At 31.6% G+C, this 72089-nt stretch overlaps 4 protein-coding genes, 1 long non-coding RNA gene and 1 other non-coding gene across 8 annotated transcripts; 1 reads left to right on the forward strand and 5 right to left on the reverse strand.

Annotated features, from left to right (window-relative positions):
• The first annotated feature begins 30900 nt into the window (after window positions 1–30900).
• LOC120090786 (uncharacterized) lies at window positions 30901–35546 on the forward strand. The gene is made up of 12 exons (XM_090307037.1): window positions 30901–31092; window positions 31188–31325; window positions 32866–33024; window positions 33610–33728; window positions 33809–33920; window positions 34004–34120; window positions 34289–34380; window positions 34492–34558; window positions 34656–34737; window positions 34824–34915; window positions 35027–35170; window positions 35272–35546. The coding sequence occupies exons 1-12, from the start codon at window positions 30901–30903 to the stop codon at window positions 35416–35418; spliced, it is 1461 nt and encodes a 486-aa protein (XP_090163163.1). The 3' UTR covers window positions 35419–35546.
• Window positions 35547–35704: 158 nt separating this feature from the next.
• On the reverse strand, window positions 35705–39294 carry ACR10 (ACT-like superfamily protein). 2 transcript variants are annotated; one of them, XM_039049199.2, is made up of 6 exons: window positions 38587–39294; window positions 38179–38397; window positions 37814–37919; window positions 36898–37231; window positions 36396–36680; window positions 35705–36042 (listed from the first exon to the last, which is right to left on the reverse strand). In XM_039049199.2, the coding sequence occupies exons 1-6, from the start codon at window positions 38738–38740 to the stop codon at window positions 35905–35907; spliced, it is 1236 nt and encodes a 411-aa protein (XP_038905127.1). In that variant the 5' UTR covers window positions 38741–39294; the 3' UTR covers window positions 35705–35904. The 2 variants fall into 2 exon arrangements, with proteins under 2 accessions (XP_038905127.1, XP_090162911.1); XM_090306785.1 differs by having other exon boundaries at window positions 36407–36680; window positions 38587–39068.
• An 8392-nt stretch (window positions 39295–47686) lies between these two features.
• LOC120089725 (uncharacterized) lies at window positions 47687–50113 on the reverse strand. Of its 2 annotated transcripts, XR_005485315.2 has the most exons (5): window positions 49919–50086; window positions 49772–49849; window positions 49513–49608; window positions 49076–49170; window positions 47687–48012 (listed from the first exon to the last, which is right to left on the reverse strand). XR_005485315.2 is itself a non-coding variant. In XM_039047095.2 (4 exons), exons 1-4 carry the CDS (start codon window positions 49919–49921, stop codon window positions 47935–47937), a joined length of 255 nt encoding a protein of 84 aa, XP_038903023.1. In that variant the 5' UTR covers window positions 49922–50113; the 3' UTR covers window positions 47687–47934. The 2 variants fall into 2 exon arrangements, 1 of the variants encoding a protein (XP_038903023.1); XM_039047095.2 differs by lacking the exon at window positions 49076–49170 and having other exon boundaries at window positions 49919–50113.
• TRNAI-AAU (transfer RNA isoleucine (anticodon AAU)) lies at window positions 50077–50150 on the reverse strand. The gene has a single exon. It is a non-coding gene; the product is annotated as a tRNA-Ile (tRNA).
• Window positions 50151–53856: 3706 nt separating this feature from the next.
• On the reverse strand, window positions 53857–55547 carry LOC120089868 (uncharacterized). Its single transcript, XR_005485341.2, has 3 exons — window positions 55293–55547; window positions 55099–55159; window positions 53857–54193 (listed from the first exon to the last, which is right to left on the reverse strand). It is a non-coding gene; the product is annotated as an uncharacterized LOC120089868 (long non-coding RNA).
• Window positions 55548–65202: 9655 nt separating this feature from the next.
• On the reverse strand, window positions 65203–66635 carry XTH32 (xyloglucan endotransglucosylase/hydrolase 32). Its single transcript, XM_039049448.2, has 3 exons — window positions 66296–66635; window positions 65984–66201; window positions 65203–65878 (listed from the first exon to the last, which is right to left on the reverse strand). The coding sequence occupies exons 1-3, from the start codon at window positions 66587–66589 to the stop codon at window positions 65512–65514; spliced, it is 879 nt and encodes a 292-aa protein (XP_038905376.1). The 5' UTR covers window positions 66590–66635; the 3' UTR covers window positions 65203–65511.
• Between the last annotated feature and the right edge of the window lie 5454 nt (window positions 66636–72089).

The raw sequence follows: 72089 nt of genomic DNA on the forward strand, positions 1-72089 counted from the left end.
CTCAAATCCAATAAGTCAAGATACTTCTGGAGTTTGAGTTGTGTAACAATTTTAGTCAGCATATCAGAGGCATTATCAGAGGTATGTATCTTTAGTACTTCAATCTTCTTTTCTTCGATTTGTTCTCGAATAAAATGGTACTTCACATCTATATGTTGAAGGAAATCAAACATGAGAATTTCCATAAGTAGCGGAATGATCGTTCCAAATTTCATTCGAAATTGAACATACACAATTACAGTACAGAAACAGAAACTTACAGGTTATGCACGATACGAAATTACAACATGCTTTACTAGATAATCAAGGGATAGAACATCATACCTTTGAAGACTCATCTTCAAACTCTCTCGATCACAAACGCTCGTTCAAACTCCAAGACTACAACACATGAATGCTCAAACACAGCGACCACAACACAACATGATCAACCAGCAACCACCACACGAATACCACGAACTCAACAAACGGCCAACAAAAATCTCGACTCAAATTGAGTTAAGTAAGACACCACCATAATGACTACCTTAGTATTCTCGGTGTGAGAATCCAGAAGTGTGGGTTCTGTGTGGACTTGGTTAGAGGACGAGACTGGAGGTATAATAATCGTGTAAACGATTGAGCAAGTGGGAGATGACAAAAGTCCATCGTATAGACGAACACCCAATCGTTTAACAAATGCTCCACGGTCGTTTAGCAAAAGCTCCACGATCGATTAGCTAATAGCCAGCTGAGTGAACTATCGTGTAGTGTCATTCTATGATCGTTTAGTCTCTCTTCAGCTATCATTTAGTGAATCATATTCACTTGACAGCCTTTCCGTGAGAACTTGCTGAGAATGGAAACTTTCTCAAATCTACTAAATTTAGGAAAATATTTTTCCTTTTATCTCATAAATTTAGGAAACCACCAATAACCTCCCACTCAATTGGTTATTAGAGAAAAAGAGATAATTATCCAAAAATTAATATTATTATAAATATATATATGATAATAGTGGTACAATGACCGTGTCCTGGATTGGATTAGAACCTACTGACGATTCCAACTGTAAAATATATGTCAGGACGTGTACACAACATAGCGTACATCAAACTCCCAACTGCATATGCATATGAAATTTTGTTCATCTCCTCAACTTCTAGAGGTGTTTTAGGACATTGTTCCTTAAACAAATGAATCTCATGCTTGAAGGTAATAAACCTTTCTTGGAATTTTGCATATTATACCTTGACAACATCTTGTCAATATAAGATGCCTAAGATAGTGTCAATGTTTTATTCTTTTGGTTCCGAAAGATCTGTATTCCTAAAACATACTGGGCATCACCCAAATATTTCATTTGGAACTGTGTTACTAACCATTTTTTACGTCAGCAAGAAAACTTGTCTCATTCCCAATGAGCAAGATATCATCAACATATAGAACTAAGAATGCTACAGTTTTGTTGACTATTTTCTTGTATACACAAGGTTCGTCAACGCTCTATTCAAAGTCATAAGATTTTATCGCAGTGTCAAATCTTGTATTCTAGGATTTGGATGCTTGTTTCAACCCATAAATGGATCAACTAAGCTTACAAACTTTTCGTTCCTGTCCTTTTTCGATGGACCCTTTTGGTTGAGACATAAAAATACTTTCATTAAGATAGTCATTCAGAAAAGCTATCTTGACATCCATTTTTCATATCTTATAGTCATAATATGTGGTAATGGCAAGAAGTATTCTTATTGATTTGATTATGGCAACAGGAGAAAAAGTTTCTTCATAATCAACTCCTTCTCTTTGGGTAAAACCATTTGCCACGAGTCTGGCTTTATAGGTCCGTATCTTGCCAGTTTGGTCTCGTTTTGTCTTGTAGATCCATTTACAACCTATAGGTGTTACCCCATGTGGTTGATCTACATGTTCCTAGACAGAGCTGAAGTACACAGACTCCATTTCATCGTCCATGGCTTTTATACATTGTTCCCTATCGACATCTTCCATTGCCTTCTTAAAGGTTAATAGATCCTCTAAACCATCATCTTGTATGATGTTTTGAGTTTCTGTTAAATCCATGTAGCATTCAGATTGTTGAATAATCCTCCCACTACGACGAGGCATTGTCAACTCTTGGGATGGACATGACGGAACAACAACCGTTGTTGATGGACCTGCTTGATCAACAACTCGTGTTGATCTTTCTGTAGTACCTTTAGACAGTTCTTGCAATATTAGTTTACTATGAGGTAGATGATTTTTAATATGATCCTCTTCTAAGAACGTTGCATTTATTGATACAAACACTTTATCTTCTTGGGGATCATAAAAGTATCCTCCTTTTGTTTCTATGGGGTATCCTACAAATAGGCATAATTTCGAACATTTTTTCAATTTCTTAGGATTCTATACCAACACGTGTGCTGGACAACCCCAAATACGGAAATGACGTAAACTCGTTTTGCGTCCTTTCCACAATTCATATGGTGTTACTGAAACACTTTTGGATGGAACAACGTTCAGAATATAAACTGCAGTATGTACTGCATAGCCCAAAAAGGATTGAGGTAATTAAGCATAACTCATCATAGACAGAACCATGTCCAAAAAGGTTCGATTTCTCCTTTCTGCAATACCGTTTTGTTGTGGTGTTCCAGGTACTGTGAGTTGAGATTGAATTCCATGATCTACTAAATAGTTATGGAATTTCAAATCCATATACTCACCACCTCGATCAGATCGAAGTGTTTTAATTCTTTTTTTTAATTGATTTTCAGTCTTAGCCTTAAATTCTTTGAACTTTTCAAGAGTTTCAGACTTGTGACTGATTAAATAAATATAGCCATATGGAGAGTAATCGTCAATAAAACTGACGAAGTACTGATATCCTTCTCGAGCTTTAACATTCATCGGATCACAAAGGTCTGAATGTATAAGTTCAAGATGTTCTTTGGCACGAATACTTTTGTCAGAAAAAGATCTTTTCGTCATTTTTCCCTCAAGACATGATTCACATGGAGGTAAGGAACTGTCTTCTAATTGATTTAAATGATCATTTTTTTTACTAATCTCTCAATCCTGTTGAGATTAATATGACCAAGCCTGAGGTGCCAAAGATAGGCGTTAGGAGAAATTTTCCGCTTTTTATTATGAGCCTTGGTCGTTTTAAACATCTCTATATTTAAAATGGATTTTTCTTTAGTTGGTTGTAATATGTATAAGTTATTTTCAAGTCTAATAGAACATATATGAACACCTCTTGAATAAACAAACACTTCATTACATTCAAAAGATACACTGTACATATTCTCTAATAGACAGGAAATGGAGATCAATTTTCTTTTCATCTTTGGTAAAAAGAACACATTCTTGAGCAAGATAAAAGAATCTCCAAAAAACAACTTCACATCTCCCACTACTTCAACTGAAATGACTTCACCTGTTCCCACCTTGAAAGTCATCTCATATTCAAAAAGTCTTCTCTAAGAACTAGTTTCCTATAGAAAAGTACAAACATGATTAGCGGCGTCTGAATCCAATATCCAGGTAAGGTGAGAATTTTTCACTATACATGTTTCAACAACCAGTAAATCATATTTACCTTGTTTAGCCTTTTCTGCTTTCTTTTCAGCTAGATATTTTGGGCAGTTTCGTTTCTGATGCCCAACCTCTCCACAATGGAAACATTTTTCCTTGGGAGTTTTTCTTTTATTTTTCTTTGCAGTGGCTTTTTTTTTCCCCTTTTCCTTTCTTTTTCATTTGTACGATTTTATCTTTAGAAGAAGAAGGACCAGCTTTCTTATCATCAGTGGGTTTCATTCCTGACGTTGACCCCTTATAAAACTTTTTCGGTATCGAAATAACATTTATTTTTTTTTCTTCAGTTTCATCATAGATTGATAAGTTTGCAACTCATTCAACAGCGCTGTTAAGTTATAAGTGATTTTTTTTCATGACAGCATTTGTCCTAAATAACAGATAACTCTCAGAAAGAGGTTCCAGTATCATGGTTGGCTTGTCTCGTCTAGCATTGCCCCGTGAGCCTCCGCAATATTGAAATGAACCATCATGTTGAGAACGTGTTCTCACGTTGGTTCCATCTTTCATGCGAGTCACATACATATATTTGATGGCTTCATGTCTAACAGACGATGACGGTTGCCCGAACATCTCCTGTAATGATGCCATAATCTCACGGGCTGTGCGCATGACCTCATGCTTCTTGTTGAGTACATCAGATATACTCGCCAAGATATAGGCATGGGCTTTCTTGTTCACCCTCACCCACCTATCATAGACGTCTCAAACATTTCGGATAGTCGTTAAACTGGAAACTGGAGGACACTTCTCCGTCAACACAAACTTCAGATCGTCTACAACTAATATCATATTGATGTTTGAATTCCAATTCGAATAACCCTCTCCATTAAATTTATCAGAAGCAAGCAATTGTATGATTGAGTTCGACATTGCTGAAACATTTTAAATAAGCTCTATTAAATATGCATCTATATCCATTTTTAGCGAAACTAATAAATTACCCAATAAATCTTTATTTATTTGCAACGATACTTAAGTGATTTAGAACAATTGCTACCGAGGGGCAGTCAAGAATTCCTTCACGAAAGCAAGACAGTTCTTGACCAAATACTATTATCCAGAATAACTCATATTCCAATAGTTCTTTTGGTTATCACTTTCGATCAAGATCTTTACTAACAATTAATAATTCTTATAAGTGTGACCCACCATTTTCAGATCTTATAGAATGGTATGAATATGCCTCCGAAATAGAAGACAATATCCAAGACAGAACTATAAGATCCTATTCATTTTACTGAAGCTTGGGTTGTTCCGAATCCTATGTTACAACCCTCCGTAGGGATCGCCACGGTTAACGACTAGCTAGTGTAGCATAAAAACGACAGCAGGCAGAACATAAGAATCTCACGATTCAAACTCATGGAGAAGACCGAAGAACAATGTTGACACATTTCCTTCACCCACATACTATGAACTACTTCCCTCATTCACCTTGTTATTGACCCATGCAAACACTTTCCGTATGAAGCAGTCGAGATAAAATCGACACGAAGCCGAGCATGGATCTCACGGTGTGAACTCTTAAGGACATGAGAGCTAATAACTATATATCAAATATATTGTTAATCTCCCACTGAAGTGTTCTAAATGTTTGGGTAATTTACTTAGGCATGATGGCTAATTTCATACAACCTAAGTCTAAGTGGTTTATCCAAGTATAACTCTTATAATTGGATTTAACCTACAATGTCTAGGTGATAAACCATTTTATTACCTCACATCGCTCACGCAAGCTCATAAAATCAGTTAACAACTCTCAATCGTTCGGTCATAATCCCCGGGTAGGAGGTGTTCCATAAACCGTCAACTTAAATACCCCCAGCCTTAGACAGGTTTATGAACCGATATGAGTTTGTAACCGTATTTTCTAAGGTAACAATCTATTTTAACATTTAAAATTAGTTGTTAACCTAAGTGAGCATGCAGCTATTCTTTGTTATGGATTTTAAACGTCTAACCAATTTTATAACAACTTACAAAATTTAGACATGCTCAACATCCACAACATTCAACAAAGGTATCTAATATAACCATTATATTAAACACAACCCTAACATACATACTATATATTATAACAATTATAACATACTTTCAATGCATGTAACATGCTTCTTACGATGAGGTTTTAAATCTACATGGCATACTGTATGCATATACATGAATTATTTAATTATTACATACATCTCATGCATAAACAATTAAATACTAACTAATATGGTTTTCGTTTTGACATAAACAAGCAAATAGATGCCTAAATATTACAAACAGCTTCAAAACCGTCTTTGAACGCTCGAACCGCTCCAAACTGAACCCAAGCAACTTGAACCGGACTGGATACATCTGAACTTGACCAACAAAGTCTGAACCGGACCAGCCAAAAACCTTTTGAGGCTGAACCAGATTGGACCTTGAGAAAACTGGTCAAACCAGCTGCTCTCAGTCCAACCTCAAAGTCTTGCTAAGGCCAATCATGTAGCGCTGAAGCAATCATCTAGTGTCATTGCCTTATGTTGAGAAGAGGTACACGATCGTTTAGTGTTTGTCGAAGTTAAAAAATCGTTTAGCTCTATCGTATAGAACTACACAATCGCTTAGTACCATCGCCTACCTATCGCTTAGCTCTACCGCATAGAACTACACGATCGTTTAACACCATCGCCTAGAGCTTTCATGTCATCGCTTAGTATCCGCCGCAGCTAAACAATCGCTTAGCTCCATCGTATATAACATCATCGCGTCGCTTAGCAATTTGTCTACACAATCGCTTAGCTTTGTATCTAAACGATCACCTAGCACTATCGCATAGCACTTCATCGCATCGTTTAGTGCACGCTATAGCTGAATGATTGTGTAGTGCCATCGTTTAGAAAATCCAATGTATCGTTTAGTTCCCACGCCAAAGCTAAACGATCGCATAGTGCTATCGTATAGCATTTGAACACATCGCTTAGCTCCTGCAGGTACCCGATCGTATAGCGTTCAACATTACAACGACCAACGCCCATTGCTATACTATCGTCTAGCTTTTCTTCACATCGTGTAACGTCTAGAACTAAACAATCATTTAGCAACTGAACCTCAACAACGAATTTGAGCAGAAGCTGGAAAAACTGGAACAGCAACTTGGCCTCCGTCACTTGTTTATTCAATTACAACTAAATTTCAAGTCTAATGACTCCAAATAAATTATACTCTTGCTAACACATAAAAGCTCATCAAACAAGAGCCAATTACAAATTTAATTGAGAAATTAAAGAGAATTAAAATGTCAAAACTCAGAAAACCATATCAGTGAATCAGTTTAATATATCTCATGAAAAACACCCATCACACCAAAATTAAACCAAATTGAATGCTTAAAAGATGCTCTGATACCAATTGTTAGAGTTAGATAACATGCAGCGAAAGTATCAAGGATCCATAAGCATTAAAATTCATTAATTTTGGCAGAAACTAAAGCATGCTCTTCTACAAATAGGGTTTTAAGATCATACCTTTGAAGAACTCTTCAAGAACTTGATCAATTCACAACAGTCTTCACCAAAGATCACCGTGAACCACTTCAAGATCTTCTCCACTATCCTCTTGGAGTTTTAAACCGAGTTTAGGGACTCAAGAACAACTTGAAACGATGAAGAACAATGAAAAACTCACAACTCACTTTGAAGAACTCTTTCTTCTAACTGAAATTTTCTCTCAAAATTTATGTGTTATGCATGCCCTAACCTCACTCCAATTTTCTTTATTTATTGCAGATAAACATGCAAATAAGGGAAGTGCATGGCTTACAGCTCATGCTTGGAGTATTAATGAAGAGAAGGAAATGGGCTTTGTGTGAGCATAAAGAATATGATATTGGAAAATCAACATTTTCCATTTAAAGCATGCAAATCGATTTTTCATTTTTTTTAAATCAAATTTGATTTCAAAAACCATTTTGATTTATAAAACTGAAAAATAATTTTCTAAAATTAATTTCATAAATTAATTTAAATCATATTTAAATATATATATTCTTCTATTCCGTCTAATTTGAACGTTTCAAATTAATTTTTCAAGCTACTCTAAAGCTTAACCATTTAGGAGCTAGTAGGGGGACCTCGCAGACCTACAAATCATGGGCTCCAACGATTCGAGATTAATCGGCTAAACTCATCAGTCTAATCTAACCTCCATTTGTTAACTAATGGGACACTCCACTATAGCTCATAATTGAACTCCCCTCATTGTAGATATATTATATCCACTTAATAACCATAATCAGTAAGTCGATCCTTCACAGGTTGTTCGTAATTACAACTAGGTCAAAATTACCATTTTACCTCTGTGAATACATCTTATTCCTTAAGTTCCTACTAACCCTCTAATGAAAAATTCTGATTCATAATCTCTACGAATCAAATTCTTTCTCTATCATGAGAAGGCGGGGCCCCGATTGTTCAAGACTCGAAATCAGTACTTAAGAGAACAACCTATCTGCTAACCCTTAATAGGGTAGGAGTGAATTCCATCCATCTTTCAAGGCTATGTCCCCAGGTATTCATCTGGTCTTATCCCCAAAATGGTAAGCTTATTTAGTAGTGTTGTTGGACTACTCTCACCGTTTGTAGATCAAAGGATAATCCCGAACAAACAGAAGTTCATAACTAGCTCAAGATTAAGATCGAGTTAACCTAGATTATATGATAAATGAAATAGTCAGTTTTAACAGTAAACGATCGTTATAAAGAAAAGTGACTATTTTCGTGGTCCAGTTTATATGAAAACTCATTGTATAGGATGCCTTCACTTACATGTCTCAACATGTACGATTTGTGGATCACATCGTTTGTAGCACTTTACAACTTCTTGTAACAACTATAGAATGAGCCGCATCCAATAATGTTACTAGGATGAGATACCGAATTTCATCCATATACTTATTAGACCATTTAGGCTATATATTATCAACTTGATCCTATTTATATCACTATATAAAGTTACAGTATTCAGACCATAGCCAAGGATACGTTTATTGGATTTTCATAATAAGATGCAAAATCAACAAGTCATTATTATTGATAAATAGAATGTTTAACACGAATTGCGAGTTCTAGGACATTCCCAACAACATATAAACCATAGCTCTTTTTTATTTCATGGTACTTAATGTAAATCTCATTTACATTAATCTTCCACTTGATGTATCTCATACATCATACCGATCATATCATATATAATCGAATTTCCTCTTGTCAATTTGAACATTTCAAATCAACACCAAGAACTGATTCTCAACTTGTATCCATTGAGCTACCAAGGGGACCTTATGGACCCATAACTCGAAGCTTCAACGGTACGTGAATAACTAACTAAACTCTTTAGTCATGGGATCCACCATTCGTTAACTGCCAGACACTCCATTAAAGACTGACAGATGAACTCAACTTACTAAGATATATTATGTGTCCATATCAACCAAACAACAGTGCTATAACTCTTCACAGATCGCTCGTAAGTACAGCTGGGCCAATAACCGTTATGCCCCTGTAGTTACATCTAACTCCTTAAGTACCACTGATCCCTCTAATGAACATAAGTCATAGTCTTACTATGACTGAGTCCTCTCTTCCAAAGAGAAGCTGTGGCCACTATGTTCAAGACCCGGAATCAGCTCTTAAGGGAGCAATCAATCTATTTACCGCTGCTTCGGGGAATGAGTGAATTCCATCTTGTGTAACTGAGTTCCCAGCTCCCAAATCAGACAAATCTTCAAAAAGGTAGGCATGTTGAGTTGGCAATCTAGCCACTCTCACCTATACTAATCAAAGGACTGGCCTCAAAGGCAGAAGTTTCCAAAACACTCAGGATTGAGGTCATGTCACCTATGGTCGTTTAGGTGAGATGCAAATCTCAAGTATCAACAGCATTATATACAGAGATGAATCATCTCGTGGTTCGGTCTTATACAAATTATTTGTATAAGACACCCTGCTCGCATGTCTCCACATAAATAGTCAGGATCTACCATCTATAGTAGTTCACAACACTTGCAAACCTCTACAAAGCGGGCCGTATTTGTAGTGTCTCTAGGATTAGGTATACCTCCTTAATCCTTATACTACAAACCTTTTTAGGTTATCATTTAAGGCATGATCCACTTGTATATCTCATATATATACTTAAGTTTACACACAATAACCATGGAGTTTTGTTTATTGGATATGAGTAAATGTCAAATAAAATAACTCTTGTTTTATTCATAACAATGTGTACAGATTACAAACTACGAGACTCCGGGAGAATTAGGACACCAATCCCAACATATGTTTTGTACGATTATGATACTATGGATGTTTGGATAGATGTATAGTACTTTGATTATCGCAATATATTTTTACCGTATTCTGTGTTATAACAAAGTCTAGGAGAAGACCTTTTAGCCATAGGCCCTCTTTCACAACTTCTAATAGGGCAATGAACTCTACCTCAGTGGTGGAAAGGGCTATCACTGATTACAGTGAAGTCTTCCAACTTAGGACACAACTTCCATATAGGAAGATATATCTTGATATCTTCTTCTGTCGAGGTCCCTTGCATAATCTGAGTCAACAAAGCTAAACAACTCTGGTTCTATGTCAATGGCTTGTTGGTATGGTAGTCTGGCACCCCATAGTGCCCTTTAGATACCTCAAAATCCATTTGGTAGCCTCCTAATGTCTTTTGCTTGGGTTGGCCATGTACCTACTGACCAAACTAGTTGAATAAGCTATGTTATGTCTTGTAGAGATCATCATATATATAACGCTCCCCACTGCTTGGGAGTAAGGTATTGTAGACATTAGTCTTTGATGCTCAATATTTGTTTCTTTGGGTGAATTCTTTCCTGGTAATTTGAAATGTTGTGCAATGTGTGTGCTTACTATTTTTGCTTTTTTCATATGGAACTCCTAAATCAATTTCTCACAGTATTTAGTCTGATTTATGTATAGTTTAAGAGATGTTCTATTTCTTTTAATATCAATGTCAAGTATCATGTTTACGTTTCCCATTTTTTTTCATTTCAAACTCTGATTTTAAGAGAACTTTAACTTGTTTCAATTCTTTCCAGTACTTATTGGCAATAACATATCATCCACATATAGAAGTAGATAAATAGGATTTGAAAAAGTTTTAGTGTTGATGTAAACACAACTGTCATAGGAGCTCTTTAAGAACTCATTCTTTTGCATAAACTCATGAAACCTCCTGTTCTAACACCTAGGGGATTGCTTTGGTCCATAGATGGACATCTTAAGTAGACAGTAGTGATCTTCTTTCCCTTTGACTTGATAGCCTTTAGGTAGACACATATATATGATTTCCTCTAGATAACCATGAAGGAAAGTTGTTGTTACATCAAGTTGGTCAAGCTCTAGGTTCTATTGTGCTACTATGGATAGAAGTAGTCTAATAGAGGTTTGTTTGACCACAGGAGAAAATATCTCATTGTAGTCAACTCCTAGTCTTTGTGTAAACCCCTTAGCAACCAACCTAGATTTATACCTAGGTTCTTGAACACTAGGGATACCTTTCTTAAACTTGTACACCCATTTGGATACTATAGGCTTGAACACTAGGTTTATGTAATCCTCATACCTTGAAAACGGTAATTGTTCTCTTTTGTCTGTCTCTAGCTAAGGTATAGTTCTTTAGGTCTTGACCCTCTTGCTCAGTGTCAGAAGTTGCCTCTTCTTCTTCTTCCTATTGAGGCATCTGGTCACTGGTATTATCAGAATTTGAGCTTGAGGGAACTAATAGAGGCATAAGTGAATGCTCCACCTCAATTGGATCTGTCTGCTCTTGAGGTGTTTGTTCAGGGGGTGTTAGCTTTCTGCATAAACATTTCAGTCTCTCTATGACATCTCTACTAGTTACACACTTTTTCTCAGTAGGATGCCATAGTCTGAAACCTTTGGCTCCTTCAGTAAACCCTAAAAACATGCATTTGACAGCTCGGGCATTCAGTTTCCCCTTACTCTGATGCACAAAACCAATACACCTAAAAACCCTTAGGTTACTTAGATTAGGTGGGTGTTTGGTCCATTTTTCCTCAGAAGTAAGAAGATCTAATGAAGCATGAAGGCATCTATTAAGTGTGTAAACTGTATAGGAGGTTGCTTCAGCCCAAAATTTCTCTGGTAGGATAGCATCAGATAAAAGACTCCTCATTCTTTCAAGTATAGTTCTGTTTAGCCTTTCTGCCACCCTATTCTGTTGAGGTGTGTACCTCACTATTCTGTGTCTGACATTCCTTGTTGCCTATAAAAAATATTGAATTCTTCTGCACAAAATTCAAGCCTATTATCTGTTCTAAGGCATTTAATTTGACAGCTAGTTTGTTTTTCAACCATAATCTTCCATTCCTTAAATTTCTCAAAGACCATGTCTTTAGTTTTAAGAAAATATATCCAGCTTTTTCTAGAGAAATCATCAACAAAAGTTACGAAATACCTGGCACCACTCAAGGATTGAAAAGGTAAAGGCTCCATAGGTTTGAGTCATAGTCAAGGATTTCTTTAGTTGTGTGCTGAGCCTTGGTAAAACTCTGCCTTGTTGCCTTCTCTATTACACAATATTCACAAAAGGATAGGCCTTGATGAACCCCTTTAGGTAAGATTCCTTGTTTCGCTAGAGCTTGAAGGCCTTTGGCACTGATGTGTGAGAATCTTTTGTGTCAGAGATCTCCTTTAGTAGGTTTTTTAGATGTTACAACTAAAGCTGACTGCAATTTTTGAACTCCTTGAACTACATAAACACCATTTATTTTTACTCCTCTGAAGACTGTCTTAGCATCCTTCAAAATTTCACAATAGCCTCATTTTTCTCTGTATTCAAAGCCAATTGAGTCAAGCATGCCCAATGAGATCAAATTTCTTTTTAACTTGGGCAATGTTTGACATTTTTTAGTAGCTTCACTGACCCATCTTCTATTTTTAGTGAAACTGAGCCAATACCAACTACTGAAAATGAGTGGTTATTACACATGTATACTGAGCCTCCATCCATTTATTTATAAGTATTGAACCAATCCTTGTTAGGGGTTATATGAAAAGAACACCCTGAATCAAAAACCCAATCAAGGTTCTTAGTCGGTTCTTCAGTTTCTGCCCTTTGGTTTGAGGTGGTTAGGGCATCTAAGTAAAGGAATGAATCTTCCCCTACTGAGGCATCTCCTGGCTATGTTGATTGATTATTCTAATTTTGATTTTGATTTTTATGTTCATTCTTCCATTTTAAGATTTTGTAATTTTTTATTAGATGTCCAATCTTTTTGCAGTATTTATATCTAATCTTAGACTTCTCTTTGTTTTCTTCTGTGGAAACTTGTTTGCCCTTCTCTTTATTGTGATGTTTAGACTTTCCTTTCACAAATAATCCCTTCTTTATTTGTCATCAATTCCATTTCTTTGATTTTAAGTGTTGAATTCATAATGTCTGTGGTAACTGAGTCTCTCCTATACTTTAGGGCTATTTTCACATCTTTGTATGTTTCTGGAAGTGAATTTAAAGAACAAAGGTTTCATTATCTGCCCCAATAATGTCACCTTGAGTTTTAAACTCAACTGTAATCTTTTTAAACTCATCAAGATTTTCTGTCAGGGTTTTAGATGGATTCATCTTAAACGTAAAGAATCTTTTCCTCAAGAAAAGTTTGTTAGGTAGATATTTAGTTTCATATAGCTCATTTAGCTTGTCCACATTTTGAAGGTTGTATCTTGATCAATCACTAATTTAAGTACACTGTCTGCGAGATTCAGAACAAGAGTTCCATATGCAATTAACTCCATATTTTCCCTATCATCTTCTGTTACAGTAGTAGGGAGTTTAGAGGGGTCTTCAAGAGCTTTGTGAGCTTTCTATTGCCCCAAAACATCTCTGATTTTAGCCTTCCACAGACTGAAATCTCCTTTCCCATCGAATTTTTCTATACCATATCTTGCAACAACCATCTCCTAGCTTTCGTGAATGCTTACAATGCTCCAAGATTAACTTTCTTGAATTCTTAACAAATCTTTTGTTCTTGTAGACTCTAATACTAATTTGTTGGACCTTTCCACTTTCCACACAGGCCCAAAACTGAAGAAGGTGCTTAAGATTGATGCTCTGGAGAAGAAGGTTAAATAATCTACCACGTTGATATTTATCTAGCCTTACACGTTTAGGGTCAGAATTTTCTTTCTCCATTAACACTTATAGATTGCAACCAATCTGAATCAATTTCATTTTGTATAAGTTTTGTACAGAGTTCAAACGAGAGAGAGGAGGAAAAATATGAGTGCTCTGTGAAGGTATTTCTAGAAAAAAAGAAGATGAAGATAAGCTTTTGGGTTTGCATGTAATGAAGAAAACGAAACAAAACACGAGAATTTAACGTGGTTCAGTAACCAGAGGCCTACATCCAAGGGAGGAGCTGAAGATCTTTATTCTTGGGGAGATCAAAGAAAATACAGATAAGTGCTTTAAGTTTTGAAGTAATTTTCTAAGTTTTAGTTAGCTTACAAATATTTACAAAGTAGTTACTAACAGAATGTAAAAGTTGATTTCACATTGTTTATTTTTGGTTTCTTAACAATAATGAAGCCTAATTTTTTTAGGTTTTAAATCTTAATTTGCATTTTAAAACATTTATAAAAAGTAATTAACAAAACAAAGAAAATTGAGTGATGTTTTATAAGCTTGCTCTTCAAAAACCAATAATTAAAATCCAAATGATTTCCATTCCGAATTTTCAAATTTATTCTATTTTAATTTGTTGACATTAAAAAATTTCAATTGAAGTGATATTTTTTAAATAACTATTTTAAACTAATATTTTTTAAATGTCAATTTTAGTCTTCGATTTATATATATAAAAGCAGTTATTTTGATCCTTAAATATTATTTCAATTAACATCCTACTACTCAGTATCTACCCCATCTAATTTATCAAGATTAATACACACCCATGTAGACATCTATGTTATCATATTCCCTTTGAGAAGCAAAATTATTATTTTTTTGAAGTTGAAAAAGAATTAAGATAAACGTTTTTTTTACTGTATAAATTAAAATAGATATTTTGAAAGTTTATAAATTAAAATAAATTTTAAATATGAGAGATTAAAATGTGATTTAAAACCTAATTTTCATTTCGAGAATGAAAAAGTAAAGATATTTTTTATAAATAGAAATGAGGTAGGAGATTTGAACCTAATTTTTAAATATAAGAGATTAAAATGCAATTTAAAGCCTAATTTTTATTATGAGAAATAAAAATTAAAGGTATTTTTTTTAAGTATAAATGGAGTAAAAAATTTGAACCATGTTGAATCTTAGTGTCAGTTGATTTCAACTAATTTTGGGGGAAAAAAGAATAAGGAAGAAAAAAAAAGATATTAATTTACCCTCCCTTTATTTAGAACATCGACAAAGATTCATTTAAACTAAACTGATAATCAACTTTGGGTGTGTTTAGATTACATTTTGAAGTGTTTAATTTAAAAAATAAGTTATTGTGGAAAAAATTAGGGTGTTTAACAACCACTTAAAATAACTTTCAAATATATTTTAATCAATTTTTATCAAAAGTGGTTAAATAAAAATTAGTTATTTTAAAAATATTTTTTCTTTAAGTGAATCCAAATGGACCATTTGCTTCTTATCCATCTATGGAAGAAAATTTAATTCAAAACTTTTTAGAATCAAATATAATTCCTAGAATAAAAATGAGAGAAAAAAACTTTTTTCTCTCTCTTCCTTTTAGTAGTGGCTTAGGATAATAAATTGATTGCTTTGAATTGACCAATTATAACAAAATTTGTTTTCATAAACTTCGGAATGGAAAGTATTTAGTTTGGTGTGTGGTTTGACCATTATTTTTTTTTCTTTTTTCTTTTTCTTTTTTTTTTTTTTTGCATTATTATTGCAGCTAATTTAATTAACCAAGACAATATTTTATTTAACTGAGAATTGAGATCCTACATATACATAGAGTCAATAATATTTTAAAAGTTAGATGATTAATAAAAGTTAAATGATTGTTAAAATTTACAAAATATGAAAATTGGTTTAGAATAAGTGAAACTAGATGCAAAACTGAAAACAGAGAATTAAAAAACAAAATCATTTTCATTTGGTACTTAATTTGTGCAAGAGCTTTGCCTTCTATTCAAATCAATTTTCATAATTAGCCTTTATAAATGAAATTTCCATAAACCAAACACGAATATTTCATTCGATAATTATTTGGAGTTTCTCAAAATTAAATTTATAAATACTACGTCCACCAACTAATAGTTTTTGTTTTAAAATTCAAACTAAATTATGAAAAAAGAAGAGTTAAGAAAAAAAAGTGCTTTTAGATGGGCATGGAGGCAAAGTTCTTAAGAGTACTATATGAAGCATAATGTTAGGTGAACTGCAGACATACACATGATCTTTTTGCCATGAGTTTCATACACACTTTCCATTAGGCAATAATAATAATAATAATAATAATAATAGAAAAAAAAAAAAAAAAAAACTTTAGTGTCCATTGGACTGCATCTATGTTTGCGTAGCCCAATCAGTTATCTAATAAAAAAATTGTCATTAACAATTAAAAATACATTAAATTATTATTATTATTACCATATTTGAAAAAATGCATGATTTAAGTACAGTTTAGATTGGATCGATTATCATAATGTAGAAGGAAAAAGAAGGAAAACTCCACTTTAAAATTGAATGGGTTTTTAAGTACAGAAAAATTGGAGAAGAGAAGTGGGAATGAATGAGTTAAGAAGAAGATGCAAAAAGGAACAAAATAAAAGCCTACACAATTGAAAAATTGGAATATATTCTAATTTTATTAGAAAGAGAGAGCACATGGGGGATTGAGTTGGCAAATAATGTATACATTTTGACAAAAACTTGGATGAAGTTGACAAGTGTTGAAGCATGCATTAATATATGTGTGCTTTCTTTTGGTTGTTTTACTTGTCTTTTATATTATCAAAAACTTTCTTCACCATTTATTTCAAATGCATTGAGGAGGGTTCGCAATAATAGATATGATAAAAGAAAGGTCAAAGATAAAAAAATAAAAAAATAAGTTGTTAGTTAAAGTTATTGTTCAAAAGTTGGCATATATATGTTCTAGAAGCTTATATTGTTTAGAAATTCTCTATCCTACATCTAATGTTGCAAAAATGTTAGAACACATTGTGACTGATCTAAAGAGATTTGATTTCTAAAAATTGAAGATAAATAAATGATGGGATCAATAATGTATGCTAAAAGGAGGTTATTTCTACTGTTAGAAACTCTGGTTGTGGAAATCATTATTTAGGTGTCCATATAGGAAGAATAGAAAGGAATCAGATTTGTGCTTGTCATTGCTAAATTATTGCTTCATCTTTGTAAGTTTTATTGAGAAATTATGGAAAACAATGGGCACAAAAAATAAACATATAGCAACAAGAAAAATTACTGGGAGCAGGACTAAAGTCTTAGGTAAGAGATCACAATTTGATATGAGGCTTTTTGAATGATTCTAAAATCGAAATTAGAAATATTTGTTTAAAATAGATACAATAAGATGTGAAGAAGATGTATTATCCTAAATAAAACTCTTTATCTTAATGAACACCAACCTTAATTTTTCTTATTAAAATTTGCATTAAAAGCTTTCTAATAATTAAGGTTAAGAACTTAGATCACAAATATTCAATAGTATTTGACAAAACTAAAGTATTTAGGTTGAAAGAGAATACAAATGGATTAAATTAACAATCTAGGGGTCGCTAAATTTTTAGTCCTTTGGAACTTCTAATCAAGGCTTTTTATTTTAGGATTAATACTTTGGATGCATCCAAGAAGAATTTTTCGTGTGATAAATTTAGCAACTATAACTGAACAATTGAGTGAGCTAGATTTAAAAAGATAACCCAACTCATGTTCCACACCAAAGCATTTTTCTTATGTTTGTCTATATTATTTTCACTTTAAGTTCAGTCTCACCAGTCTGGCCCATGCTCAGTCCAAGCTCGATCTAGGCTCAACTCAAAATCAACATTTGACCTGCACGCCTCATTTATTCAATTGCTTATTTTGCAAATCAACTCATCTGCCAGCATAGTAAGCTTACCATGTATACTTCATCATATATATTTTTTTAAAATATGTTAGATATATAATAGTTTTTAATTAACATGAAAAATTTAAAAGGTTTAAAAACTAATAACTTTTTATAAGAAAATTAATTAATACTAAATAAAATTTTATGATATTAATAATTCTATCTAGAAAAAGTTATAAAAGTATGAAATAAATTAAAATAAATTTAATAAAAAAATATAAATGGAATAAATTTTAGGGTTATTTTCAAATAAAGAAAAATGACTCAACTTATTTACGACTATAACAAAATTTTATTATCTATCAGTGATAGACCGCGATAATCACTGTCTATCAGTGATAGACTGCAATAGACATCTATAGTAATAGACGTCTATCGCGATCTGTCACTGATAAACAGTGACATTTTGCTATATTTGAAAATATTTTCAACAGTTTTACTATTTTAAACAATTACCCTGAATTTTAATATTATTTCATTTAGAAAATATAAAATATACATATAAATTTTTAAATTAAATAATGAAAGATTTAGGGAATTAGCCTACTACATAACTAATATTTCACAAATGTCCTAAAATTTAGTAATATTTCATAACTAAATTTCAACAACATTTTGGGACATTTTTAACCTTTTAATAGAATTCTTACTATATCACAAATTTTTAACCTTTTAATATATATATATAACCAATTTACTATATCATAAATTAAACTATATATTATATCTAATATAACATATAATCTATACTTTATATTATATTATATATAATATAACCTATAATTTAATATTCTCTCATTTAACCTATACTATTTAATATGGATCAAAATCATATTAAATTTAACTTATAGTTTTTATATGAATCACATTCACATAATTAATATGTCACACCCCCTCTCAGACTACTGTCTGAGCCTAGGAAAGGACATAACTGCAGCGGTTATCAACCTTTTTGCTGACACTTACTGCCTAATAATACTGGCAGAAATAATCTGATACCAACATACAATCTCAAACACAGTGGTTGCCTCTATGGCTAAACAACATTAAGTTTAAACACAAAACATTTACAGAGATTACATTACAAGTTTCATAAGTCCCGACACCAAAACCTTTATGTCCCTACATGAACAACTATAACATGTGTACAATATTTAAAGTAACCACCTAACAGAGGGGTTACAGTAACTCTAGTCCTTGAGTGACAGAACAGATGCAGAGCTACCTCATGAGGATTTGACTGCTACCTGTGGGAAAGAAAAACATTTGAAAACGGGGTGAGCTTGCTAGCCCAGTGAGTGACTTAAGAAAGAAAACTAATTCTCATGCATAAGTCTCAATAAAGAGATCATACTGAAATAATAAATCTCTACAGTAACCTTGTATTGAGATATAAACATTTTCCAAGCATAAAGCAAGTAAATTTATTTTCATCATAAAACATTAAACTGTTATTTAGTTGAGAATACCTGCTGTGGTTAAATCTCAATGTCAACTGCTTTGTCAAGAGAGAACCCTCGATCTTTGACTTAGTCAAGAGAAAACTCTTTTGCTCAATCTCTGACTTTAACTACCTTCGTGCACGTGGCAATAACTAAGTACCATCATACCTTAGGTACTTATGCTCAGATACCTTCTTAAATGTCCCTCAGTATCGAGCTACTCGGATACCTTCTCAAATGTTCCTCAGTATCGAGCTTCAAGTAAAATTAATCATACTATGACTTTCTCTTTAAAGCATGTAAAGCAATACGCATAGAAAACATGTCTTTAAAGATACTAATGCATGCTTGGTGTATTTAAACACATATTAGTTTTTCAATAAACTTTCATACATGGCATGCATTTAAAACATAACTCATGGTTTGCTCGGAAATTACTTTGTAAAACTAACTAGCATGAGAATAATCTTTCTTTAAAACATGGTTTCTTTAAAACATTATAAATATTTAGTTACTCACAACTTTTAGAATTACTCATTAAGGGTTGATATGCTTCTATCACTGGTGTCAAACCTTGTTGTAGGTTTAACACTTAGGAATTTCTTTGAGATTTTGGCTCATGCAATGCCTCCAACTGCTCCCCACAAACGCAACCCATTTGTGCAACCAATACTTTTCTCTAAGTGTTCTTACAGCTGCACATGGTCATCCACAAGGCTGCTTATACGTCCAAGACTACACTGCAAGCTCTCCTCAACCTACATAGCAGGTCCAACGCATAGAAAAGCTCAGTCCTTGGCCTATCCAAACGTTTTCTTCGAGCTGTCAGCTTACTCAACCCAAGCAGCTACCTTAAAATTTCAGCTTCAAACTCCTCGTGGTTTGTTCTGAAGACTCAATTTTTTATTAGCGGCCCGGATTCACCCATGAACAGAACCTCTGGTCACGTTTTCCTTTCTCCGGCCTTATTTCGTTGAGAACTTCTTTCGGCAGTGTTACCTTTTAAAGTAGACTCTCAGACCTTTCCAACAACACCAAGATTTCTCAATTTGACTCTCAAACCTTTCCAACAACACCAAGATTTCTCAATTTGCACGGAGGAAATGATCAAACTGATCGTTTGAAGTTCAGCCTCCCCTTTTATACTACTTTCCACCGCTTACCATTAAGTCTTAGCACGACACCTTCAGCTTTCGTGGAGTTAAATCTGGTGTTTAAGGCAACTGGTGCTCTTAATTCGTGGTTAAGACTAATCAACGCATGTTCAATCGTTTAGCTTACCGCCTCATCGTGTAGCTCATCCTTCAACTTATCGTTCAATGACCTCTTGCTGAAGTTTAACACCCAACGATCTAGCTCTCGCCCATCGCGTAGCACACAGCTTATCGCACAGCTCTCACTCATCGTGTAGCTCTCGCTGACGCTCATCGTGTAGCGCTGACGCCTATCATTTAGTGTCATCGCCCATCGTTTAACGCTATCATCCATCGTGTAGCACTATCGTCTAGCGCATAACTCTGCATCATCTAGCGCCCCACATAGCTACACGATCGTCTACCGCATCGCTTAGCGCCGCTCACAGCTACAGGATCTCTACTGCATCGTTTAGCACCGCACATTGCTACACGATCGTCTAGCGTGCATAACTTCCCCAGCGCACACCTGAAGCTGTCACATGCATGCTAACCTCTCAAGACTTGGCTGCCGCATGCCTTATCCACGCATAACTTTTCTCTCGACCACACTTTGGCTTCCTTCAATGCCCAAATAACCTCTCAAATGAGCAAGGCCACGCCCTTAACTCAACTCCAATGCCTAGCATAAGACCTATGCATGGACACAACACTTAGCCATTTTTTTCTAGTTTCCAACGCATGGGTTATACTTAGCCATTTCTTCAAGCTTCGCTCAAGAGTCAAGCTTTCAAACTCAAACTTTTCTTCTAACTTTTTACCCTTTTCTCTACAATTTAATATTAATTTAAATATCAATCTACTCACCACACTGGTCTCAATAGGAAACATACTCAAGTAGAGAAACTAGAGTTCAGGGTTTACATAATATTTGAATCATATTCAAATATTTATCTCCTATCAAATAAAACTTCATATTATAATGTATCATATACATTATATTAATTATATCATATATAATTATTTCCCTATATTAATTTTAACTATTTATATTAATCCAAAAATTAATTTGATTCTCGTTAATCCTATATATTAAAGCTCTAATGGTACTTGATTAATTAATTAAACTCTTTAATTAAATTCCATTAATTTTTAGTCACTCCACTAAAGACCGACAACTGCACTCTTCACACTACAAATATATTTCTGTGTTCACTGGATATAACCAATCAACGGTGCGTTGACCCTTCATAAATTGCTCGTAAGTACAGCTGGGTCAGAAGTACCATTTTGCCCTTATAGTTTCATCTAACTCCTTAAATACCACTAATCTCTCTAATTAACAATAAATTATAGTCCAACCATAACCAAATACCTCAGGGACTAGGAGAGGGTGTAGCGTCACATTGTTCAGGCTCCATAATCAGTTCTTAAGGGAGCAATGTCTTTACTTACTCTAACTATAAAGAATTAGTGGATTCCTTCTTGTGTAGTTGCATTCTCAGCTCCCCAGTCAAACAGATCTCTAACATGGTAGGCATATTGAGTCGGCGAGACTGACCACTCTCATCCGTGCATATGAAATGATCGCCTTCATAGGCAGGAGTCATCCTAGTGAAATGTAAGTCTAGCAACGGTGTTATTCAGAGAGATTATTCATTTGATTCGATCTTATACAAACTCTTTATATAGAATGTCTTCGCTCACATGTTTCTACATAAATGATCAAGATCAGATTATTTGTAGGACTTTATAACAATTTTAAATCCACAAAGTGGGTCGTATTCGTAGTGTCATCAGGATAAGGTACCCAACCTTATCCATCTACTACAAACCATTTAGGTTATCACTTAAACATGATCCACTTGTATGTCTCCACATACATGTTTAGCTATAGAAGGTAACCTTGGATCTTAGTTTATTGGTTTTGTGGTTAATACAAATAAATATCAAAATAAAATACTGTTATTTTATTAGATAAATAAATAAAAAATTGAACAATACAATTATAAAACTACAAGACCACGAGATTTAGGACATCAACCCCAAAAATCTTCCACTTGTCTTAAAGCTAATGGGGTGTACATCATAAAGTCAAACTATTACAATAGTACACAAAAATAAAAAAAACTAGGGCATACAATACACGCCCAGTATAAAATCTTCCACTTGCCCTAGACTAGATGTGGTTGTCTCATAGACCCGCACTCTACAGGTGACCCTCAAACAACTTGGTCGTGAAGGCCTTTGTAAATAGATCAGCAACGTTATGGGCCAAAGCAATCTGTGTAACGATCACATCCCCTTGATGCACACCCGTATCAGGTGATACTTGCGCTCAATATGCTTTCCATACTTGTGGCTTCCAGACTCCCTAGAATTAGCCATAGCACCATTTTATCACAATAAAGAGTGGTGGGTTTTAACATGTCTGGAACAACTTTCAAATTAGTCAAGAATTTCTTGAGCCAAATAGCCTTCTCGTTAGCTACACAAGCCACTACATATTCTGTCTCCATAGTGGAGTCAGTAATGCACTCCTGCTTGGTATTTCTCCAGACTACAACTCCTTTATTAAGAGTAAACACTGATCCTAAAATGGATTTCCTAGAATCCTTATCAATATGAAAATCAGAGTCAGTATATCTTGTAAGGATCAAATCTTTAGATTCATACATGAACATATAGTCTCTCGTTCTCCGAAGATACTTGATGATGGTTTTAACGGCAGTTCAGTGATCTAGTCCTAGATTAGACTGATATCTACTAACTATCCCCACTGTATAGCAGATGTCAGATCTAGTACATAAAATCACATATATCAGGCTGCCAACAGCTAATGTATAGGGGATCCATCTCATGTCCTCAACTTCTTGAGGTATCTTAGGACACTATTCCTTAGACAAAGTAACTCCATCCTTGAAAAGAAGCAAGCGTTCTTAGAATTTTACATTGAATACTTGATAAACATCATGTCAATGTATGATGCCTAAGAAAAGGCTAGCGTTCTTTTTTTTTTTTTTTTTTTTTGCGATCCTTAAAGATCTGAATGCCCAGAACAAACTGCACCTCTCCCAAATCTTTCATTTGAAATTGGGCCGCCAGCCATTATTTTATATCAATTAGTAAACCTACATCATTCCCAATGAGTAGGATATCATCTACATACAACACTAAGAAAGCTATTGAACTGTTGATGATTTTTTTGTAAACATAAGGTTCAACAATGTTTTAATCAAAGTCATAAGATTTGATCGCAGTATCAAATCTTATATTCCAAGATCGAGAACTTGTTTCAGTCCATAAATGGACCGATTAAGCTTACAAACCTTTTGCTCTTGACCTTGGGTTATGAATCCCCCTAGTTGCTGTATACAGATGGTCTCCTCAAGATTGTCATTAAAAAAATGCAGTCTTGACGTCCATTTGCTAGATCATAATATGCAACAATGGATAGGAGTATCTAGATAGATTTCAACATGGTAATAGGTGAAAAAGTCTCTTCATAGGCAACTCCCTCAACCTGGATATAACCATTCGCCACTAGTCTAACCTTAGAGGTTTACACCTTTCCATCTGCACTCTTTTTCCTCTTGTAGATTCATTTGCAACCTATAGGTTTTACCCCATTAGGTTGATCTACAAGATCCCATGCTGAATTGAATTATATGGACTCCATTTCAAGATCCATAGCTTTGATTCATTCATCTTTATCTACATCCCCTTTGCCTTCTTATAAGATAATGGATCTTCAACATCGCCATCAGATATGACGGTTAAGGCTTCTGTTAAACCTAAATAACGAATAGGTTGGTTCTCAACCCTCCCATTACGTCAAGGTTCTCTCAACGGTTGAGGTTTATATAACCTACAAGATGAATCGACATCAACAACTCTTGTTGATGTACTTGGTTCTCAACAACTCTTGTTTAAGGTTTAGTAGTTTTGCTAGAAAACTCATTCAATACTATTTTACTGTGTGATTTTTGCTCCCTTATGTGTTCTTCTAAAAAAGTAGCGTTTTTTTACATTAACACTTTATGATCGTTTTCTTCAGGGTAGCCTACAAATAGGCCCAATTTTGAATGAGGTTCCAATTTCTTAGGATTAACCTTAAACACGTATACTGGGCAATCTCAAATTCTGAAATGGCATAAACTATCTTGTACGGCAATTCCATAATTCCAAAAGTATTTTCAAACACTCTTGGATGGAACATAGTTCAAAATATAGGTTGTAGTCTGTACTGCATAACCACAAAATGAATCAAGTAAATAAGTGTAACTCATAATAGACCGAATCATATCCAACAAGGTTTGATTTCTCCTTTCTGATATACCATTTTGTTAAGGTGTACCAGGTGTCGAGAGTTGAAATACAATTCCATGTTTTATCAAATAATCCTAGAATTTCAAATTCATATACTCTCCACCTCGATCAGATCGAAGTGCTTTAATTGTTGTACTTAATGCATTTTCAACTTCAGCCTTGTACTCCTTGAACTTTTCAAGGGCTTCAAACTTATGTTGCATTAAGTAAATGTACTCATACCTTGAATAATCATCATTAAAAGTGATGAAGAATTCAAACCCTCCTCTTTCCTTAACATTCATAGAATCACAGAGATCCGAATGTACAAGTTTTAAGGGTTTTTTTAGCTCTATGACCTTTTCCAGTAAAAGGTCTCTTAGTCATATTGCCTTCAAAGCATGACTCACATACTGGTAGAGAATTTTCTTCTAACTCACTTAGATTGAGATTTATGTGACATAATCTTAGGTGCCAAAGTTAGGAGAAATTTTATTTTTTTTATTTTAAGTTACAACAATTCTGAACAGTTCACTATTAAGGAGGGTCTTAGATGCTAACGGCCTTAGCACATAAAGGTTATCTTCAATATTTTCAAAAGAAATTTGAACACCATTCTTGTGAATAAACATTTTATTTACATTAAAAGATAAGGAATTCGTTTGTTCTAACAAGCACTTTACAGAAATCAAGTTCCTTTCTAAATCAGGAATAACGTATACATTTTCTAATAAAAGGTAAGATTTTTGTAAACAAAGACGAATTCCTTCCACTACCTTAGTCGAGACGATGTGTCCAATTCCAACACGCATCGTCATCTCACTAGTCTCTAGCTACCGCTAGGAACTAATTCCCTAAAATGAAGAACAAACATGGTTAGTGGCATCTGAGTCAGTTATCCACGTCGAATTATCATTCTCCACTAAATAGCTTTCCAACACGAGTAAATCACATTTACCTTGTTTGACCTTCTTCTTTTTGCCAAATATTTAGGACAGTTCCTTTTCTAATGTCCCTCTTGGTTGAAATGGAAACGAATTCTCTTTGCAGCCTTGACTTTTTTACCCTTTTGAGTAGCAGCGGGGTTAGCTTTCCCCTAGTCTCCCTTCTTCTTCTTCGACTTTTTTAATGTCGAAAGAAGAAGATGCAAATTTAGTTCCGAAGGTCAAACCTCTGTAGAACCTTTTGGAGGATGAGGCAACATTTTTCTCACCCTTCTGTTTCTTGACTTTCATCAAGGACTGATAAGTCTACAGCTCATTTAGCAGGGTGGTCAGGTTGTAGTCAATTTTGTTCATAACAACATTGCTACTGAACTATAGGAATCTTTCAGTTAAAGTTTCCAAGACGAAGCTAACATGGTTGGCCTCATCAGTGACAAATCCATTCATCTCCGTCACGTTAAAATGGATTATCATGTTCAAAACATGTTCACGAAGAGATGCAACCTTCTTGCATACGGGCATTGAAGATGTATTTAAGAGCATCATGCTTGAGCTGAGTGGACGGTTGTCCAAACATTCTCCTTAGGGACTCGATGATCTCACGGGTTGTGAGCATGGGCTCATGATTCTTGGCCAAAACTTCAGATAAGTTGGCCAAGATATACGCTTGAGTCTTTTCATTCGTTCTAACCCATCACTTATATGCTTCTCGAACATTTCGAATGGCATTGGAAGTGGGACTTGAGGACACTCCTCAACGAGGACAAATCGCATATCATCGATTATAAGGATAGTATTGATAGTATTTTCCATGTAGCTTAGTTATTGGCGTTAAGTTTGTCAACGGCAAGCAAATTTAATGTAGTGGTTATCATTTTGAAATTGTTTAAAAACAAATAATTTATTTATATTAGTTATACATGCATTACCCAATGAAACTACCAATCAATTTAGCAAAATAAAATAATGCACTCCATGTGACATCTATTTTGTATGCTTCAGTGGGCAGGATAAAAACCACCATAGGGCGATCAGTTACCCTTTCACTAAATTAAGACAGTCTCAATGAATAATTACACCAGAATAACTCTTATTCCTATAATTATTAGTCACCATTGTTTGGTACGAAAAATGTTAACTTACTTGACATTTTCTTGTAAGTGTAACCTCACATTTTAGATTCTAGATTTCGCCCCAATGAGCCAATCGTAGGAAAAATTTGATTGGAACAAAAACTAAAGCGATCTTATCCATTTCTGGAGTTTGAGTAAAAATTCATGGAAATGTCATCTGTACGGGGATACAAGCAAAAGTGCCTTGAGACCGAACATGAAGGTTTACTACAAACTAATGAGAGAGACTATGGGATGTGTTGACACACGTTCCTCTCCCACTTACTATAAACATTCTCTCCATTCACCATGTCGTTGACCTATGCAAATGCTATCAGTAGAGGAACACTGTTGTGGTTGATGTCCTAAATCTTATTGGGTCATATAGTTTTAATTGTAATGAACAAAAAATTTATTTATTTAATAAAATATGAGATGTTTTATTTAACATTTAGTAGCATTAAACTCACAAACCAATAAACTAACATCCAAGTTTATCATCTGTAGCTTAAACATGTATGTAGGGATATACAGGTGGTCATGTTAAAGTGATAACCCAAATGGTCTGTAGTAGATGGATAAGGTTAGGTACCTTATCCTGGTGGTACTACAAATACAACCCAAGATATTACAGTTGTTGTAAAGTACTACAAATGATCTGATCCTGATCATTCATGTGGAAAACATGTGAGCAAGGGTAGTCTATGCAAAAGAGTTTGTATAAGACCGGACCACAAAATGACTAGTCTCATTATATAACATTCATAATAGAGACTTACATTTCACCAGGATGACCATAGGCGACATGACCTGAATGCTGAGTGAGTTGTGAACTTCTGCCTATGAAAGCGGTCCTTTGATTTGTATGAGTGAGAGTGGTCAAATCGTCGACTCAATAAGCCTACCATTTTAGGGATTCATCTGATTAGGGAGCTGGGAACATAGCTACACAAGACATAATTTACTCCTTCCCCAATGTCAAGGTAAGTAGATAAATTGCTCCCTTAAGGGCTAATTTCGAGGCTTGAACAATGTGGCACTACATCCTCTCATGGCCTGAGAGGGGTTTGGTCATAGTTGGACTATGACTTATTATTCATTAGAGGGATCAGTGGTACTTAAGAAGTTAAATGTAACTATAGGGAAAAAAAGGGTAATTTTGGTCTAGCTATACTTACGAGCAATTTGTGAAAGATCATCGCACTATAGACTGGTTATATCTAATGGACACAGAAATATATTTAGTGGAGTGTCTGATAGTTAATGGATGTTGAATAATTAATTTAATGAAATGAATAATTAATTTAATGAAAAGAGTTTAATTAATTATTCAAGTACAATTGAAGCTTCAATCTATAGGTCCATGAGGTCCCTTTTATAGCTCAACAAGGATGATTAATTTGAATTGTTCAATTTAAATTAGGGAATTAATTATATATGATATAATTGTATATGATACATTATTTGAGAGGAAATAAATATTTGAATATGATTCAAATATTAATTATGTGAATTGGATTCATATGATTAAATTTAGTATAAATGAGATTTATATTAAATACCATGCATTAATGAGATAATGAAAATTATAGGTTATATTGTATTCGATACAATATCAAAATATAGGTTATATGTTATATTTGATATAAATTATTTTAATTTATTTTGAAAATATTTTTGGGAAGGAGTTGTAACTCCCTCTCCCTTCTCTCTACTTCGTAGGTGTGTGGGTGAGGGTGTAGAGAAGTTGGTTTCTTAGTTTCTCTCTTTTTGAGTTTTATAGAATTCAGAGAAGAGTTCCCTGAGAAAATTCTCTGAATTTCATCTCTTCTCTTCCTCTCAAACTTTCCCTTCTTTTTGGCTCTGAATCTCGATCACGATTGACACCAATTTTGAATTACAAACTCGATAGCAACTTAATACGGCCAAAACAACGGGCCCTTACATATTAAATCATAAATAAGCAGCGAAAATTCTAAAAGCCAATCCTAAAAACATCTGAAATGTGAAAACTACATATTCATAATGCAGATCTATCCACCCACCATTACTCTGAATAAAATCCAAAAAATAAAATTGGTACTAAAAAGTCGCGCGCTCTAATATAGATTGTAGGATGTGTGAACACCCAATGCGGAAGCAGAGAGTGGATGTGAAAGGAAGTTATTTCCCCTTAAGTAAGTTTCTGTGCATTTTATATAGGAACGAAAAAAGTATTTTGAGAATGATCTAAATCTCACCACTCTTAGTTTTTCTTTTTCTCTCTTAATCTCTCGGAGAAAATTATTTTCTAAAAAAAATTCTATCTACTCCCACCAATTTGGACCCCACAATCCATTGATTTTGGCCCTGAGAATAGTTGGGCAATTTTTTTGTGGTGTCCATTTTCAATATTGGGAGTTCATGCAGACGAATTCTACAGAGGTCCTTGAAGAAATTGGTTTTCAAAGGTATTTTATATATATATATATATTTCCTTTATTGAATTTTAATCTTATGTTACTGTAAAATATCGATTTTGATTTCCTCATTTCCAATTCAGAGACAAAAATCCCTTCAAAATATACATTTAAGCTTCATGTGGATTCTTGCTTTCATTTATTTGGATTTTTGGAGAAACTTTTCTTTCTTGTGTAAGTTTTGAAAAGAAATTTGTTTCCGGAAGTTCATAACTGCAAAAAAAAAAAAAAATGTAATTTATATGCTCCTTTCGGTATTAATATATATTTAAAGAAACTGAACGATAAAAAAGACTGAAAAGGTAAATTGGGTCAGACTTTTGTATATAATCATTTATGTAAAAAAAAAATAGGTTATTCATGTAAAAATGTACTTTATATACTAACTCATTAGGCCATTCATATAAAAAAAAAATAGAAAAGTTTAGATAATTGCATATAATTATAGAGTAGAGTATATATGTAGAAAGCCCTTACATAATTACTATTCAACTAATCCAATGGACTGATCCAAATCCAATCCAAACTCAACCCAAAATTTTGATTCAATGAGCCAAGTCTAAGAGTTGAACAACATGCTTTGCAATTGAAGGTTGAATTGGTCCGATCCAAGCCCAAATAATATTGAAGGACTTTGGACTTGGACCTGGGTTGAGTTTGGGCCTTTACCTTTTAGCTGAGTTGGGCCAAGTTGACTCAATGATAAGAGAAATTGCGGTAAATGGCCAAAATGTGAGTGTGATTTTGAAAGATGTCCATTCTTTTTAATATAATGAAATATGACCACTAGTATTTGAGGAGAAACCCACTATTCATTAGATTATTCCATATTTACCCCTACAAATTCCTCACATCTACAAAAGATGTGAGATCACACGCTTTTTCTCAGGTAGTTTTGAAAAGATATTTACAAATAATATTGGTTGTAGATTTGATTTAGGTTTGAAAATTAAAATTATATCTTTTTAATTAATTAAAGGATTTTTAATATTTCCAACAAAAATATTATATATATCTTTATCTCTAGATTTTTTTTAACCAAATCCCTATCTCTAGATTATGTTTATAGTTTATGTTCTTATCTCTAACAAGCAAATTTTTCAATCTTTTTGGCATTATCAATTTCATCTTATTAAACGATGGTCGGGTTAATAACAATTTCAAAATTAAGCAATGTGGGATTATCAAGTAAAGGTTTTTTTTTACTTTTTCTTTTAAAACATGAATTTTCACCAACAATAGGATACAGCTTAAGAGGGGCTAGATATTTTTCACAAATGACTAACTTGCAAATCCACAACCAAGATTCGAGAAAGAGAGACAATTCAAACCTAAGAAATTTAAAAAATTAATAATAAGAATAATAATAAACAGATCTACTTGCTTTGAATATGTGTATAAGAACAAAACATTATGTTAATTAAATATTGAAAAAAAAAAAAAAGAGAATAATGTTACATTTATATTAGTCAATGGAAAAGTATCAAAAAGAACCAAGAGAAAAACAACGAACAAAGCAGACATAACTGTTGGCCATTATTTCTCTCAAATCCTTCATTTGTTGGATGGATATTCACACACACACTCTCTCTTTGATTCACTAATTTTTATATTAATTACACATTTTGAACTTATAAAATATACATGGATTCTCCGGCCGGCCTTGTCCTATATATATTCTCCATTTATCGTATATATATATATATATATATATATCATAACCATTCCCCCGCAGAATTATCTTTAACTATATATATATGGTTAGTGAGCTTGGTTTTGGTTAAAAGGGTTATTATCTATGGAAGAATTATTTGTTAAGGAAAAACAAAACGATGATGAGAAAAACATCAGTTCTATTAGCAGACCAGATGTTATAATTGATTGTCGTACTAAGGAGGAGGAGGCGACGGTGACGGTGGAAGAGCCGCCGCTGAGACAAAAGACAAAGAGGGTGGCCACCTTAGATGCTTTCAGAGGTCTTACTATTGTGGTTAGTGCTAAACAAAACTCTAAGCGTTGTTTGTTTGTTTGTCTTTTTTCGTATATGAACAAATTGATGAAGAAGTAGTGTTATATGTGCTGCAGTTAATGATATTGGTAGACGATGCTGGTGGAGCGTATTCACGAATCGACCACTCGCCGTGGAATGGTTGCACGTTAGCAGACTTTGTGATGCCATTTTTCCTCTTCATTGTCGGTGTTGCCATTGCCCTCGCTTTCAAGGTATTTTTATAACACACCATTCGGGACAAGAGTTGATTTGTTTAGTCATTTGATGACCCATCAAATAAAAGCTTAATAAGACATGAAAGCTCACGTTAATAAGTTGTAGGGCCCACAATTCGTTTAGGGTCGTTTGTTTCGCGAGCATCTTATATTTGGACATCTAGATTACCGTATTTATTTTTCAATATTGTGAGATCCCAACATCCGAAGATTCCTGAGTATCCTAAGATGTCTGGACAAAGGGCATCTGTAGAGTTTTGGATATACTGCATGAATTTTTCAAATTTTCGAGTTGAGAACATCCTCATTTTACTTTTTATCCTTCCTTTTTATTATATATAAAGAGATATCTCCATTTGCATTATATAATTAAAATAAACACTGTCATGTATATCATATATTTTCAGTTAATATCGTAATTCTTATTATTTTTTAGCAATATATTCAAATTTAAATTTAAACTAATATTTATTTTATAAAAAAAAAACTTAAATTATGATATATTATTTTGTTGAGAAAAATAACATATAAAAATTATATAAATTTTATGAGAAATTCAAATTGATAAAAACAAATATGTTATATAAGTTCAAATTATATCAAATTAATTATAAAGTAGTAAATAGTCATAAGGACATTCTTGGAATTTTATGTAAATTTAATACGTTTCCGAGTAGAAATCCTACGAAATAAATATAATTATCAAAATATTTTCATATATCTATAAAAGTATTTCTACAAAACAAATATGGTAATCTAAAGATGTCGGACATCTATAATTCCTAATGTATATAATTTCGGACATTTAAGATTTCAGTTATCTATATTCCCAAAACAACAAATGGCCACTTAAGAAGTCGTTGGATGAATAAAAAATGTAGGAATTAATAATTTCACTTCCACTTCTCTGTTTAAAAACTAATTAGGTTTTTGAAAACTGTTTTTTTCTTTTTACCCTCACAATTTCTTGATTATTATCATCTTCTTCCTTTAGAAAAATATAAGAATGCTTAGCCAAATTTGAAAAACAAAAACTAGGTTTTAAATAATTATTAGCAAAATTAGCATATTGTGAATACATGGTTAGAAAATTTTAAAAAATATATATATATATTTGTGGAAATAATATATACCAGCTTAATTTTTAAAAATAAAAAAAAATACCAAGACTTCTTTTTATAACCATTGGATTTCTGAAAGTTATGGTTGTTTTTTTTTTTTTTTTTTCACATTATTTTTACAATAATTTTTCATTTTTGTTTAGAAAATATTTAAATTTTTAGGCAAATTCAAAAAACTAAACAAATGGAAAAAGTTTTTAAAAACTATTTTTTAGTACCCAAAAAATTGTTTTTGTTTTGAATTTGACAAAAAGACTCAAGTGGTTTTTTAAGAATGGTGAAAAGCATACTAAATAAATAGCGAGTAAACAAACATAAAGTTCAAAAAATAAAAATTCAAATTCAAATGTTTATTAAAATGACTTAATATAGATTATTTACTATTGATGAATGATGAATTTGAAATGAGTTTGCAGAAAATTTCGAATATCAAACAAGGAGTGAAGAAGATAACTTTGAGGACTGTAAAGCTTGTGTTTTGGGGTCTGATACTGCAAGGTGGATACTCTCATGCTCCTGATGATCTTCAATATGGTGTTGATATGAAACACATTCGATGGTGTGGCATTCTTCAAGTATTGTTCATCAAAACTTCTCTCTCTTCTTACCTCTTTAAATTTCATATATCTATTAAATACAAAATCCAACTTTATAATTCTATTAGCTACCTTTTAAAGTTTTGGAATATATTAGAGCCTATAAAATTATCCGTAAACCTCATCGTTATTTGTTTCAAAACTACCTATATACTTCAAAATCTACAAGATACACCTTGAACATTTATAAATATTTCCAAAACTACTTTTAAAATAGAAATCCTTTAAAATTTCGTATAGAAATTAAGATTTATAACAGTGTGACAGTGACCTAAAATAATATGGTGATATCAAATTTTCTTCTAGGTCATTGTCACACTGTTTTAGGTTTCATTTCTATTCAAAATTTCAATATTTCTTCGTAGACTACTTTTTTTAGTTTTCAAAATTCTGTGTTGGATTTTGAAATTATTCCTAAAGTGTAGAGAACAAAACAAAGAAATCAATAAGTGAAAGTAGAATTTATAATCTTAAGTTTCACAAATCAAAAACAAGTTGATTATCAAACACGATAACATACTACATACGTAATTAAAATATAATTTGTGGGTGATGAATTTGCAGAGAATAGCATTGGTATACTTTGTAATAGCCATGATTGAAGCTTTCACCACCATAGGAAGACCAAGGGTCATCTTGGGCCATGGCCATATCTCCATCTTCACTGCACATCGTTGGCAATGGTGGCTTTCAGCTCTCTCCCTCTTTATCTCTGTTTCTTAATTTCTCTGTCTTTTCACATTAAACATTTTATTCTCTGCAGGATTGGAGGATTTGCAGCTCTAATTATATACATAATTACAACTTATGCACTCTATGTTCCAGATTGGAGCTTCTCAGTGCTGGACAATGACCAGCTGCTGCACCATTACACAGTAAAACCTCCTTTGCCCCCAAATTCTAAGGCTTCACTCAGTTATTCATCTTGTTGTGGCTTAAAACTTGTGTTGATTTTCAGGTGGTTTGTGGGGTTAGAGGCCACTTGGGCCCTGCCTGCAATGCTGTAGGCTATGTTGATCGCCAAGTTTGGGGCATTAACCATCTCTACTCCTACCCTGTTTGGACTCGCCACAAGGTTTTATAGCTCTTTCTTAGGATGTAGATCAATAAAAGATAAATGTTTTTGTTTTGAATAAAGAGACTCATATGTGACATCTGCTGAGAAATTATTCTAGGAGGCTGGAACAATGTGGCTAACGATTCGTTTCTAAAAGGGTTGTTGAATTTGTAACAAATGATTCAGGACTGCACGTTTAGCTCACCAGACGATGGCCCTCTTCGAGATGATGCTCCAAGTTGGTGTCTAGCTCCATTCGAGCCCGAGGGCTTGTTGAGGTTTGACACTTTCTTCTAGTATATCAAAACATCTAGTCTAGAGTATATATCTAAACCAATTGAGCTATATTACGAAGTGAGATTAATTTTGATTGGTGTTATTGGTTTCAGTTCAGTTTCAGCCATTCTTTCTGGCACCATCGGCATCCATTATGGTCATGTTCTGATTCATTTCAAGGTACAGAAATGACTTCCAGTTCAATTGAATGTATGGGTTTTCATCCAGAGATTTAAAAAGTGGAAATGAAATTGATGGTTATGGAACTTTTTTGCAGACTCACTCTCAAAGGCTCAAGCAATGGGTGGCAATGGGGTTTGGCTTCTTTATCATTGGCATCATCCTTCATTTCACAAATGGTTTGATCCCATGATTTTCTTTCAAAGTTCAATACCTCTTACCAAACAATCTCAAAACATAACTGATTCTAAGACTTAATTTGCAGCCATTCCAATAAACAAACAGCTTTACAGTCTTAGCTATGTCTGCTTCACAGCAGGAGCAGCTGGAATAGTTTTCTCAGGTTTCTACATTCTGGTAAAAATAAAATTCAAATCTCTTTCAAACCCATTTTTCATCTCTGAATCTCTACCATTTTAGTTCAATGCTTTGTTTGTTTCATTATTGTCTCTTCCTACATTGACACAGATCGACGTTTGGGGGTTCCGAAAGCCATTCTTATTTCTAGAATGGATTGGAATGAATGCAATGCTGGTGTTTGTAATGGCGGCTCAGGGAATTTTTGCAGCTTTTATCAATGGATGGTACTATAGAGATCCTGAAAACTCGATAGTAAGTACTGTTATCTATCGACATTGCAAAATCGACCTACATGTCCTTCAAATGATTCAGATTTGTGTTTAGAAATGATGGGTGATTAATAATATAAACAGGTTCATTGGATTCAAAAGCATGTATTCATCAATGTTTGGCATTCAAGAAAATTAGGAACTTTGCTGTATGTGATATTTGCTGAAATAGCATTCTGGGCAATAGTGGCTGGGATTTTGCACAAGCTGGGAGTGTACTGGAAATTATAAAGACTTGGAAGAATTGAAGCCAAACTATGGAAAAAACACCAAATTTCTGCCCTTTATTTCCTTTCATTTTTTGGTTGGTTCAAATCTTCTCTTTGAGTCTGTAAAATATTTCTACATGCAACAGTACTTTTGTATAACAGCAAGGCATTGATAAATGAAAATTTTCATGTAATCGCTAGAAACTTCGTATTTCCATTAACAAAATTTGGTAATTAGCAACAACTTATTCCTATCATATTTCTTTTCAAAATGGTAACAGGTGCTCTGTATAAAATTGAGACCAATAGAACTCTCAAGGCAAGTTGTTTATCAAAAGACTTGAAAATATCAACCTTTACATCATATAATTCACACGATTCTATCCCTTTAGAATACAAACATGTTACATGCATCAATAAGATAAGGAGGAGCAACCCATTTTAACCTGGAAGAGCAAGCTATATATATAGCTAACTAAAATATTCTTTCCACTTAAGAAATTTTGTACTACGCCCATCCCATCAACATCTTCCGGACTCCTTCCTCGATCTTGCTTCTCGGAACCGAAGACCCAGCTCCTTCATCAAGCATGACTCTGTACACTTCCCATTCTCGGTCTCCGATCAAATGGCGTCTGATTTCTGCCTGGAAGACAATCTCATTGTAGTTAAGCTTTGCCATCATATACACCAAAAGCAAAAACAGAGAGACAAAGGGAACATTCTCCAGATGAATTGTCAAAACTGAAGTTTGAAAAGCTAAATCACAAATTTGAGACTTTAGTGCATCAGAAAGCAAAGACAGCGAATATTCAAATTGGACTTGAAAAGGTCGTGGAATATATCATGCAGTGGATATCCTAATCATATGTGAGCCAGCTAAATTTTAGTAAGCATCTAGGAAAATGCCAGAAAGACGCTAGGGGGATATGAAAGGAACGAATGATTGCAAGGATGACATCTAATAGTTCCATAAATTATTGTAAGATAGGGAAATACCAAAAAAATACCAATGTCGAGCAATTTCAAAGCAAGAGTGATGTCATAGAACACAAGAGGCCGACCCTTGCCAGATAACTCAGTGGGGTTTGCTACAAAGAGCTCTGTGTCGGGACCTCTGCTCAAAACAGCTACTCTGAGGGGACGAATCAGTTCCATCTGTAAGCGAGTTGACAATGCATTCTGCTTACTTTGGTCTAAAATCTTCTTTCCATCCGCTTGCATGATAAACAAGTCAATCTCACAGGTTCTTCTCTGCTTCTTATTAAAGCGTCCATACGAAATCTGGCTACACAATTAAGTTTAAATATTGGTAACAGAACCTGAACTAATATGCAGTGTACAAGAAAATTATTTTAATGAATCCCTGTCATAGAAAATGAATTAGAGGAAAGAATCAGACCCAACAGAATTGGGTGCCCATATTTCCAATAATTGTGGCCATTCAGTGATAACTTTTAAAATAAATATTACATAGGCATTGAACTGAATGTTTATATACCTGAATGTTGTAATCCTTGAGAGTTCTCATAATGTCGTAAATAAGACCTTTGTGATCTTGACAGACAATTTGAACTAGGGTATGAGAAGGACTGAGCGAATTGTCCAATGTAACAGATACATCTTTAGAAGCTAATGATCTGCTAGGTGACTTTTCATTCAACTCCAAGCTACATGATTCTTCAGCTATTTCAGATGGAAGAGACGATGCTTGTGAGCATGACATAACTCCAGCGTCAATCATCTCTATTTCACAACTTATCATTGCATCCCCCAAGACATGTTTCAAGTGGTCACATGTGTCACGCTGTCTCTTTGATGTGTGCATAAGCTCCCTAATGGAAACACAAAAATGAAAATATGTTTTCTGAAACAAGGAAAAAGGAAAAACACCAGACATTAGTATCTAGAAGTTATAATATTATATATTCATGTCAAACACGAGTTGGGGTTTCTCTCCTCAAGGTCTTCAATTGTACATTAAAATGTACCATCTCCCTTACTCTGCTACTGAAAATATGAATATGTTGCCATCATCTCAAGAACTTTCAAACCCAAGACCTTCCACTCAACTGCTCACAGGTAAAAGAAACAAAATTGGAGACAACGAAGAGGTAAACAGGAAAGCTCGCTCAAGAAGAGTTGAACACACAAGATTAGTTACAATTTAACCTAAAATGAAAGGACACCGTGCAAACACCACTTCCCACTCATACTACTAGGATAACCGTCCACTTTCGTTTTCCTTGCCAATGATATATTGGATGAGTTGAACTACTTGAACTATTTATGCAAGTTGTACTATTTTAGCTCTAACGAAACCATGAACCCATCTCATACAAGTCAATCAAAATGAATTTAATACTTGGGAAATACATAAATTACACATAGCAGATAAATAAAGCTCGATGTTGAACCTGGTGTCGATGATGAAAAACAAGTCCATCACTTTTCCATCTGGGGTGGTCGACACTTTCACTTTCTCTATAAGAAGCTCAAGCTCGCAAAGAACCCATGTTACATCTACAAAGAAAACCACTCTCTCAAAATTAGAGACAGATATGACAAGCAAGATGAAAGGAAACCAAGGGAGGAGACAAGAAGAACAATATTCCACGCTTTGCTCTCTTTTTTCCTCCTTGGGGGAATGGGGGGGTGGTGTGGGGGGGGGTCTACATTTAAGGAACAAACTTCAATTGACGGGTTGAATCAGATAAATCCAATATACAGTCCTACTCCTACTCATAGAACAAAAAAATTAAAGGGGAGGAAATTAACAAACCGTGTAAAAGCCCTCTTCGGTCATGGCAACAAAATTTCAAAAGAAACATATCGGGGGGCTTTGAGGACTGCGGTTCCGGGCGGAAATAAGAAAGCATAGAAGCTGAAGAACAAGAAGGGCAAACCTCCACCAGCCTCTGTTTCAATAATCCCCACCTCGTCGTCGAATTTCCAGTCACCCAAAACACTATGTAGCACCATTTACCATCGGTCGTAACATCTTCAACACGGTATTCACAAAATCACAAGATTAACAACGCCATCACGTCACTAGTTGAAACAAATCAATCCAAAAAGAAAAAAGAAAAAACACAATCGCCCACTAGCTGTTTGATAAAAATACCGAAAACAAAAACCCAACCAGGACGTCTAAAATGAAAGCAAAGAAATTATTCGAGGATTTACTCACCGCCTCTGACAATGTTAAGACCAAAGAAGAGAATTATGCGGCACAAGTCGCAGCCCAACCCGGTTTTGTCGGGACAATTGACAGTGATGACGGTAGGCTCATCGTCTTTCTCCGACGGCCTCACAAGCACCACATCGTCGTGCAAAATACCCATATCTTTGTCTCTTCGTTTTCTTCTTCTTACTCGTCGGTGGGGCTCTGAGATTTAGAGTTTTCCGATGGGTTCTCAAGCAGAAAAATACATTAATCCTTTAATTTTTAACAATTTCGTTTGTCTTTTGACCAAAATGTCCTTCACAATCCCAAAAAATTCCCTAAACAAATACGGCTTTCGAATATTAATGGAATTTCATTATACTTAATCCGTACTCTCACAGTCTCCCTCTCTCCCCTCAATATATTCTTTCTTTTTCGAATGAATTTAAATAATTCAAAGATATTTTTTAAAAAAATCGCAGATGAGGGGTGCAATTTTGTAAATTGAGAGAAACAAAATATTTAGGATTGGTGAAATATATGAGATTTGCAGAATTATTTTTTATGACGGACAGAGAAAAAGTAAAAGAAGGTGACAAAAGACAGAACAACCAAAAAAATGTGATTTTTAGGTACGATTATTGAATAATAAAGAGAGTTTCTTTTCTCTTCCTTTTTTTCCTTTTTCTTTGAAGAGAATTAAAAAAAAAAAAAAAAAAAAAAAAAAAAAATAGTTAGATTACAAGTAAAGGTTGAATTTTAATTTAAGCGTCCAGTAAAATAATTAATCTTTGAATTTTATCACATTTTGAAAGGGTTTTTTTCTTTTTCTTTTTTTTTTCTTTTTTTTTGAAAGGACATCATAAAAGGTTTAGATTGATTTATTAGATTTTTTTTTATTAATTTAATCTATGTAAGTTTTGGTCCAAATTTAATTAGGGTTCGAGGTATAATTATAACTATTACCGTACTTTAGGGATATGTTTGTAAATTGTCTTTTATATTATATTTACGTTAGTACATTTTGTTGTTTTTTATATTTCATAATGTTTTTCAATGTAATTGAAATGTCAATTCATTCCTTCGATTGTTAATAAATTTAAGAAGTTTAAATAATGTCTACGTATAGGAAAATTCAATAATATGATCTTATCTAACGTCCTTTTCTTTATTTGCAATTTCCAATTATTAATCCTTTTAATCAAATATATATATCACAAATAGGTAATTTTTAATCAAACTTTAACACCCTTCTGTTGATTTGTTCATGGCTTCATCTGAAAATGTTTTTATCTTCGGCCTTTTATTTGTATTTTTCAATTATTCTTATCTTCTGTTTATATATATATATATATATATATATAAAAGATCGAAAAGGGTTTGATTGGTAGTCACTTTATCGTTTACTTATTCTTTATTTTCTTTTTATTTGAAAATGATATATAGTAAGATTCTGTTTTTCTTTTTTTCTTTTTCTTTTTTTATAGCTATTTAGATTTGAAGATTTTGAGGGGATAGCCGAAGAAGAAAAAGGGAATATACATTTAAAAAAATGATGATTGGTCTAAAAGAAGGAACAAGGCCAAAAAATTAAATTATAAAAGAGAACTTTGAGATTTTATTCTCTGATATTTACTTTATGTTGGTAAGCTTTTCAAATATTTATAGAGTACAAAATTCTTTTCTTTCTTCAAAATTATCTTATATTTGCAAGTCATGATACTAAATATCATGCACTATTGTGACTACAACAATTAGCTAATCAGAAGCTAAAACATTAGTATACAAAGATACAAATTTCAATTCACATAAAAGATAATAAATAATAAGTCAATCATAAACGTAGTTTTGACCCAAAAAAAAATTGATTGAGACATATTGTATTCACATCTAAAAGTATAAGATTTGAATTCTTGATCAATTCTCTAAACAAACATTTTTTTTTGGCTAAATTCAAAAAAAAAAAAAAACCTTTAAACTTTGTCATTTATTTTTAAAGTACTATATTCATTCCAAAGTTGTAATATTACTCTTGACCTTATACTAATATTTCAAAACTACCTTAACAATAAAGCTTCATTAGAATTTTGGATAAAAAATAGGACTTGGACGGATGCATCGATATTGTAACTTGATAGAATAAGGATTTTGTTCTAGATCATTGCCATATCATTTTAGATATTAATTGTCGTCCAACATTCTAATAAATTTCTACTCTCAAAAGTAGTTTGAAATGTCTATAAAATATTAAGGGTAATTTTGTAACTTGATAGAATAAGGATATTTGTTTAATAAAATAAAGTATAGAGAACATTGACCCATATTTGTGAGATTTTTAGTTAACAAAGTTTAAGATATTTTTTTAGTTGAGATTTTTCAATAAAACACATCAAATGACATATTGGTAGACATTGTTCAAATTACATAAAGTTTAGCATCACTATAATTATCTTTTCAAAATAAAATATATATTTATGTTCTAATCAAACAGAAATTGATCTTTTGTTTTCATCTTCAACAATTGGATTCTCATTAAATAATTATTTCCTTAGCATCTACTATGTAAAAGACAAAGTGTAATGGAAACTTAGACTCAATAATTCAATAATTCAATTGTTAAATACTAATAAGTCCCATTTTTCATTAATCAATCAAATCAAACAATTCCAAAAAAGAAAAAAAAAATGAATCTCTTAAAGTGTGAATGGGAAAAGAAAAAAGTAGAATCACATCCCATTGACATTGGGATAAAAATCTCCACACAAGTTGATTCTTGTTGTTGGATTCCACTAATGCCCCCTCCACTCTCCCTCTAAAGTAAAGCATTTGATTGGCTTACACATAATAGCATATGTTAAATATTAGCTAAAACATTATTATATTATAGTTTGTATTTGGAGTATATTTCTTTAGTTTGAATTATAATAATATGTGTTTGAGGTGTAAACTATTTTAATTTGGAAAGGAAATAATAAACACCGTAGCAAAAAATTAAAAAACTTTAACAAATAATAAATATTGTAATAAATGTGGATTTCGAAATAATGTCGACATCAGTAAACTATGGTTATCATAATCTTAGGATAGACGTTGCACCAAATGTCTCCTAAATTTGGCATCATAGTAATGGACAACATTTGGTTTCTTGCTTGGTTGGCTACGGCCTTCAACCCTCTTCCTTCATCAATTTTTCTTAACATTTAGTTAGTTTAACACTATTCATATAAAACCCACTTGTAATTATAAATGTCACTCTCAATTAATAAATAATAAAATTTTATTCACACAAAATAATAATATATATTTGCTATCCTAGATGCCACTTGTGTAGTCACAGTGGTAATAATATACTTCAATTATATATACTATATATTAATTTTTATACGATTGAATAATGAAGGCATTAAAAAAGTTAAATGGACAGACCACTCATTTAACGGCAATCAATTACCTATCCAATGTTAATTATTAAAATAATTACAATTGATAATATTTTTAAGAATAATAATCGAGTGTATAACATCATTTTAAAAAAATGTAAATATAGACAAATCTATCAGACGACTCTCAAGTCTATCAAATAGACTTGATAGACTTGATAGACTCTTACTAGTGATATAGTCTATCACTGATAGACACCTATCAATAATATGGTTTATCATTGATAGACTATTTAAATTTAGTCATATTTGTAATTCTTTTTACATTATGTTATATGTGCTAATACTCTTGGTCTAATATCTATATTTGCAAGTGTCCGTAATTATTATGAACGAGATCATTAGTATATTAGTAATAAGAAAATATTCCATGGTTAAAATTATAGTATATATAAAGTTGTTATTTCTTGGCCTAATAGGTAGGCCTATAGAATCTAACAATAGGTTAGAAAATCTAGTCCTTTGGAAGTGATAAATCATTGGTGTGGATTGGGACCTTTTCAAGAGGATTCTTCTTTACCCTCCAATAAATAAGTTACATAAAAAAGGTATAACATCAATTCAAGGGAACATTGAAACTTTATTATGACTTTAATTTACAACATAAATACATGAAATATAGAAAGTATTTAATATTTATGTATATTTTGTATCTTAGGGTTTTGGTGTCCACTCAATTTGGAAGATAGAGATAGACCAACAAATTATGCCCTTTGTGGCAGCATTTTAATCAAAAAGGGTTGTCTTCCTCATTACCTCTTGGCTGTCCAAAAAGGTAAGTCAATAAATTGAATTTTATATATATACACAAAAACAATGACACTTTTGTAATCCCCTTGATTATAATTTTAACCACATGGATAAAGACTTTGTAAGAAGGTGTATTATAATTTATAGGTTAAATAAGTTATAGAAATGGGCTGTTTTAGAAAGTAATTAAACTTATATTTAATATGTAACTTTAGGCCCCTTTTGATAATCATTTGGTTTTTAGTTTATAATTTTTGAAAATTAAACTTATAAACATCTCTCCACCTCTAAATATCTTGCTTTAACATCTACTTTTTATCCATGTTTTTAAAAACCAAGTCCAATCTTAAAAACTTAAAAAAGTAGTTTTTAAAAATTATTTTTGTTTTTAAAATTTGGTTAAGAATTCAAATCTTCTACTTAAGATTGATATAAACCATGATAAGAAAACGAGAGGAAATATACTTAATTTTTTAAAATCAAAAAACGAAATTGTTACAAAACGGAGCCTTAATTATCAAATTTAGAAATTTTTTAAATCTTAAGCCCTACAACATACAAACAAAGCCTTAAAATTGTGCCCTAAAGTTCCTATAAATGAATTGGTATATAAAATCTTTTTCAATACACTAAATTCTTTTACAAATTGTCACCATTATAGCTCAACTTGCATAAATTTATACCATTTACAATCACCTCGAGAAGTACGATTTTCAACCCACATGTTTAAGGAAAAAAAAAAAACTTATATAACCCACAAATCTTACTAACCAAATATAGATTGTACAACTCATTTTTCCACCATTATATTAATACTTTAGATTATTTTTACACAGTCTTCCCAATAAAATAATAAAATAAAAATTCATCCAAATGTGTTTTGGAATAATTTCATTATAGATAATTGTATTTGACAAATAATTTGGGCAAAATCATTTTCGATTAAAAGGAAAGTACGAGTCCCATGTGGATGGTTGGCTAACAAACCAACTTTTCCATTAATCCTAATCAAAATAATATGAGTATTAGAAGATTAGATTACCCAAAACGGCTACAAAATCAAATTACTTATTTGGGGACAAGGCAAGAAAAAACCAAATGTGATATATCGACTGCAATTTGGCGTATCGTCTTGCTCATCTAAATTATTAAAGCCATATTTGAGAATAACGGTATTTTAGCATATTCTGTTTTGAAAATTGTACTTATTTTCCACCCTTTTTTTGGTATGATTTTCAAATTTTTTTAAGATATGTTCCCAAAAAAATAAAGGCAAGTTGTTTAAAACTTTTTTAGTTTTCAAAACTTTCACTTTGATTTTCAAAAGATATTTTTAGAAAGTAAATAATAAAAGACAAAAATGTATCGAAGAGTAATATTTATAAGCTTAATTTTAAAAGATCCAAAGGGTGATTCAAATTTTGAATAAAAAAAATATAAACAATTACAAAATGATGGGTATTTGGTTCCTTAATTAGGATTTAGTTATATAATGAGTTGTTTGACATGAGAACTAAAAATTTCATTCATGATCAAAGATTATATATCTAAATCCTAATTACCAAAAACATTATTCAATATTAAAAAAAAAAAAACAAATAAAGTTTTGTTTGGGATTGTTGTAGTTTTTTAAAATAATTATTAACTGTGCTTTTAGAAAAATCAATTGTGAAATGAAGTAAATTAGTGCTTGGTAAATTTAAACTTGAAACCTGAAAAAGTAAGCATTAGTGTTTGGTAAATAAATACTAGATTATCTTGTTTTAGTTATAATAGCTAAAATAGACTTATTACTAAAACTTTTATTTTTTTTATAAAATATAATTTTAAATCTATGTAAAATGATATATTTTGTTTATTTTAAACTAATTTTAAAATATTAAGGAAAATAGTTTTATTTTTTAAAAAATAAATATGGTACAATTGTTATAAAAACAAAAGATATAGATTTGATTAGGTGAGAAAGAAATAAACATATGAAATAAATCTTAATTTTAAATAATAAAATTAAAAATTAATTTAAGATCGTATTAGATTTGAAGAATCCAAAAGTGAGTACGATACCAATTTTAAAATAGGCGTGAAATAAACCTATTTTTAAAAGTGATTTTAACATATTTCCAATCTCTTATATATATATATATATATTAAAAAAAAAAGAAACTATTAAGATTTATTTTTAATCACTTTTATCCCTCCCTACAGTAGGTCCTAAACACACCCTAAATAACCAATATTTTCAACCATCAACATTCATAATATTAATAGATATCAAAAGACATTGAAAATTTGAAGATCTTGAATGATTAAATGCAAGATTTTTAAATTTATAGTAACATATAAAGATGAGATTCAAACCTCAAATCTATTGGTTTAGTATATATAACTTTAGCCAATTGAGTCATACTCAAATTAGTGTACATGTTTGATTTTGAAATTGTTAGAATTACTTTTGTTAGGTTTAAAATGACTATGAGACATAATTATACTTTAATTTAATATTTAAATTTATATTTTTAAATATAATTTTCGTATCATCAAATTAATTTTAAACGATTAAAAGCATATTTCATAATAATTTTGAAAACGATCAAAGTGTTCTTTAATAATTTTAAATTCATGTTAAAACATGTCTTAAATAGTTTGATAGTTTAGAGAATTAAAAATGGTCCATGATTATTGGATATGGTGATAATAATGAAATCTTGAACTTGAAGCTTCAATACAAATTATAATAACAACAAAAATTAAAAATTAAAAAAAAAAAAATGGAGCTTCATGTCTCTATGTCTAGAATGAAATAGGAAAATGAGAAGTATTCTTGGAAGTTGATTTCATTTTCTTTCAAAAAGTGGATGAAAGAGTGAAAATGAAGGGTTGGAATGAGTTTGAACCCAACCAAGATGTTGATATTTCTTCATATTGGCAAATGACAGAGCTGCCCTTCCATCTTTTCTCACCACATTTCATTCTGATTTCTGCCACTTAATTTCCAAAGCCAAACTCCCCCAAATGGCAATTCTCTCTTTCTACATCCCATCTACAATTTTGCTTTTTAGACCTCATGCTATTGTCTTTTCTTATAAGATTTAGTCTCTATACTTCTAAGCTATTCTATCGTACATGTGATGGACACCGGTAAGTTTCATTCTTAGATTTATTTATTTTAATTAACATTTTAGCAATAATATTTTCTTTTTTATTACGAGCAAAATAATGACTTCTCACATGGGTTAGCATCATTAAGATATATATGAGACCACAACAAATTAAGGTGAATAGCAGGCAAAGCTGAGATCGCCTCCGACCTAAACCTAGAACTTTCGACAACCCAACTCACCCACACAAAGATATTACCTGCAAAAATATGTACCAGCAATAGAGCTTGAACTAATATGTGTAACCAACTTTGATACACTTTTATAAAAGGAATGTGCAATTCCTTGTAAAAGTCAACACTACTTCAAATTCAATACTAACTTTAGCATCAGAGTTCAAGTGATCGGCACCATACCAGTTTGAGGTTGTGTGACAAGTCAAAAATCCACGGCTGAAAAAGACCCGTTAGATGACTTCACATCAACCAGCCCACCTAGTTCCAGAAAAGTGCATCCACGTTTGTCAATATTCATTACCAACTAGTGTGGACGTTATATTCAGCCCTCAATTACTTATAGCATCCATAGGAATTGTTATTTACTTCAATTGCTTATCCAAAAAGTAAGGCCTGTATTATTTCAGTATATCAACTTGACCCCAAAAAAGTATTTTTCTTTCTAGATTTCAACAATTGCATCAAGGGATAGAACTGGCCACTCAAAAACCATCCAGAAAATATATCCTAGTAAATTTAAGAATTTCTAAGATATTATGCGTTATGCAATGTTGGTTAACAGTAACTACAGCAGTATGAAATTATCGAAAATCAATACTACCTAATAAGGGTGTTCAAAAAAACCTGATCAACCCAACCCAATCCAACCCATACAGTTTTATTAGTTGAGTTATCAATTCATTTGGGTTAGATTTGATTCAAATAAATAAAAATTTTATGGGCTGAATTGGTTCATAGACTCATTTAAAATAACCCGAACCAATCCAAAACTTATTCTTAATTTTAAAAACTAAGTTGTTTTTACTTATGATACAATTATTTCTACATATATTTATTTTTATTTCATTTTATTTCGTGATTTTTTTTTATTTTTTTTTGTTTCCAACAGCTCCTAAAAATAATTTTTTAGCACTTTGGAAAGAAAATTTTTATAATTATATTGAAATTAAGCTATTAATCTTAATTAAATACATGAAAATAATTAAATAATTTTTTTATATATTAACATTTTACTTATTTTTATAACAAAAAATTAAATAAATAACCCGACTAACCCAATCCCACCCAACCAAAACGTTTCATGGTTCAATTGAGTTGAATTCATTATTTAATAAGGGTTATCTGGATGGAAGAAATTTACCACCCGAACGATTGAATTTGGTCTAAAAATTACTTCAATCACCCAACCCAACCCACAAACCCTGCTACTACCTAATCAACAAAATATATAGCATAGTGATAACAAGGACAAGAAGCTTACATCCACCATCTAACATACCATGCCATACTATCTAGTACTACATACCAACAATAACATGAGCTACAAAGGGATTGGTGGATATAGTATGCAATCTATACAGTCAATGGGCCATATGTAAATATAAAGGAGAACAACACATAACTTAGTCAGCTTGCTCCAAGAACTTCACAATGTTAACATGAAGGCAGACAAAGCAGGCAAGGCATCAGTCAAAATTACTATGGGAACAAGAGAGTTGGAAGCCAACAGTGAGTTAAGCTAATATTTTAGGCCAATTTCATCCTTTTTTTATTTCTCAGAGATTCCACAAGCATTAATTAGCTCCAAAGAAGGAAAACATATTCAAGCCATCCAACTAGATTATTCAGAAAGCATACCTACAAAGTCTGTATCGATGTTATTCAGAAAGCATGCTGTGACAAAATGAACTGTATTGATGGTATTAGGATGAGAGTTTTAAAGTTTTTTTTTTCTTTTCTGATCGATTGGAAATCATAGCTTCCTAAAATCGATGGTGCCACAGCTTCCAGGGCCACAAATATTCATCGATTCTTGCTGACAGGTATGTACAATAGAAATTTTCAGATTCAGTCTTGCTTCTCGTCCGCGGCATCCACAGCTTTTGGAGGTGGGTGTTGCTGACCAGCTAGAGGTTCTAAGTCCACCTGTTAAGATTAAGAAAAAGCTTGCTTCAAGCAGCCAGAGGAGCAAACCTCAAGGATTGAAACCACTAGACAGTAGGTGTAAATAATGTAGAACACCCATATATCTGCTGTTAACAAGTCTGACATAAAAAACATCAAAATAAAAACAGAAACAATTACAAAGACATGTCTCGTTTTACGGAAGAAAATGAAAACACATAAACTTTCATCCTATGGTAGTATACATCTCTGATGTCTTCTGTAGCTTGAGTACATACATAATGCATTATGATTTGGGATCATCATATCCTTTTCAGTTTAACATAGAGAAGAGAGAATTGGAGGGGGAGAGAAATCTAAGAATGTCATCAAAATCAAAAGAAGTCACCATCTCTAATTTATTCGTTCACAACTAACAAAAAGTGATTCTAGCAGGTCCTATAACCTAATAACAACGATTTAAAAGGAAAAAGGCAGCCTCGTGGCTTTTCTTCTTGGTGAGTTGAGGGGCAAGTATCGAAACAATATGAGGTGGACAAGCGAAGAGTCTCTCTCAACCTATTCAGTAAAGTTTTGCCTCCAAAGAATTTTTGTGATCTTGTACGGTTCAAGGTCTCTAATTGGAGAACCCAACATAAGTTCTTTTTTTCCTATTTTTTTTTTCTTTTTTCTTCTTTTTTGTCATTACTCCACCTACATCAACTTAGATTGAAGGGCCTAGTTTTATGTAATCCTTCATCTTCGAGAATGGAACCCCTTATCCATTTCTACTTTAGGGCAGTTTTGTTGGCAAATGAATTTATTTCAGATTCTTGTACAATATAAAATAGAATTAAAGTAAAAAAATGATCCAGTTTTACTTTTAAGTAAGGTAATTGCTCTTTTGACTACCCTAAGATTACAAAAAACTAGTCACAAGTGCCTAATCAACATTAGGTTCCCTTATTTATGGATCAAGCCAAATGTCATTTTGAACACATAATTTATATCCAATGTCTTAAAGTTAGTTCATTTTCCTTCCTAATCTTGTATAACATGTATCTACCTCAACACACCAAAGAAAATTTGATCATTCTACCATTACCGGAAATCACTATTCGATAGAAGATAGTGGATTTAGAGAACTATTGTATCAACAAGCATCTATTCAACATGAAGAAAATCCCACCCCCCACATCCCTGGAAAAAAGAGGAAGATGAACTGAGTTAGTATCACAAGAACAAGATACAACCCTGTTAAATCTCCTCAGTATGCCCAAACTATTAAAAGTGACTTCTTGAAAAAACAATTAACCAATACATACAGCAGAAGCCAAAACTCCATTGTTTTTGACAACTACCTTAGCAACAAGCATTCAGTCAACGACACAATCAATGGATCAAAGCTTAAACTTCATCATAACCCGCGCACATCATTTATATCCCAATTTCTCAACAAAAACCCATCCCTTCCCCCAATCTTCCGTGTCAAAAGACAATTAGAAAACAAAATACAGTAAAAATAATAGCAGAACCACTCACATTGCTATTTTGTTTGGCAGCAGGGCGATAGGGACAAGCCGGTGGTACCCTTTGTGGTTTTCTATATTCCCAGCCAAAAATTCCATAAATTTTGCCCTAACAGAAAATTCAAGAAAAACAACAAAATAAAAACATCAAATTGAGATGAATATTAACAAAATTCCCTTGAATACCATAGAAAAACCCAAAATCTTTAAGGCGATTAGATGAACAGGCGAAAATATTAGATCCAAAAGAGAAAGAAATCATATTGGCGTACCATAATTAAATAGAATAGAACAGGAAGCGCGTTGACGACTGGAATGAGAAACAGAGGCAACAGACACGCCAAGCAAACCTAATCAAACGAAAAACAATCGTAAAAGAAAATTTCAAGCTACCAACCGAAAGAAATTGAGGGATCTACCATTTTCGATTCGATTTGCGAAGAGATTGAAAAAGACGATCCCAAATTTGACGAACTGATGGACCCTTTGATGAATCTCAATCAATTAGAGTCGAGGAAAAAGAAAAATCAAAACGTCAATATTAATGGAAAAAGGGGAAAAAAGTTCCGAAAATAATTGGCCCATGCAGGTTTCGAACCTGCGACCTTCGCGTTATTAGCACGACGCTCTAACCAACTGAGCTAATAGGCCACTTGTTGATATGCATAAACTAATTAATTTCTAAATACAAAATAGTATGAAAAATATAATCATAGTATAAATATTGCGATAATAGATGCCTATTAGATACTCGCTTAGTATCTATTAACCATGTATCATGTCTTCATTTTTCAAAGTGTTCTATGTGTCTCAATATTACACATTATTAATGTTCATATAATTCATCTTCTACTTGCCAAATTGCCTATAAATAATGACATTTTGTGGGTTTTGGAAAACACACACATTGGGAAAAATCTAAAAAGATTGGAGAAAGTGTAAAAATCCATCCTTTTTATTTATTTAATTTTATTATTTAGTTATTTCATATATTTATGTATTATGTTTAATTTATTTTATTATTATATTATGTTATATTTATTTTAATATTATACTTTATTTGTATCTATATTCTTGTTATACTCCTCAAGTTCACAACACGTTATTAGCACAAGCTTCTATCGTGCTAAAGGTAGATCCTAAAGATATGTTTGTTATTCTCTCTTCGTTATGATTAATAAATTAAATGTTGTTTTACATATTTGATGTATATTAAATTTTCAATATAAATATAATAGTTTTTTAATAGTTTTACTATGAAAAATATTACAAAATTAGAATTTGTAGTATTTTACATTAATGATAATAATTATTTCTCATTAGTACTTGATGCCAAAATATACCTGGATATCATAAAAATGTGATTATCGAAAAATATTTTTTTTCCCAAAGATCGTCGTGAATAGATGCACTTGAGGCTCCAAAATTTTAAATCAATATGTTATAGAAGATATTTTTCTACATTTCAAATATGCTCATGCAGTAGAAATATCAAGAGAAATGTTTCAAACAATATTCTAAACTAATTTCATATTTTCTCATGACTGAATGAAATAACAAGTTATTGATTAAAAGAATATGAATCTCAATCAATTAGAGCAACAACATTCCCTAAAGTAAATGTTGTAAAATTGTGGATGAAAAATCTTGAATCTCAACCAACTTGAACAACAACATTCCCTGAAGTGAATATTGTGAATATTGTGAATTTTAATAATCCTTGTTGTGGTCGAGATTGTGACCGTGGCAGAGGAATAAATCATTATTATTTTCGTGGTGGTTGTTCTAATCATTCAAATTTCAAAACAACCACACAAAATGATGATCACAAAGCTCCACAAGATAAGAGTTCAAAAAGTATTGAAAATAAATACTTTCGATGTGGAATGACTAAGCATTAGTCACATACCTGTCGTACGCCAAAACACTTATTTGATCTCTATCAAACCTCCCTAAAGGAAAAAGAGAAAAATGTGGAAGCAAATTTTACATACCAGGATAATGACATATTTGTACCATCCCATATGACAAATTTGAATGTGGCTGACTTCTTTAAATCTCCCAAAGAGAAAATTGACAGAATGGAACATCAAGTGTTTTTTTTTTACTTTCAAAATATCTTGATTTAATGTTTTTTTTTTCATCTCCATATGTTTTTCCTCTTAAAAGATGTTAACCTTTGTATATTCCAAATATTATTTTTCTTATTGTAATTATTTCCTTCTAATGAAGAAATCTGGATAAATTTCATATGTTGGGTGACTAAAAAAAAAGAGTAAAGAAGATCTATGTCTGGGAAATAATATAACTACAGATACAATACTTATAAGTATAAAATATTTTTTTAAACCAACAATATTGGAAGTAAAAAGCCAATACTATATCAGGTTCTGCAAACCTGGTTGAAGAATTTGGAAAAACAAATATTATTTTGCCTAGAGAAACAAAATTTACAATTGACAATGTATTGTTCTCTAGTCAATCAAAGAGAAATCTACTAAGTTTTAAAGATATACGTTGCAATGGTCATCATATTGAGACTGATAATTGATAGAACACGAGACATACACAGCGGAATAATGATCTAATTACACTCTAATTTCTTTTAATTAAAAGGAAAATAACATGCAACCCTACTTAATTAATTAGGGTTTTTTTTTTGAGAAATTACCTTTGAAGCTTCCGAAACGTTTTCATCTCCAACCGAACACGAACGGACCACCACTAGAGCTGACCTACTATCCTCTAGAATCAGAACCGGGTTGTGGGACCCGATGGATGAAGAACCCGAGAGAGAGAATGAGATGGAATTAGAAGATAGATTTTGGGTTGGGTTTGGGTTTTTATTTTTCAGCCCAATTTTGAAAACTAATTTGGAACTTGCGCTGTTTATATTAGTTATCTTTTCTGTTTCTGCTTCGTACATAAGACTTGTCACCGCATTACACGATCTTTGCATAATCTTTACAGCCAGCCTTGACCTCAGTATCTTGTATCATGAAACTTGTATCTTGTATCATCTTAGCTTAGATTTACTTTAACGCAATTTATGTTATTATCGCATTTTTACCGCTTTCTTTACTTCATCGCATGTTTAATTACTTGTACACAAAATCTTTATTAATTTGAAAAACCCTCGGTCACATATATCACAAGCACAACGCAATAACCTAAAACAGTCCCTGTGTTCGACCTCGGATCACACCGAGAAACTTGCGGTGAAATTATACTTGGTTTCAACGCAAGGAAACTCGTGACAACGCACAGCATACTACAAGAACATTTGTTAATAACGCATATCTAGAAGTAGTATCACATATCATCATCGCATAAAATTTGCATTAACAAGTTTATGACATGACAACAAGTTTATGGCATGGACTTGCATCATTGCATGCATTGCATTATACAAATTGCGCGTGTTAGAAACAAACCATAATGACTACTTCCTCAAATCATGCTTAAATTCTTGCAACTCACGAGGCTAGCCAAGAATGTATGTGGGTAAGATCAATGACTCAGCACATTCGTGGAACATGTGGTTTGTCTTCTAATAAAAATCTTCCAACAATATTGTACAAAGACAACATAGCATGCATATCCTAAATCAAAGGATGATATATTAAAAGAGATAGAACAAAACATATTTCACCAAAACTTTTATACACTCATGATCTTGAAGAAAATGACAACATCTTTGTATAACAAATTTGTTCGAAAGATAACGTAGCAGACTTATTTATAAAGGCATTACGTACTGCAACCTTTGAAAAACTCGTGCACAACATTGGAATACGACGATTTAGAGATCTCAAATGATGTTTCCACGAGGGCGAGTAAATATACTTTTTAGGAGCATAAATTATATGAAATATGTACTCCTTTTCCTTCACTAGGATTTTTTTCCCATTGAGTTTTTTTCTAGTAAGGTTTTAACGAGACATATTTCATATATATAATGGCATCTAAAGGGGAATACTATAAATATTATGATAATAGATGACAATTAGATGCTCATGCTTAGTGTCCTTTGGCCATGTGTCATGCCCCTATTTCCCAAAGTGTTGTCCATGTGTCTCAACATTACACATTATTAGTGTACATGTCATCCACCTCCTACTTGCCAAATTGCCTATAAATAGTGGCATTTTGTATGGTTTGGAAGACATAGACACATTGGGCAAATTCCAATATTCCATGAAAATTTGATAACGTGGAGAATTTAGAGAAATTTCTTATTTTATATTTTGTTTATTTATATATTATATTTATTTTATTTTAATATTAATTTAATTTATTATTATATTATATTTTTTTAATATTATATTTTATTGATATCCTTATTCCTAATGTGCTCCTCAAGTTCACAACAATTCATAGTTTTGAATTTCTTTGCTCTCTCCCTCGATAGAAACGAGGTCCCAAATGTATGCTACTTGGTCTAATAAGACAACAGGTTGTGGTTATTTAAAATAACAGCGTTTTATTTTAAAATTTTTGAGTGATATCAATTTCAGTCTTTCCATCTTCTTTCTTCTCAAATTTAATATTCTTCCTCTTTCTCTCATTCTTTCACGATCCACATCTATCGCATCCTCTCTCTCACCCTCGCCATCTATTCCCCCTTATCGTCAAAGTCGTCGTTGTCACTGTTGTTCACTTCTCGTTGTTCAATGGTATATCCAAGATTTCATCTAAAGGGCACAAATACATATAAATTTAATTTTAGATTTATCGATATAATATTCAAGTCATATAATGACAAATCCAAAATTTCATGTTAAGGGCATAACTTTACAAAAGTTTGAAATTTTAGTCAATTAACTTTTAAATTTGTGTCATATATAGTTCTTGAACTTTAAAAAATATAAATTAGATCATTGAAATCTCGATTGTATGTCTTATATATATATAGTATCAGACATTTTTTTTAAAAAAAATGATGTAACTATTGGCTATAAAATTGAAATTTTGAGCTTTAATTAGAAACAAATATATATACTAAGCTTTTTTTATTATTTTATGAGGTTTTTAGATACCAAATTGAAAGTTTATATATTTGTTAGATATTTTTAAAGGATTTTTTGGTACCATTTTTAAGAGATTTATTAGAGTTAAAATTGAAAGGTTAAATATTTATTAACCATAATTTTAAAAACTAAGGATGAACTTGTACTAACTTAAATATAATTTAAAATAATGGTAAAGTAAATTTAAAATAACAAAAAACAAAAAATTTATGTGTAAAAATAGTGTTTGGATGCCTTAATTTCAAAAATTAAATACCCATGACCAAATAGTTACCACTAAAAAATATTTTTAAATAAATATGTACACATACGTGATAAAAAAATTAAAAATGGATATATATATATATATATATATATATATATATATATATATATATATATATATATTTTTGAAACTTTAAGAATTAAAAACAGGTATATAAATATAAAAAGAAAAAAGAAAAAACAACTAATTTTATTGCGCTTGAACTCAAGACACAAAAGGACTATACAACCACGAAGCCAAGCGACATCTTTATAAATTATAAGGGCATACAATATATAAACAAATATATTCAATAAATACTTACTTTATATATATCCATAAACCAAACCGACGTAAGGGGGTCGTGCTGAAGGGATTGAAATTCTCTGCAGTGGAAGAAATTGTGTCCCAATTTAATTTTACAGAACAATAATTAGAGGACATAAACCTAGGATAAACATAACTAGTTAAACATGCTTTCTAATGTACAAGAAGAAGAAGGGTTAGGATATCACATACCCTTGAAGACAAATTCTTCGCATTCCTCTCCAATTCACGTCGTCTTCTCCCAATCCCACGAACACCACAACCGGACACCACCATGGGGTCTTCCCATTATTTTCAGGGACGAGAATCGTGTAGAGGTGTGGGCTTGCACTCAATCTCGACTTAGAGAAGAGTATGAGAGATTTTCTTAAGAAAAACTTTTGCAGAAAAAACAGAGAGAATGAGAGGGATGAAGGAGGTTATGATCAGAAAACCTCTTTTCTCTCTCCTTTCTTTACCTAAAAGTGAGAGATTTGAAGGGCGAGGGAGTTATATATATATCAACTAACTTACTATATATAAATATAAACTAAATGTTATATCACATCACCTAAAGTTTATATTATGTCAAATATAATATAACCTATACATTTTATATAAATCACATTCATATAATTTAATATTTGAATCATATTCAAATATTTATTCCTCTCATAAGACTATATAAATTTAATATGATGTAGATTTTATATGAATCATATTTATATAATTAATATTAAAATCATATTACAATATTTATTTCTCTCATAAAACTATATAAATTTAATATGAATCATATTCACACTAAATTTTAACATATAGTTTTTATATTAATCATATTCATATAATTAATATTTGAATTATACTCAAATATTTATTTCTCTCATAAAAATGTATCAACAGACATTATATTATATAATGTATCAATATATATTTTAACTGTATCTTATACAGTTAATTTCCTTTAATTAATTTGACCAATTCAAATTACACTAAAATAAATTTGGTTTGCATCAGTCTTCATTAAGCTACAAGGGAACGTTATGGACCTATAGATTGAAGCTCCAATGATACAAGGTTAATTTTTTAAACTCTTCTAATCAAATTAACCAACATTCATTAACTATCGGTAACTCCACTAAAGATCGCCAGCTGAACTCGTCGCACTATAAATATATTTACGTGTCCATTGGATATAACCAATGAACACTGTGTTGGACCCTTCACAAATTACTTGCAAGTACAACTGAGTCAAATTACCGTTTTACCCTTGTAGTTACATCTAACTTCTCAAGTACCATTGATCCTTCTAATAGATAATTAGTCATAGTCCAACTATGACTGAACCCTCTCTTGGGCCATGAGAGGGTGAGACACCTCATTGTTCAAACCTCAAAATCAGCCCTTAAAAGAGCAATTTATCTTTTACCCTAACTATAGGGAATGAGTAAATTTCTTCTTGTGTAGATGTGTTCCCAGCTTCCCAATCAGACGAAGCCCAAAAATGGTAGACTTATTGAGTCGGCGAATCTGGCTACTCTCACCCATACAAATCAAAGGATCGCTTTCATAGGCAAGAGTTCACAGCTCATTCAAGATTAAAGTCAAGTCACCTATGGCCATTCTAGTGAAATGTAAGTCTCTTCTAGCAACGATGTTATAAAGAGAGACTTAACATTTCGTGGTCCGGTCTTTATACAAACTCTTTTATATAAGATACCTCCGCTCATATGTCTCCACAAGAATGATCATGATCATATCATTTGTAGTACTTTATAACAATTGTAACAACTACAAAATGGACGGTATCAGTAGTGTTAGTAGGATAACACAACCAATTTTATCCATATACTACAGATCATTTAGGTTATCACTTAAACATGATTCACTTATATGTTTTCACATACATGTTTAAGTTACATCAGATAATCTTAAATCTTAGGTTAATGAATTATTGTACAAGTAATATAAAATTAATCAATGTTCTCTTTTTTAAACTCTCTCTTCTCTAAGTTTCCTTTTGGTTTTCTCGATTTTGTGTATGTGTGTGTGGGGAGCTAGTTCGATAATGTTAACCAAAAATGAAGAAGCCTTCAATTTCTTTAGTTCATTAATTTTCAAAACCGAAGGGTTCAACTTAGATAAGGGTTTTGGCTAAAACTATACCATACACACCACTAGTACGAGAGTTGAAATACAACAAAACTAATAAAATTAATTTGTATTGATCCAAGCTGCGGAGGCCTTTACTATTATTTGTCGATCCAAGGCCTTTTATTTCCAATTTTATTTCTCTAGCTTCTCTTGCCTCTCTCGCGTCTCTTCTATTCGTGCTACATGGTAGATGTCTTAATAATCTTGTGTATCTCACAAGATCGCGCTTGCTCATCTTTGCAACAATTATTATTTCTTGAAACATATCATGTTTCTCTTTTCTTATAAAATATTATCTTTATCAACAAATCATTGAACATTCTGATCGGTAAGAATCAATCTCAAAAAAAAAAATAAAAAATAAAAAATGGCATGTAAGTTCAATTATTAAAAAATGACAAAAGATGAAAGCAAAATCCCGTATCATGTATGTGTTTAGTTAAGATGTAACAACTCGAACTCAAACATTGGACAAGACTTATCATATAATAATGGGCTATAATGTCCCTCCCATCTCCAAAGCCCACCACTCAAAAAAGCCCTTAGCTTCTTTCAAATTCTATGGTCTTTCTCATTTTGGCAGAGCAATTTTTCTTCTGTCACTCACAGAAAGATTTCTGGCTTTTCAGGCACATGGCTGATCTTCATACATTCTCTAGAGGTAGAGATTTTATGCTGATTAAAAACCCTTATCCATGGCTATGGGCCCTTTTCTGTCATCCCTAAATTATTATTTCAATTTCTGTCCTCTCTTTCATAAAATGCAATGTAAACCCTTAACCACGGCTATGGTTCCCATTTCATAAAATGCAATAATTGCATTTTTAATAAGTAAAGTTTTTGTTAATCATTAAAAACTTTTGTTCCATACTTAGACCATCATGCCCTTCATTTCTTTCCAATTTTTGAAAAATGAAATGTAAAGTTTGAACTTTTATATCTAACTCTTACAAAGATATTTTGGTTTGCTAGTATATGGGCTTCTATAGTACTAACTTGTGAATTTATGTTCTTTACATGTTAAATATATATTCTTTATCTATAGCCCAAATAGCTCTCCAATAAAAATTTGTCACGTGGTAAATAATGTTTTTAATGACGATTTGTATTTTTATTATTATTATTATTTTGGTATAGATTAGATGCATGAGATTAGTTGTACACACTGTCCAACTAGATTATTATTTTTTCTAATAGATGGTAAAGAAATTTTGCACACATGAGAAAATTTATATATCTTATTTTGTTTTTTACTTCAATGATTGTTTAATGATATCAAAATAGAATTTAAAGTTCAATCTATGTAATACGTATATTCATATTTATACTATAAGGGTGATGGTTTAGGATGACTTTTGAAACAGGGAAAAGTGTTCGTTGTTTAAAAAAGAAAAAGGAAAGAAAAATCTATTAGGCAGCTACCCATTTAAAATATTTTTGATAAAAATGTGATAGTATTATATAAGTAACTCAAAAGAGTGATTTTTTAAAACTATTTGGAATAAGATTTGAGAGGTAGAGTTAGAACTTGGAAGTTATAAGGGGAAAGATATTTGGAATAAGAATTGAAAGCAAAAGAGGGAGGTTTGAACAAAAATGATAAAAAGGATAAAAGGGTTAGCTAAACTTCCACATCCCCACATGGGTGAGGCACAAGAATGTTTGGGAAGTGGAAACTGACAAAAGAGGCCTTATTTATATATCTATTGGAAGTTAGCATCTTTCTCATATTCTAAAGCTCAAAAACCAAACAATATTGAAATAGTTTGAAAATGGCAAAAGATACCAAAAGAAGAAAAAGAAAGAGATTGAGGCAATGCCTCATCATATTTCTTGGTTTGGAAACATTCAAAACTTTACTATATAAAAATCTCTTTCTCACTCCAATTAATATATAATGTTAAAAGATCATATCCCTACTTTTGGACCCATTTATTTTATGCACCATCATTTCTAATATAATGGAGGCTTGTGCCATCATATTTGTTGGGTTTTTTCTTCTTCTTCTTCTTCCTTTTTCATTTTATATATCTCTCTCTATGACTCTATATATATTGCATTATTGTTTGTCAAAAGGGCAATCCGTAATGCTTGAGTTTGATTGGTATAGAAAGAGACAGGTTTGTTCAATCAGATTGAGCCAACTCAAGTTTTATCTGTTTTCTTGTGTGTATTTTGCTTACTACTCTCAATGCAATTTCTTCTATTTTCTGCTTTGGTTGCTCTCTTCGGATTCAAATGTGGGTCTCACTTCCTTTGTCTCTAGTCTAAAGTTAAAACAAGGGTCTTTTTTTTGTATTAATTGACACAACAATAAACATCATCATATTCTTGTTATAGTGAAAAAAATATTATCTACTCCTTCAAAAATTGCAATATAGTTTCTTACTTTTCATAAAATTTTAGAATTGCTTTCACAGTAGAAATCTTGTTAGAATGTTGGACGAAAAATTTGAAAACTATAGTGAAACAGAAATTGAAACTTGAACATCGCCAACTATACTATTCTAGGACACTGCAACGACCGCTACGTGAGAAACAACGAATCTCTAAATACCTCCATTATGGTATGACATTGTCTACTTTAGGCATATAACTTCATGGCTTTACTAAAAGTTTATGTACTATGAGAGATAGTTGTCATTTCCATATCAACTCACCATCACCCTCATGGACGGATTTAGTATGGGTCCAGAAGGGCTCGAGTCCTCCCCTCTCCCGACCCTCCTCAACTTTATACTCTTTATATATATACACAAAACTAGCTTAATATCTAAATTACTAGCTAGCCTAGTGTTAAGTATGTCTTTTAACCCCCTCTAGACCTAGGTCAAACCCTACTCATTACATTTATTTTTCCTAAATTATATAAAGCCCCCGTCAAAAAAATTAGTTTTAACAACTTTAACTTTAAATATAGTTTTGAAACATTTATGAAAAGACAAAATTAGTTTTAACAGACTTAACTTTAAATGTGGTTTTGAAATATTTATGAAAAGACAAGAGTGATATAATGAAACTATTCAAAGAATACGAGTAACTTTTTTTCTTTAAAGGATTTGTATTAATAGGGAGAGTTACTTTTGGATTAGGTCAAGGTAACCAGCATGTCTTCATGTTTTTCATAGTATATATCTATTTTGGATTAAGCTCACATGACTTTTGCTTTTGTTACACTCCAAATGTATCATCATATTCTCTACCTCTCAATCATCAAAAAGTTATGGTCTACTCTACTTATATATATGATGTGTTGGATTTAGGAAGCAAGCAGCGGAAGCAAAACAAGATCATTAAGCATTCTAATTCATTAATTTTAGCTTCAAACTTAACATGCTCATAAACTAAAAACAGAGTTTCAATACTAATCTTTGAAGTACCTTTGAATCACAAACTCCAGCTGCAATGCTCTCTTTCTTTGGATGTGAACCACCACAAGCTCTTCCCTACTATTCTCTTGGTGCCTTAGATTGAGTCGTGGGACTCAAAACAAGCTTGAATTAGAGAAGATGGAGAAGAAAGGTTTTCTGGTTTTACTATGAAAAACGGTTTTCTTCAACCTTCAATTTCTCAAAATTCCAACTTTATATTATATGATTATCATGGAATTAAATTTTCTGCATGAATCACAGCTCATACTTGAGAAATTTGAGTGAAAAGTAATGAGGTATGAGTAAGGTGCTTGAAGAAGTGAGTGGAAAAATCCAACTCTTTTTGGAATTTCCAAATTTTTAATTCCTTTTATTTTTTTCAACTTTAATTCTAATAATTAAAATTGAAATTTTATTAATTTTACAAAAATTAATTCAAAATTAATTTTTCTAATATAATTAATTAATTAATTAATTCTAATTAATTTAATATCCAATGTTAAATTAATTTAACACACTTTCACCTTCATGAATTTAATATTTAAATCATATTTAAATATTAATCGATTCTCCAATTTCGTTTAATTCCAAAATTAAACATGTAATTATATCACATATAATTACTAATTCCTTTAACTCTAATTTGAACGTTTCAAATCAACTTATCATGCTACTCTAAGGCTAATCTGTTTGTGAGTAGTAAAGGAACCTAGTAGACCTACAGATCATGGGCTCCAACGATCCGAGATTAATCAGCTAAACTCTTTACACCAAATTAACCCCTATTCGTTAACTATTGGGTCACTCCACTAAAGCCCATAGTTGCACTCCTCTATAGATATATTGTGTCCACTCAATATAATTATGATTAGCACAAGTTGTTTGTAATAATGGTTTGGTCAAAAGGTTGTTTTACCCCCGAGATTACCTTTTGTTCCTTAAGTCTCACTGATCCTCAACAATTGATTTGTGATCCGATCATCAAACCGAGTCCCTCTCGGGCCAATGAGAGGGTAAGGCCCCTTGTTCAAGACTTGGAGTTAGCACTTAAGGGAACAACCTCTCTACTATCCCTAAAAGCGGGTAGGAACGAATTCCATCTTGCACTGTATATCTCCAACTATCTACCCGATCTTACCCCTGAAATGGGAGGCTTATTGAGTTGGCGCTATTGAGCCAACCCTCACTTATACAAATCTAAGGATAATCTCGAATTAACAAGAGTTCATAGTTAGCTCAGAATTAAAGTCAAGTTACCTAGGTCATCGTTTTTAAATAGCCAGTTTTAAACGGTAAACAACGTTATAAAGTAAGAGTGACTTATTTCGTGGTCCGATATTGTGCAAACTCATTGCATAGGCCACCCCCACTCCCCATGTCATCACATGTACAAATTAGGATCACTTAGTCTGTAGTGCTTTACAACTTCTTGTAACAACTACAGAGTGAGCCGCATCCGATAGTGTTACCAGAATAAGACACCCAACCTTATTCATATACTATAAATCATTTAGACTATTTACTCGAACTTGATCCACTCTTATGTCTCCATATAAAGTTCAAGTACTCATGTAATAGTCATGGATCTTTTATTTTATCGGATTTCCTTCTAAAATGAAATAAGCAATCCATATATTCAATAGAACTTTATTGAATCAAACTTCAATAACAACTTTATTGAATTACAGAATAAGTTTATTGTTTACAAACCACGAGTTTTAGGACACAAAACCCAACATGATGTGGATTTTTATACTAACAAATAATATGATACTTTATGTTTACATCCTAACATAATCGTTCGATAACTTCAGTTACCAATATGAATGATGTAATACATTAGCGCAATCATATTGAGTCGAGACTCTTTATTTGAAAGTATTTATGCTTTATGTGATCAAACATTTGTTATATATACAAATATGCCTACACTAATTATATTTATAAATGTAATTTTCAAGAAATCTGAAACTTCTACCTTCTCCAAAATGTACAATATGATTGGCATATATGGGATGCTATGGTTGTCATAAGGCAAGGATAAGCTACCGTATATGTCTAATTTTAGGCACTTTTGATTGTTTGCACATGGCTTATACCTTGAGAATTACGACTTTAAGAATTAAGAGTGCTTATGCAGCTATATATAGATGATCAAAATGATTAGATAAAGTTGTTTCACTAATTATCTTAAATAATTAGCTTATAATACCCATTTTATAATTAAATTATGGTAGTGCTTATAATAAAGATTATATTGATGGAACTTCCTGTCACATTCAACATTTAATAAAATTATTTTGCTAACTCTTTTTCCCTTGTCTCTTGTCTTTATGACTAATTTAATAAGTTGAAAAGACTTTTGTGGTATGCTTTTATTTTACCTAAAGAAAACGCTGGAAAATATATTCTCATTGACCTTGGCTTGAGTTTAAAATAAAGAAATAAAATTTTGAATTATCACCGCATTTACTTCTTAGTAAACATAATCAATCCATCCTAATATAAGAATTATGACTCATTTAAATTCGTTCCAAAATATTACTTAACAATAGGCAGCAATTTTGATTACCCAATCCTAAACAATTTTAAAACATTATTACATATTTTTTTTAGAGAAAAATTATACATTCAATTCTCATCTAACTTGATAAAAAAAAGTTAGTAAAAATTTAAGTGCATGTATAGTTGGGACTCCAATTCCTATTTTATGTTTTTAAATTCACTAAGTGTTTAGCAAATATGTGTTTTTCATACCATTTAAATTATATATTTGGAAATTTTTTTTAGTTATATGATTCAAGTAATGTAAATTTTTAAAAGATTTTTTTTTTATTTTTTCAATATATTCAGATGTTGAATTACAGAATTATATTAAATAAAAATAAAAACCAATATTACATGTTATAAATTCAATTCTTTTTAAAAATAAAATATGTACTAGGTAATGAATTATGAATTAGATAACATTAAAAAATAATAATTACAAAAAAAATTATCATAAATCATGTTGATAAATAATTTTCTCCTAATAAATTTTGATCACTAGTTCATTTATTTTACTATTTATTAATCAAATTTAAATTTATTAAAATGCTTGCTATAACAATCAAGTAAAACCTACAAAGAATCAAATCAACAAAACATGAAATTTTATAATTGTACTCAAAAGTTCTTTTTCTTTTTTCTTTATTTTCTTTTCTCTTTTTGAATTAATTTCTGTCTTGTTTTTATTTTAATTCAATGATTGAGTTTTTAGATAATAATTGGTGTTTCATTTACCAATTTATGTTCAAATTGGTTATTATTATCAAGTTAATATGTATAACTATTTCTTATAAAAATTAATGTGTAATCTAAATATAAGACTAACATTATGAAGGACAATGAGGTACAACATGCAACCTCTTTTGTAACATAATAAAAAATAATAATAATAATTCAATTTTTGAGTAAAATACATGACAAATTTTAATTGGGTAACCGACTATGTTACAAAAAGATGAGTGCAACCAAAGTTCAAAATATCGATGTTAACGAAAATATCGAGTTCTTAATTTTATGGAAATATTGCTTCCAAAGGATATTTCTAGAAAAATTATAAAAAACAAAAAAATCAAACGATAAATTTAAATTAATAAATAAACATTTTATGATTTCCAAACGAATTATTATATATATTATTTATATTAGTTACATTTTGATGATTATTTTTTGTGTTTTGTGAGTTTTTGCACGATATAATGAAAATGTCAATTCACTTCTTATGTTGTTGTCGAACCTATAAAAACGTGAAATATTAATGAAAATATCGATATTTCGACGAAAATGTAATACTATAGGTATAACCCATCTAACACCGAAATATATTTCTTTTGTGAATAACGTTTGGGTATCTTTTCACCAATAGTAAAAGTAAAAACACGAGTTTACAAGTTACCAGTATTATGAGGTCAAACTCTATATATGTTTTACTCATCTCAATGATAGGCTTCACTTGACCCTACCAATCAATAATTGATGCACATATTTTTATCTATTATTACCTCTTACAATATTATAAATTACATATATTGAATTTCCCCTTTAAAAATATACCTATATTTGATGTTCCTGACTTCCTTTTCTTTATCCTTTATAATCTTTTATCTTTAGCCTATGAAGTTTGAGCCATAACTTCTATTTTCCAATCAATCAAGTGAATTCATTAATCCATAGTCTTAGGTTAAAGAAAAAACACATGGACAACAAAGAGCTGTGCTAGAAACCATAACTTCGTCGTAAACAAGGTAGAAAAACACTGATTATAATAATTTTAAAGATAGTACTTATAGTAAGAACATTTTTTCAATCATTTTTCTTTTTAGAAGTATTTAAAAATAATTTCAAGTCGTGTTAAATCACTTTTTTTGGTAAACACAATTACAATAAGGAGATCAAATTTTCTGACTTTAGTAAAAATTTTGAAATATATACTGGTAAAATAAAAACAATTTTCAATGTACCAAAAAGCAATATTAGAAACATCAAATGTGATATGTCATTTTCATTTAATGAAACGAGAACAAAAATAACCTAAACTCCATAAAGAAAGAGGGGGAAAAAACACCACACAATATTTCATTTATTTTTGTTGGCATAAAAATACATTTTTTTTTCTTCTTTTTTCCCTTTCTAATTTGAGATTTTGGACCCTATAAGGTCAACAATTCTCGTATCTGTTCCCTTTTTGTGCCATTTTTTTTTTCAGACCCTCTCTTTCAAAACTAAAAATTTTCAGCCCAATAATAAAATCACCCAAAAAAAAAAAAAAAAAAAAAAGAAAGAAAGAAATTACAGCAAGAATTCAATGGAGTTTTCACTTTCAGTCCATACAAAAGCCTAATTTCTCTTTTTCCCCCAAAATTCTAATGCCAACACTCTGGTGTTAAGGAATGGTCTCTCTTATTATCCCAACAATAGTTGTAAACCAAGTGATGGCTTTGCACCCATTTCATTGCATTTTCCTGTTGCCTAGTCAGCCCCCCTGATCGGAACGGCGACGCTGACACCGGCCGGCACCACGCCGGCGAGTACGCCGAACAACCCCCTGCTTTAAAATTCGTATACTTCGCCACGAATGGCTGGTATCTATAATCGGCTCTGTATTTACCATCCTCTGTTGCCCATGAAGATGCATCCCAAATCGAACCATAAAGCCACATTGGTCTTAAGGGAAATGTCGTGGCGCTTTTTCTTGGGTACCTTCTTATGGGTATGTCGTCAACAAGAAATCTGAAAACAGAGGAAGAAAAAGAAAGAAACAGAGTGGTCAAAACAGAATCCGACCCAGATGGATTCATGGTGAAATTTAGTGATGGGGGTGATGACTTTACGTACATGATTTCATTTGGGCGCCACAGAATGGCGTAATGGTGAAAATCTTTAGTAGGGTCGAACCAGAGATGGAATTTCATTTCTCTGCCGATGATTCGTCCGTCGCCACTTCCTCTGATGTAGACATTGGTTTGTAATGTGTAGGGCTTACCGAATGTCGTTCCTAAGAATTCGATGTCGACTTCGTCGTGGAATCCTGGGTGAGCTTCGTTGTTCGAGAGCTGCGATTAAAAAATCAGAGAGAGATGGACTTCAAAACAGGGAAAGACAAAGCCCGGAAACGTAAAATTAAAAATACAGGGGACTAGGGAATACGTAGAAGGAGGTGATGACGCCGGCGGTGTAGCCGGGTTGGAGTTTGATGGAGGCGCCGAAGTAGCCAGATCGGAAAGGGCGGAGGGACTTGAAGCCGCTGCCGGTGGTGCGATCGAGCCAAATGGAAAGGGTGTTTTGGGAGAGGCTTTGGTGCTGAGGGCCCCAGAGATTGCGGAAGCCTTTGTAGAATTCCATGGAGCGGAAGCGGGTGCTCGGCCAAAACCCGGGGGAGGGGGGCCAGGAGGCGGCGGCGGGGGAAATGAGGAGGAGGAGGAGGGGAAAGAAGAAGGCCATGGAAGATGGGAAGTGGAAGAACAGAGTGACAGTGGCAGGGGGGAAATAGAATAGAGAATGGGAGATACATAAATAAGGATAATTTGTTGCTTTAATGGAAAGGTGGGACCCACGGTCATTTTTTTGGAAGGGTGGGACCCACAGTCTTTTTTTTTTTTTTTACCAATCGGAGAAATAGAATTGCAAGATCAAATAAACACAAAATTAAAATGCCAGAGAAAGGGAATAGAATGGTAAAATTTTAATAATTTTTTAAGTTGGTAGGGGTTTATAAAGGTTAATAGGGGTCAAATATAAGTTTATTACTAGTAGACATTGATAGACTTCTATCTACATCTATCAATATTTAAGTATTTTTTTTTTGTTATTTTTATAAATACTTATTTTTAAAAGAAGAAAAAAAGTTACTTTTTTTCATTTTCTTTATTGGACTCCAATTAATGGGGTCTTAATAGTAAATATTATGGGAAAAATGAAAATGCCTCTTACGAAAAATTGTTTTATGGTTGATGAAACTTTCATTGATGGATGGAAGATATCTAATATTTAGATCAAGGTTTCAATTTTTGTAAGAAAATATCCATTTTTTTTTTTTTTTTTTAAGAAAAGTTTTCAAGTTGATAAATTGAGTATAGCTCAACAATGATCGATCCACCTTATCGAAGATTCAATATTCCATCTCTATAATTATTATATTAGAAAAAAACTTTCGAGTTAAATCCTTAACTATGATAGTATGTTAAGGCTGGTTAGTATAAAGTTGGTAGGTCACCAAATTATTGTTTTATTGACAAGTTTTGAACATGCATGTAGAATTAATACTTTAATAAATGAAAATTATATTCAGGTCGAATTTTGCAAATGGATGGATTGTTTCACATGTAAATAGCATGTTCCTGTCTAAATAGGCTAATAAACCCATAATATTAAGTCTAGTTGGATCATTATTTGATTTTTGGAATAAATAATCAATAATAGTGGTACTTCTAAACTTAATTTTCAATAATTAAATGGTTATTCAAAAGTGTCTAATGATTTCTCCTTTTCACTTGAAAGATTAGTGATTTTTAAAAATTTTACTTAGTTTCTTAGAAGTTTTTTACAAATGGAATAATAATATTAATACTAAGTTTCTAATATAATCCTATTAAAGAATGAGTCATTTTCATTGTTACCATACTCACTGTTAAAATTAATTCTACCATGCATGCAAGTATTGTTGTTTATGAGTTTAGTGTTTCAAGACAAAAAATAAAATTGTTATTTCAAGCAATACCTTAAAGAACATAAATTTAAATAAAATCGATGCAATCAAGTCCATACATCTCTATAATAAATATGTTATTATCCATTTTATGTATATAATCTCTCGTGATTTTAGCTCATACAAAAATATAGATTGTGACATTACTCACATCCCTAACTATAACTAATGAAACCAATATTCTTCATAAATGTAATTTCAAAAGGAAAAAAAAAGGTCTATTCACATTAAAACAGATGAAATCAAAAGAGAGCATATATATGGATTTGATGGGGATATATCAAAACACTTGAGTAATATAAATAATTAAATAAGTTGTATGAGGGTATGAAATTGAAATAAAAGCATGGCAGATGACAAGAATGGAAGAAGATCTATTTCCTTCGACATCTCTCAACCACCATCTTTCCCACACTTTAATGATAAAACATGTAACTCTGTTTCAAGAGAGAAAAAAAAAATAGTTTGAAAGGGATTGGAGATGGGCTTTGCCTTTAATGTCATTTTGTATTTTAGTTTTTTTTCCCTTCACCTTTCTTTTTTATTTTATCGAGTGACAGCTCCAGTATAGTTGTTCTAAACGGTTAAACGTATGAGAGTGAAACTGTACATGTCAAATTTGTATTCAATATAATGATTACGGACATGCATATTTCAAATTTACATCTCATAATTATTCGATAGTCATCTTGTGGCAATTTCATTTTCATTTAATAGTTTTTTTACTCTTTATTTATTTTCGCTAAAATCCTCTTAAACTTATTTCCTTGTATCGATACCCTTTGTCTTTTTCATTCAATCCCATTTTGTAATGTTCATGTTAAGTATGAAAAAATATTAACTTTATCACAATGCTATATTTTAACTTCTAGGCTATCATATCCTAATAGAAATGTTAGATTTTTTAGTTTGTTCTATTTTAATATGTATACTTTTAAATGTTCATATTTAATTTTTGTATTTTCAATAAATCATAAAGTTTATTTTTACCGTTAATTTAGGACTAAAATTCTTTAGAGAAAAACAAAACAAAAAAACAAAAACAAACTCTACTTGCTTAACATTTAAAATTAAGTTATTCTAGAGGAATAAAATGAAATGAAAGGAATAAATAAATAAATAAAATAGAATATTATTAACTAAAGCAAGTTAGGTTTAAATCCTTGGTTTTTCTTCTTCTTCTTCATTTTTTTTTCTTTACTTTGTTATTATTATTATTATTCGTAATTTTGAACGCCCTATATTATTCTGCGAGTTTTTTCTTTGAAGAAATATTTTTTGCAAGTTTAAAACATGCTAAACAGGATTTTGGGAAAGATGCCATAGAAAATTCGATACTGAGGAATAAAATAGAATATTTGAAAGTAGATGGTAAATATTAAAATTATGAGAAAATAAAAACCAGTTGTTTGGTATCTTGAACATTTTAAAAAATATATTTTTATAAATGGTTTGCAAAATACACTAATTTTATAATAAATTTTAAAACTACAATATATTTTTTATCATATGATAGGTTCAAAATTTATATCATATTCACGTTAACGACATTTTGTTTCTGTATATATTTTATTGATTTTCTAACAATGTAATCGAAATGTCGATTTACTCCGTATATCAATATCAAACCGATGATCACGTGATCATGGTGATGAAAATGTCGATATGTATTTTTCTATTTATTCTCTATATTTTTTTTTTCTTATTTTTAATCAAATTTTAGTTTAATACTAAACTGAATAAATTTATTGAAACATTTCCATAACTTTCTATTAAAAGTTTTTGTTGGGCATCAAATTTGTGAGAACTAAGATTATTACTTTTTAAAAGTAGAGATATTTTAATATTACATAACATCAAAATAAACAAATACTTTGAAAGTACATATATATAAAGTTTAAAATGTGAAAGTATGAGTTGTGAAAACAGAATTTAAATGTTATGTTTACCCAAAAAGGGTAAAATTCCCCAGTCTGTCCATTGGACAAGAAGTTAATAATAATATGTGGCTCCAATTTCGTCACAAGTACTTTATGTTCACGTATCACATTTAACTTATATAATTATAATTTGTCATATAATAAAATTTTCTTTTTTTAAATAAATTATTGTTTTTTTAATATAATTGGGGAGATATGAATGAAAAAGATATATATTATTTTGAAATGCACCTAAGTATTACTCTCTTATATATTACACCAAATTTTACTCTCCATATATATAGAAAGAAAGAAATGAAGCAACTTGTAGTTGTACTACCATCACAAATCCGTGTGTTCTTTTCATCAATATTATGGGTCCCACTGTGGTATCTTGTCGCCCTAATTATAATAATATTAAATTACAATTTACAAGAAAGAAATAGGAAAATTGAGGTCGAGATACAAACAAAACATAACCACAAAAGTTACGAAGATAAGACACCATATAGGTAGTTTCGATGATCATAAGATTGCTATTATGCAACGTTGATTATTGCAAAAAGAAAAAAAAAATAAAAAGGTGTAGTATTACAAATAATATACACTCATTCTATTTGATATTTGACAAGTAATTAGATTATATATTATTTTATTTTACGTGTCATAGAATTTTTAAATATTTCTTTTACAATAAAGTGAATGAAGTATAAAAATATTGCAAAAAGTGATGGTCCGTTTGGTAACTATTTCATTTTTTATTTTTAAATAATAAGTATATTTCCTCCTCATTTTTTATATTGATTTGCATCTTTTTTTACTACAATTGTTGAATTTTTAACCAAATTCTAAAAAAAAAAACAATTTTTAAAAAACTACATTTTTTTAGTTTTCGAAATTTGGCTTGGTTTTTTAAACCATTTATAAAAAAAAATAGATGATAAAGTACAAAATTTGAAGGTGGAAGTAGCGTCTACAAACATAATTTAAAAAAAAAAAAAAAAAAAAAACTAAGGCCCCGTTTGTTAACCATTTTGTTTTTTTTTAAAAAAAAATTAAGTTTATGGACACTACTTATACCTCAAAATTTCTTTCTTTATTATTTATCGCAATGATTTAAAAAACCAAGCCAAATTTTGAGAATTAAAAAATGTAGCTTTCAAGAAGTTGTTTTTGTTTTTAGAATTTGGCTAAGAATTCAACCATTTTACTTAAGAAATATGCAAATTATGATAAGAAATGTGGATGATATATGCTTAATTTTCAAAAATAAAAACAAAAAACTAAGACCTCGTTTGGTACCTATTTTGATTTTGGTTTTTGTTTTTGAAAATTAAGACTATAAACATTACTTCTACCACAGATTTCTTCTTTTGTTATCTATTTTTCACCAATTGTTTAAAAACAAAGTCAAATTTTGATAACTAAAAAAAGTAGCTTTCAAAAAGTTGTTTTTGTTTTTGGAATTTGGCTAATAATTCAACCATTATACTTAAGAAATATGCAAAATGTGGTAAAAAAAAAATGTGAATGATACAAGCTTAATTTTCAAAAACAAAAACAAAAAATAAAATGTTTACTAAACGTAGTCTAAATAATTACCAAATGGGACCTAAACAATTACTAAAACGAGGTGGGTGTGATAAAATGAATTTTAATGGAATATTAAAGATTTTAATGTTAATAACCTCACACGTTGTTTCGATGAAAGTTGGCCCATTACTGAATAAGTATTAATCAATCAGCCTATTATAAACACAAAATAAATAAATAAATAAATAGTAAACAAAAGGAATGTTCAAATTATAAATCTTAGTATAGGCAGTTGTTTGAATTTCAAACTTAAACTTTGTATTTGACCGTAACTAATGCCTCTTTAAAACTAAAACTTAATGTTAAATCACAACTTTAATTAGTTTCTAAATTTTGAAATTTATGTCTTTTTCGATTACCATGTAAACACGGAATTATTTTAATTTTTTTGTTTCAAACTAAATAAATGATTTAATAAATTTAAAATCACATTATTTAAAATCAAATGATGGGTTATTAGAGTTTTTTTTTTCTCACTATATATACATACAAACAATTAGCACATAACATAGCTTAAAAATTAAAATGTGTCGACATGACTGGGCAATTAATACATCTTTAATATATTTTTTATATGTCAATAAATTTAAATTTCCACCTCACGTGTAACGGAGGGGGAAGAATAAATACAAAGGAGAACCATATTTCTCCATAAATAAATGACACAACACACAATCATGATCTAAAATTCTAAATATTGTATTTTAAGAATTTGATGCGGTGG

The sequence above is a fragment of the Benincasa hispida genome, chromosome 11 (genome assembly GCF_027475165.1).
Source record: "Benincasa hispida cultivar pf3 chromosome 11, pf3_genome.v1.1, whole genome shotgun sequence".
Lineage (NCBI taxonomy): Eukaryota > Viridiplantae > Streptophyta > Magnoliopsida > Cucurbitales > Cucurbitaceae > Benincasa > Benincasa hispida.

Bases quoted from the DNA above. Each gene is read 5' to 3' on its own strand.
- XTH32 (XM_039049448.2), bottom strand. From the start codon at position 66,589: ATGGCCTTCTTCTTTCCCCTCCTCCTCCTCCTCATTTCCCCCGCCGCC. The intron at 66,202-66,295 runs GTATTCCCTAGT...TTTTAATCGCAG, and splicing joins GCGTCATCACCTCCTTCTAC to CTCTCGAACAACGAAGCTCA. The intron at 65,879-65,983 runs GTACGTAAAGTC...CTCTGTTTTCAG, and splicing joins TGGCGCCCAAATGAAATCAT to ATTTCTTGTTGACGACATAC.
- LOC120090786 (XM_090307037.1), top strand. From the start codon at position 30,901: ATGGAAGAATTATTTGTTAAGGAAAAACAAAACGATGATGAGAAAAAC. The intron at 34,916-35,026 runs GTAAAAATAAAA...ACATTGACACAG, and splicing joins TCTCAGGTTTCTACATTCTG to ATCGACGTTTGGGGGTTCCG. The intron at 35,171-35,271 runs GTAAGTACTGTT...TAATATAAACAG, and splicing joins GAGATCCTGAAAACTCGATA to GTTCATTGGATTCAAAAGCA.
- ACR10 (XM_039049199.2), bottom strand. From the start codon at position 38,740: ATGGGTATTTTGCACGACGATGTGGTGCTTGTGAGGCCGTCGGAGAAA. The intron at 37,920-38,178 runs GTTTGTTAATTT...TTTTCTTTGTAG, and splicing joins CCGAAGAGGGCTTTTACACG to ATGTAACATGGGTTCTTTGC. The intron at 36,043-36,395 runs GTATTTCCCTAT...ATTGTCTTCCAG, and splicing joins TCGACATTGGTATTTTTTTG to GCAGAAATCAGACGCCATTT.
- LOC120089725 (XM_039047095.2), bottom strand. The intron at 49,609-49,771 runs GTACGCCAATAT...ATTTTCTGTTAG, and splicing joins TTCTATTCTATTTAATTATG to GGCAAAATTTATGGAATTTT. The intron at 48,013-49,512 runs GTGAGTGGTTCT...TAATCTTAACAG, and splicing joins CTGCCAAACAAAATAGCAAT to GTGGACTTAGAACCTCTAGC.